The sequence below is a fragment of the Necator americanus genome, chromosome V (genome assembly GCF_031761385.1).
Source record: "Necator americanus strain Aroian chromosome V, whole genome shotgun sequence".
NCBI classification, from domain to species: Eukaryota; Metazoa; Nematoda; class Chromadorea; order Rhabditida; family Ancylostomatidae; genus Necator; species Necator americanus.
Window position 1 is genome coordinate 23,757,348 of NC_087375.1, and position 61,660 is coordinate 23,819,007.

At 40.3% G+C, this 61,660-nt stretch overlaps 3 protein-coding genes across 6 annotated transcripts; 2 read left to right on the forward strand and 1 right to left on the reverse strand.

The window, feature by feature from the left end:
- Positions 1 to 4,087: 4,087 nt before the first annotated feature.
- Positions 4,088 to 33,637, forward strand: RB195_014992 (uncharacterized protein; the record flags this gene model as incomplete). Of its 3 annotated transcripts, XM_064205494.1 has the most annotated exons (14): positions 4,088 to 4,171; positions 5,249 to 5,365; positions 7,741 to 7,933; positions 11,530 to 11,603; positions 25,374 to 25,490; positions 25,555 to 25,638; positions 25,701 to 25,795; positions 26,415 to 26,517; positions 26,612 to 26,746; positions 30,642 to 30,764; positions 30,826 to 30,959; positions 31,161 to 31,257; positions 31,638 to 31,743; positions 33,462 to 33,637. In XM_064205494.1, 14 exons carry the CDS (start codon positions 4,088 to 4,090, stop codon positions 33,635 to 33,637), a joined length of 1,638 nt encoding a protein of 545 aa, XP_064061375.1. The 3 variants fall into 3 exon arrangements, with proteins under 3 accessions (XP_064061375.1, XP_064061376.1, XP_064061377.1); XM_064205496.1 differs by lacking the exons at positions 4,088 to 4,171; positions 5,249 to 5,365; positions 7,741 to 7,933; positions 11,530 to 11,603 and adding an exon at positions 23,252 to 23,278; XM_064205495.1 differs by lacking the exons at positions 25,374 to 25,490; positions 25,555 to 25,638; positions 25,701 to 25,795; ... (5 more) ...; positions 31,638 to 31,743; positions 33,462 to 33,637 and having other exon boundaries at positions 11,530 to 11,609.
- A 1,825-nt stretch (positions 33,638 to 35,462) lies between these two features.
- On the reverse strand, positions 35,463 to 35,666 carry RB195_014993 (uncharacterized protein; the record flags this gene model as incomplete). The annotated part of the gene is made up of 1 exon (XM_064205497.1): positions 35,463 to 35,666. One exon carries the CDS (start codon positions 35,664 to 35,666, stop codon positions 35,463 to 35,465), a length of 204 nt encoding a protein of 67 aa, XP_064061378.1.
- Positions 35,667 to 52,066: 16,400 nt separating this feature from the next.
- On the forward strand, positions 52,067 to 55,060 carry RB195_014994 (uncharacterized protein; the record flags this gene model as incomplete). 2 transcript variants are annotated; one of them, XM_064205499.1, is made up of 5 exons in its annotated part: positions 52,067 to 52,120; positions 52,923 to 52,994; positions 54,420 to 54,479; positions 54,545 to 54,595; positions 54,869 to 55,060. In XM_064205499.1, 5 exons carry the CDS (start codon positions 52,067 to 52,069, stop codon positions 55,058 to 55,060), a joined length of 429 nt encoding a protein of 142 aa, XP_064061379.1. The 2 variants fall into 2 exon arrangements, with proteins under 2 accessions (XP_064061379.1, XP_064061380.1); XM_064205498.1 differs by lacking the exon at positions 54,869 to 55,060 and having other exon boundaries at positions 54,545 to 54,664.
- Positions 55,061 to 61,660: the final 6,600 nt, after the last annotated feature.

Sequence of the window (61,660 nt, forward strand, 5' to 3'; positions counted from 1 at the left end):
GAAGTGCACCTTTATCGTCGTTTCCATTTCATTATTTTCCTTTCTAATTGGTCACATCACATAAGTCTGTCATATAGTGGAAGCTTCTAGCTCGTTCATGGCTCTTCTACCGGTGACAGAAACTGTAGCATGTAAATCCAATGAACCATACTTTGAAAGGAGTCGCTAATACTCTGCCTTGGCTTTAGTTTCCTTCCCGAAAGACCTTTAAACGTATGCGTATGACATATAGTATAAAAATAAGAATATGGAGCACTATGTTGGTTCATATATTTCTCTTTTCTCGATGCCATCGAGCAGTATATAACTGCAGATTCAAATGTTCCACAAAAATAAAAACATGTGGCAAACATCAGGAGTACAAGCGTGGGAAAAGAAGAAGTGTCTTGAGTAGGGCTTTGATATTTTCCACTTCTCTTCTTCAAACTATCTAAGAAGCAGGCTGAAGTCCTTCGGTTCTTCTGATGGTCTTTAACGATCTCCTTAGGTGCGTGGGCCCTTAGGATCCAGAGTTTAGGTTATCTGCGATCTCGCAGTCGTACAAAGGCACTCCTTGACGACATTGAGCTAAATTTCTCCACCAGGTTATTGTAATCGTTCTTCATAGCTACCGCGCAGGCTCCTACTTTCTTCTTATCAGCATCGCCGCATATGGTGTAATTTGCTTTGTCCAGACTTCTACGATACCTGCACGCGCCGTTTGGTACCACCAAACGGCGCGTGCAGCTATCGTAGCAGTCTGGACAGAGCGGCTTGTTGAAGTTCTTTCGACTCGATTTGATGTACGAGACTATGGGTTCTGGCAGTGTGCAGGACGACAACACCGGTAAGCGAAAACGGTAAGGAGGGTCCAGACGGATTCTCCGTGAATTCCTCCGAGGCATTACGTGTACAGTGGATATGTCGTGTGAAATCGGTGTTGAATTAGATTGAGTAACTAAATATGATCTTCCTTTCCTCCCCTGAGATATATTGCAAATAATCGCTCTTGAATTGTAGCCGTAACGGAGAAAAAAATATTTTTTTTATTATTTGTTTTATATATTTATAATAAGTACAAAGAAAAAAATCGTTTTTTTTTAAAAGCTTGATTTTATGTCGCGACACACGACTATACCTCGACGAAGCCACTCTTCAGTCATGGAGGCGCAGAGAACCTCTGATCATATAGACGCAAACAACTACACAGTTATGCGGAAATATGAGGAAAATATGTGGAAATCTCATCAAATGAACTCTTTTTTTTCCAAAAGGTCAGGGATAGAGGAGGTCACTCTGTCCGAAAGTAGATTAGAGTACAAAAAAGCTTGGGACCTACAGGATAACGATAGTGCTCATTGCTTTACTTTCGAAAGCTGGAATGTTCCATTTAAAAAAAATTCATACGATTTGAAGATTTCAGATTCACTTTCTCTCATATTTCACCAGAAAATTTCTCCTGCTTCTGGTGTAGTAACAAATTTGAGATCGCCTCATATCACTAAATTTCAGTGGATGTGTCTGATTCCCCAAAACAATTTAATAATTCGTGAATTGTATTCTAGCCGGTAATGCAGCATTTGGTGATTGATATATGATTAGCGGTAGCTAAAAGAGTCAGCAAGTCAGGTAGTAACGAAGGTGAATATCTTTGGGATCGCACCATCGCTAAATGTCCTGCCTAGGTTTGGTCAGGGCATGCTAGAAAATCCGCCGGGACCCTCTTTACATGCGCCCGTGAGGAGCTATCAACTAGCTCTGCTTGTCTTCCAATACTCAGTTGGGTTTTGAGCTCAGGTAGTGTATAAACAAATGTTCTGCATTTGATAGCTCATAAACTGACGCTATACATAACATTGAACCATCAAAATGAACAGGTATAGCCTGAGATCAAAGTGAGAAGACCCGAAAATAAAAGCAACCGGTGGACTTTAGCCTGCTTCTTAGATAGCTCGGAAAAGAGAAGTGGAAAATATCAAAGTGCCACTCAAGACGCTTTTTTTCCTTTCCCACGCTTGTACTCTTGATGTTGGGTGCGTGTAAAGAGGGCCCCGGCGGAATTTCGAGCATGTCCTGATCATGCATCGTCAGAGCATTTAGCGAAGGAGCGTGTCCTAAAGAGATTCACTTTTGTTGGGACCTAAATAGCTGACTCTGCTTACCTACTGCTAATCATACGCTGCATCAACGGATAGGATATAATTCACTATCTGCTAAATTGTTTTGGAGAATCAGATACATTCACTTCAATTTTGTGACGTGAGGTGATCTCAGTTCTGTAATCGTACCAGAAGCAAGAGAAATCCTCACGTGAAATATGAGATAGGGATGTATCTAATAGGTTCAAATTACGTGCATAAAGACTTTCGTTGAAACGGAACATTCCAGCTTTCAAAAGTAACGGTAATGAGAATTATCGTTATCCTGTAACTTCCAAGCTTTTTTGTAGCCTAACTTATTTCTGGACAGAGGGACCTTTTGTATCTTTGAGTTCTTGGAACTTACAGGAAGAAAAGATTTCAAATTTGATAAGATTTCTAGATTTTCTGAAGGTGATATAAAGACAAACTCACTCCCTTTCTTTATGAGAACACCACACAAAATCCCATGTACTTCTATCTAACACTATTATTCTTTGACTTATTCGGTAATTTCGACAGCTCACACCACTCTTCTTTGCATATTCCCTTGTAACTGCGCAGTTTTCTGCGTCTCTGTGGCTAGATGAACGTCTAAGACGGTTGTCTGCGTCTTCATGAACGACTGGAGCGTGACTTCGTCGAGGTATGTTCGCGTATCCGCACTCATATCCACTGGACACGTTATGTCTCGGAAGAATTCACGGTGAATCCGTCTGGACTCTCCTTACCGTTCCCGCTCCTCACCTCCCGCGTTTGTCAGAAAAAAGTAGGTTAGAAGAACTTCATTTAAACTTTCTCTAGGAAGATTGGTAATCACATACAATTTATTCATTTCGGACTGTAACCACATTTGGGATGCGTACAGTAACGTGGGATTATCACGCAGTTGAACACTTGTAGACTCGTTCGGGCTCAAATAGCGTTGCGCAACATCCTTTAGTGTGCAGCTCACTAGAGAAGTGTGAAATATGCGGCTTAGTTTAATTCTAAACATTTTGTGCAGGTGCTAATTTAGCTGAGTCAGTAGAGACCCTAAACCTGAACGTTAGGCTTCGAGGACCCATGACATGTAGGGTAAAGCTACTAGCTAGGAAAAAAGGTAGAGCTGGAACTACTAACACTTTACAGTTTACCAAACTCTCCAACGAGCTTACTGGAAGTGAATAGTTAAGTCATATTATGTAGTAATTCCAAAAAAAAAAAACACCCGAAAATGACTTGAGTTATGGCTTTTCTGGAGTCCGCATTTGATAGTTAAGAACGATTTTTATACTCTAATCAGCAGTTCGATTTGGAGTGCAAATCCCTTTTCGCCCCTTTGATGTGTCGAAACCTTTAAAAACCCGTCTAAGGTGTGTCTTTAAAGGAGCAGGAAGGCTAAACACCGGTCATATCATGTAGTATTTGCAGTAAAAAAAAGGCCGAGAAATTTCCGCATGCAACAACTTTTTTCTTAGTTGCTTTAGCCTACGTGTCGTGAATCCCCCAAGACTAATGCTTAGGTAATTGGGCCTCCGAATAACATAGCTTCCATTTCCAGTGATGAACTATCGATCCTCATCTTTGCATTCATGGCCCCTGTATAGTCGTGTCAAAACAACATGGAACACGGTGCAGTTGCGTTCGAGGCGGTGCGCTGGAGCGCAGTGGTTAGAGTAGAGGGAATCTCTGCTATCGTCATTTTTTGCTGCAATTCGCAATGGTCTCACTTTGATTCTGATCGCTTTCTCCACCGCGCCGCTTCGACCGCAACTTCTTACGCAATTAGACCGTGCTTCGTGTCATTTTGACTCTACTATATGTTACAATTACACAATTACAATTCTTCTAGAGATACTCCGCACTGATTACGTTGAATGCTTCGACATATCCATTAAATTGATCTGGTGTGCAAATTATTGTCATTTCAGAAAACTTCGTGATCCACGTGGTAGATTCTTGCCGCGCTGACGTCATTTGTGTCTAAAATGAGGGACGCGAGACAGCACGACCGCTCCCACATAACCATCAACTATTCGAACACATTGATCAATAATTCTGAACCTGAAGAGGTGGAGTTCTTCTGGTATTTCTGCTTCTTGAAATTTAGGGCACGACATGTCCCGGCTCTTCTCGTTCATTATCGGTACTTGTCAAAGTGTCTTTTCCTAACTAATATTTTTTGTCGCTTTTAGAAAATACTAATTTTTAATTCATTTCTAGCTTTCATATTTATAATTCTATATGCTGGCATATTTCCTTTGATTTCGCAATGACATGCTGACACTAAGAATTGGTTTCATCATGATTTGACCGCCTGATTGCATCCCATTATGCTCATTAAGGAGAACCAGATGTTCACCCCCTATGTCTTTGTGTTTTGGCAGTTTCTCATTTTTTGATCTTCTGTAACATTAGACGTTCGTACTAACCAAATATGGTTGTCTAATATTAATCGTTGCGCGCTCCATCGTGAATTAAGTTAAGCAGTCTAGGCACAGATGGAAGCTGCGCTTTATGCGATCATGATTAAAGATCTAACCCTTCACAATTGTAATTGTATCTTTACTACTTATAGGCAATTTTCATCACAGTTACCATCTCCCCTACTGTTCAAATAGTTTTATCCACGGCGTTCTGTTTCGTTTGCAGTTTTTGCTGTTCATGCAGTTGTTTCCGAACTCTTCCTTTCCTTATTTTTAACTCATACTCAGAGTGCTGCCTATAGGACTGCTCTTACATCCAGTTCTAGTGTTGAGTTTTCATTGCTGAATGATGATGATAACCAATATCATTAATTTAAAAGAGGTTGACGATTCGGTAATTTTGATTCCTGCACATCTCGTTTTTATTCGTGCCAGACATGCTCGAATATCGATTTATATCAAATACTTGTGTTGCTAATGAATTACCGATTATACGCACTGTGGACGTGCATGCACTGCATTTTTTTTAATCTGTAGACTTCGCTGTTGCACTAGGAATACGTGATAATGCGTATAAATGCGAACAACTGAACTGCAAGTAAGAATGAGAAATGCAGTTTGTTTAGCCAAATCCATAGGTGAGTGTCCTAATCCTTAAATAAATGTCATTTTCTTTATATGGGTTTTGTTTTCTGGTGTCGAACACAACGGTTTCTTTCACAGGAATTCACCAATCCAGACATGTTGGAGAAATGTCGCTACTGCGGTTGTGCGGACGCTAAGTCGCTCAAACAATGTCTCTTTTGTGGATCCGTTGCGTATTGTAGCGATGAGCACCAGGTAGACATTTGGATTTCAATTTAGATTAGATTCATGCATATATTATTCTTCATTTCTATTTTCATCTCTTCTTCACCTATTCATATTTTCATATGTTCATTTCTTCTTGTTGCTCAACTCTTCTTTTTTTCGCAACTTCAACAACGGCATGTTCTTGAATTTTCTTATTCGTATGAATAATTGCGTTGGCAACTAAATGTTATGAAGTCCATTGAATTTGTGAGCAGCGCTGTTGTGTTATCTGAATATTTAATAAAATGGAGACGTAGACACATTGTTTCTCGAGTTCTTTACTTCAAAAACTGAGTCGCGGATTTCTAATTCTATTTTCTCCTTCACTTCCATTTGGCTTTAAACTCGTCTATTTCGTCAGAAATCTAGTCTTAGACCTATCACATTCAAAACGCGATATTCTTGTTTTCTTTTGTTTGGGGATGAAGAACACTTCATAAACTGCTCCAATCCAGAACTGCACTTAGAGTGCAAAAATCAATTGTTAAATGACTTGAGAAAGTGATAGTTAATCAATCGACAGTCCATCACTGGAAGCGAATAGGTAAGTCAATCGCGCGTCGGCGTCAGCGCTAAGACCTAAGAATTGGCCTTGGAAGATCCATGACATGCAGGCTAAAGCTACTAACAGAAAAAGGAACATGAAGCTTGAACTAATAATGCTTTAACTTTACCTAATTTTCTAGACGAGCTTACTGGAAGTGAATCGTTAAGTTTCATCGTGAAGTACTTTCAACAATAAGTCCGAAAATGGCTTGAGGAATGGCTTTTCCGCAATCGACATTTGATAGCTAAGAAAGATTTTTATGCTCTGATTAGCAGTTCGATTAAAGCAGTTTTAAAGTGTCCCCCAATTCCCTTTTCGTCGCTCTGATGTTTAGGAACATTTAAAAACGTTTAAAAACATTTAAAAGTGTCCCTAAGACCACAAAAGGTACACACTTATCGGTTGATGATATTAATATCTCTATTACTGAAACCCATTTCATCTAATTTACTTTCCGGAAATTTCTGGCCAGTCATGATATTTAATACGTTTTTCCTCTTATCAGAGAAGGAAAATGTTAGAGGGAAGTCGGTGTAGCTACAAATTTCCGGATTAGTGGAATGCACCCTATCTACTATGTGATTGCTGTGATGCAGTATTCCGTCTAGAGGAGAATTGTTACCGTTCATCTCTGAACTAGGATATGGAGAAATTCAATTATTTTGGTGTTGGAAGTATGAACACAAGGTAAGACAGTTCAAGTACTGGCTAATCCATTAGAAGTGTAGAAGAGTTCTTCGTGTAACTCACTATCTGCAGTATTAATAAAAAGGAGCTTTCATGCTTTTTTGAGTTTGTGTAGTTCTCGTGTGATTTATTCGCCTCACTTACTGTTGTCGTTAATTATGTTGCACTGCGACATCGGTGCTACAAAGATTGTGCTGGAACAAGCGGCGTGGGGATGTGACGGCGCTTTCTGTTGTAGAATTGTTGGGCAGTGTGAACACCAACAACGAAGTCGCGCTGTCAAGGTGCAACATAACTTATTAATTTTCTGTGCGTATTTCATTGTAGCTACTGCTATTTCTTCTTCATCTACCCACAGAGAAGAAGAGAGCACAGGCTGCCTATAACTAAAGATTTTATAAATGCGTTCGTAAATTCGTAATTTTTATCTGCCGTCATTTTTACTCTTGTGACCATCGTTGTATGCAGGTTTTTCTTTTGCAGCTGAAGACAAGCCTTTAGAATATTTCAATACCTAGCCTCTCCATAGCCGTAGTCCTGTTCTCTTTATAGTCTTTATAATTACGTCCGTCTGTTTTACGAGTGTTAAGCTTCCTATTACTAGAGATACGATCAGTGACGAGATGCATACTGAAGCGTGGGCTTGCGATGTGACATAGATGCCATAGTCGGAGCCGGTGCTTTGACCCCTTCACTTTTGAACGGTTGAAGAAAGGATCTCCTTCACTTTTAAACGGTTCGCGAAATTACTTCCTTCACTTCTGGACGGCTGGTGAAAGGAACCTCTTCACTTGAGCCTCACCCCATGAGCTAAACCCAGTTCACCTGAGGAGGGTCCGGCTAAACCCTATAGCACCTATGGCCGAAACGCGAGTCATTGAATGCGTTGGGAAGCTAGACTTTTACAAAGCACGAACTCCCAATTCTCCTCAGAGCGTTTGTTGAGTTCTATTGCTGAACATGTCAATAAGAGAAATCAAGCATTAGAACATTTGTAGTAGCGAACAGAGTGGTTCAAATTTTACTTGTTAAAATGAATTCGGTAATATAACTCTATTTCAAAGCTTTCATAACCATTTTTTCCGAAGTTAGTGTTCGTGTTCTCACGCATTACCGGAATTTCTTTCAGCAGTTTGATTGGAAACGCCACAAGCCAATATGCAAGCAGACTCAAGCAGAAATGCAACGACGGAAGGTCTCAGTTACTCCACTGTCCTTCACCACGCACACTCAAACTGAGACGATTGTTTGCACGTCTTCGTCAAGCCCTGATCCTAGTCCTCCGTGCAGTGAAGCTTCTGTGTCGTTCGGTAACGGATTGAGTACGTCTTTTTCTTCCCTAGCTCTTTTCTTCTTGCTTTTTGCAGTTTTCATTTTTTTTTTCGTATAATAAGGCGATGATTAGGATTACGTAGTTCTGATAGTCCCTTCCTATTAGCTTTTTTGGTTGTTTTCCTTTTAGGGCGCTTCAGTCTTAGTTTTCGGGCATTAAAATTCTGTACCATCTTCTTTTGTAATTTTCCACGACTAGCATCCTCCATTGTTACAATACTAAGAAATTCCTTCTTTCACCCATTTCATTAGTCAGTAGTCTCAATTAAATTCTTTCTCCACTGACTTCAGAGCGTCTAGAACGTCTAGACGTCTTTCGGCGTTGATCAATCTCCATAGAGATTACATACGCGATCAAACGCGTTCGACTTTAACCTCTCTAAAGGGATTGATCAACGCCGTGCACTTCCCTCTGCCACTTATAGAAAGGAAAGAAGGAAGTCCAGGGAAGTTTTTGTTTGCCATTGAGAGGACTTAGTGCACGGGTCCACCAAAGACACGTCACACTCTGATAGAACACGTTTACGTCGACAGTAATTCAGTGAATAGTAGCATATTTTAAGCAGCGTATGCTAAAATTCTCATTGACAGGGCATTATTGAAGCCAGGAAGAAATTATGTAAAAATCAGTAGTTCAAAAAGGAGATGAGTGATGAAGTGCCGCGAGTTGATTGACTCCCTTGGATTGTACAAACGCGTTCGTCATCAGTTCAGAATAGCTTGAGATTTTTGAGAATGTAGACAGCCTAAACAGTGAACTGCGGAGGCCAGCCGATGTATCAAGGTTCTAACCTTATTCTCCCACAACCCTATCTCTCTTTAACTCAAACGACGGACAACCTAACGCGGCTTGTCCGTGTCTTCACCAAGGTGAATCATTTTTGAATATATTTGAGCCTATCCTATTCGATCTTCGGTTGGAATTTGCACAGAATCTATTCATCCGTCGCCGTTCCATATTCTGCGAAACTTTACGTCCCGCCTGAACTACCTGTCGATGCCAAGTTTCTTCAGATCTTCCTTCACCACTTCCGTCCAGAACCTTTTTACCCGGGTGACCTACTCCACTTTGGGTCTGGGAGCATCCTCAAGACAATTTGATAAGGCGATCCAATCCCACTAAGGAGGAAAAAATTCGGCGGGTGTGGCGCAGTCAGTTAGATGTCCGTTGTAGCCACACGGTCGAGGGTTCGAATCCGCCCTAGTGCTCACCAAGCCTTTCATCCCTCCGGGGATAAATTGGTACCAGACTTGTCTGGGAGGATAAAAACACTGACTTGATCATAGGCTGGCCACCGCAAGTCATTGTATAGGCCAACACGCGTTCCGAAGCCTCAACGATTACGAATTCCAGTAAAACGCGTTGGCGCATCCCAAGTGGATTGATACGCCGTTGACTTTATCCCTTTTTATTTACTGGATCCAGGCCGGAATTTCCGACTTCGTCGGTGGTTCCACGCTGACTGCGGTGTGCGTTGGTCGTTGGGCGTGCTCCAGTTCAGGGACTGATGCCGCTTGTCGGTTCAACAAGGTGTTAAAACGTTTTCTTCAGAGGGGTATTTTTGCCTCACTGACAGCGACTCGGTTGGCAGTGTTGGTGAGAGGATGGGGACCTCTTCACTTCCCCGCCATACTGTTTAAGTAGATCATAGGCTTTCTTCTGGCTCTTGTCCTCCCACGTCGATTCATGCTCCATAGTTTTCGATGCCCATTCGTTCTCAGGACGTTTGCTTCGGGGGATAAAACTATTTTCCAAGCACACATTTGTTGTTCAAGACCTATCTTTGCGTTCGCATCAATTCTGACGATGGTGACCGCTTGCTGGTTGGGCATCTCGGTTATCAACGTGTTGAATTCATCATAAAAAAGCGTCCTTCTGATAGTCTTTAGCGATCTCCTTAGGTGCGTGAGCCCTTACGGTCCAGATTTTGGGTCCTCTGCGATCTCGTAGTCGTACGAGGGCGCTTCTTGACGGCGTTCAGCTAAATTCCTCCACCAGGTTATTGTAATCGTTCCTCATAGCTACCGCGCAGGCACTTACTTTCTTCTTATCAGCATCGCCGCATATGGTGTAATTTGTTTTGTCCAGATCTGGCAGTGTGCGAGATGACAACACCTTTTTACGGGAACGGTAAGCAGGGTCCAGACGGATTCTCCTTGAGGCATTACATGTACATTGCATGCGACAATACCTCGACGAAGCCACGCTTCAGTCGTACAGAACCGTCTTAGATGTTCCTCTAATCATATAGACGCAATGAACTGCACAGTTATGTGTAGTTCATTGCGTCTTTATGATTATGTATAGGAAATATGAAAGAAATATGTAGCAATTTTATAAAATGAACTATTTTTTTCCAAATGGTCAGAGGTAGAGAAGGTCACTCTGTCCGGAAGTAGATTAGAGTATAAAAAAGCTTGGGATCTACAGGATAGTCCTCATTGCTGTTACTTTCGAAAGCTGGAGTGTTCCATTTTTAACAAAAAAAAAAGTCGTACGAAATTTGAAGATTTCAGATTCATCTTTCTCTAATGTTTCACCAGAAAATTTCTTCTGCTTCTGGTGTAGTAACAAATTTGAGATCGCCTCACATCACTATATTTCAATGGATGTGTCAGATTCCACAAAACAATTTAATAGCTGGTGAATTGTATTCTAGCCGGTGATGCAACGTCTGATGATTGATATATGATTAGCGGTAGGTAATCATATATCAATCATCAGACGGTAATTCAGGTAGCAACGAAGGTGAATATCTTTGAGATACGTACCATCGCTAATTGTCCTGCCGAGGCTTGATCAGGGCATGCTACAAAATCCACCGGGACCCTCTTTACAAGCACTGGTGGGGAGCTAACAAGTAGCTCTGCTTGTCTTCCAATACTACTTTTTGCAATATTCGGGAAACTTGCGCCATACAACAGTGAAATTTATATATCTCGTACGTTCACAAGGCGTATACTCACATGCCTAAATGGGCCTGGGAAAAGCAGATAACAATCAGACTTGTTAAACTTGACTCGGCCCCAATTCTACCGTATAATTATGTTATGTCGTGTTGCTGTTTGATTAAGCTCTGTCACTGACTATATCTTCCCAACAAACTGCTCGGCACCCCGGTTTATCGACCACATAGTTTAAAGGGTTAGCTGGCCTAGGCTCAAACAAAAGCATGAATTCGTTGTGTCAAGAATACTTTTTTCAAATTTCAACTTCAAGTAAATGATTTATATTGCGGGAACAAGTTACTCATATTACTGTGGTCTACTTAATTACAAGTAATTGCAGTGTGGCATTGTATTTCACGAATATTCGAAGACGATTATCTTTTCTTCACATGCGAAGTATTTTCCGTTTGAGTAGCGTTGTAGGGAATTTGGTATTATGAGCACAGACAATGTAGTTTTGCGGCACATTGAATCATCTCACCTACTCGTTTCACCTTCCTTCCTGGAAAATTTTGAATACTTTATTTCGGAAATGAGGAGAGAATACAACTCAGCATGCATTTGAGAGTAAGATGTGATGAGAAGCATATAGTTGACTTTAACCTTGCTTAATGTTCGATTAGTAAGTTCGTTTTAGCATCTCCGAGGGCTTCAACTTCGGCCACATCTTCCGAGGAGCGGTTAATTCCCACCGACGATCCTGACATACAGGTTTGATGTCTTGTCTATTCCTCGTTTTCTATCACTCAGAAAACCGTTTACTGTTCCACGGATCAGGTAATCTGTACTGTTAACACTTCTTAGGCATGAACAGCTGTAGCTTCCTATATAAGAATGCCATTCTATAGGTGTCCACATTTATGAATCTTAGGCTACTGTGATGGGCGCATCTCTCAGCGTTATTACAATTTTAGTCGTGATGTATAAAATTCTTCCAATGCATTAAGTTCTATCTTCGGTTCATTTTCATGCCCTTTAGCTTTCTAAATTCAAATTTGGCGAAAAAGAATCAAAAATATGTGTTCTATCGACTGACGAAGGCCTTGAAAGTTAGAAGTATTAAAGAAACCCGTGTGAACTCTTTATTCTTCCTATGTGGTTTTGGGACATTATAAAGTTCGGGTTGTGGATTAGTAGTATGAGTGTGGTCACGCTCACCTTAATTCTTCCCATGATCCTTGATCGTCCTAAAAACGGTGTGAGAACCGCCTTAGTTTCAGCGAAGTACGTTAGAACGCTCCATCCCTGTATATACTCCGGTTCCTTCAGCAGCCTATTCACTCATTTTACCTGAATAAGCTGGTGGGGAGATTTAATTGATTTTGATTGAGCTCTCGCTCGTGAACGCACCACTTGTACATCGGTGGCGCGTTCTAACATCCCTCGTAGGAGCTAAGGCGTTTCCCATGCCTTTTTTCAGGACGATAGAGAGAGTTGAGCGTGAGTGTGCTCATACTCGTGATCTACATTCCGGTTTCTATATTGTTCCATAGACCGCTACATCATCAGTTTCGTCATATACTGCCCTTAAAATAACTCTTCCACAGCCCAACGTCATTGTAACATTTATCGTTGTACACACTTTTCTGTGTTTCTATTCCTCGAGTTGTCTGATTCCCGTAGTTTTGAAGCAGGGCCGTGTTCGATATGAAAGTGTAGTTGGTTTTTCGGCAAAATACTGCCATGTTTCTAGTCATTACCCATTTGAGATGGTATGCACCATATGCAACGATATTCAACTATCATTTATGGGAGTTAATCGATACTCAAAAAATTGAATCAAAGATAGTAATGAAGAGATCCAAATAAAGTGCAACAAAGTAGGATGTGACATTTGCGACTCGGTAAAAAATAGGTTCTTCTTTGTTGTGCGTAAAACTGTGACAGTTGTAGTCCCAGAATCATTGTTTGTCTTGTTACATGCGATGTGTGAAATGTGATACGAGAGTGCTCCATGATAGTGTACGCAAGTGGTGTTGGGTCTCTGTGTAGGTGTATATAAGTGATTTCATCGTAAGTAGTTACTTCTAAAGTAAGAGTTTTTACAATAGGAGAATGCTCAAACTCACTCAAATTGTTTAACTATAGTCTCCTTCAGATTGTAAATGCAGGTGGATTAGAGCTTATGGAAAAATTGAATACATTTGTTCTAAATTTGGTAGTACGATGGCGAAGATTTACCTCACCTATGCATGTCATCGCGAAGAATATGAAGATTACAAAAGTGAAATATACATGGAAGGACCAACGTTAAGGGTCTGAGAACGAAAAATGACTCGTTTCATCTTTAAGCCACAGGATCTGTTGTGTATGTGATAGATCGAAACTGGATGGTTACGTTCGCTATGAGAATGCGAGCGAAAAAAAAAAAACCTGCATAGTTTCTTTTTTGCAGTTCAAACAACAGATGAGACGTCTTCGAGTTTCATCATACTGATGAAGACGTGTGCATAGTAATGCTAGAAAGAGTTATTGCTGATGAAAGATTATGAGAATAAACGATAATGTTTCTGGCGTTACTCATTCCGCTTTTGATGCGCCAGTACGTGCACTTCAATTCAGAATAGTTTGAGGTTTATAAACGTGTAACTGGCCTGTATAATGACTTGCGGGAGCTAGCCGATGTGTACATCAGTGTTTTTATCCTGCCAGATAAGTCCGGTATCAATTACTCGATCCCGGAGGGAAGAAGGGCTTGGTGAACACCGGTGCGGATTCGTACCTCAGATCGATCGTGCAGACAGCGGAACCTTTTACCGTTTGCACTACATCCGTCCGCGATGAAAGATGATGAGAATAGAAAATGTTATGTTGACGTATGATCTGTAGTGTAGATGAATTAGAGAAGTGCATAGACATGCGAGGATGGTTAAATGATTGGGGCCAAAACTTTCAAAGCTCTTTGGATAAATCCATGAGAACGCATGTAAAGCTCACATCCGCTGCGCAAATCGGACATAGCAGCATGAAACCTTAAGTTAACGTTAGAAAGTATTTCATCGCACATTAAAAAGCGTACTTACAATTACTGCAGAAGGTTATTAAAGAGTGAAACACTGTGGCGGATAACAATAGTCCTGGTGTTATGGAAAGCATGTGTTAGTGAAGAAGATTGTTTTGCACACTGTCAAATTTTCTAGTCTACTTATTACTGCCCTGCGTGCTTGAAGATGCTACAAGGGGGATCATATTCTTACGTTCACTTCAATTCAGAGTCGTTTGAGGCTTACGAACGTGTAACTGGCCTATACAATGACTTGCGGTGGCTAGCCGATGTGTCAAGTCAATGCTTTTATCTTCCCAGACAAGTCTGGTGCAATTTATCGATCCCGGAGGGATGAAAGGCTTGGTGAGTACTAGGGCGGATCCGAACCTCCGATCGATCGAATTCTTATGCTTAAAAATTAAAAAAAAGATCATATTCTTATGCTTAAAAAATCTAAGCGTGATTAGAAGAATTTGAAAAGATGCCGCAGGATGCTTATTAGCCTCCTAATATCTGACTTGATCTTACCTCGTATATAATTTGAAACTGTTAAAATGTAGTTAGTTTTAATTGTAAATACGGACTGTTTTGGTAGAAATGTTTTCAGTCGAAAATTCCCATCTTTTAAAACTTCCCATTACAGCTACAAAGGAGTGATTTTTTTTTCGTAGATTTAGGTATTAACGATAGTAACAATGCTCACAGATCATTTGTTCTCTTCTAAGACTTTTAGTTCTTTGGTTATGCCATCTGCTTAACTCGAAGATTTCTATGCGCATATAATATTTGTACGAAAAATTATAGGAACATAAACATTTGAAATCTTATTCGCAATTAATCTGTAAATGAGTCTTCTTCTTGGATTTGTTTTAAGTTGGAACACTGCGTAAAGTGGCCTTCATGGAAGCTAGAATAGGGTGTAGCCTCATCGGAAACAAACTTTCTCGTTTATTCTCGTTTTTTCGTTATTGAATATTTCGTGATGTCTGCTATGTTCAAGCTCGGGACCGTAGTTCAGAGGTACATAATTCAAATTCGTATTTATATAAATTTTCAGATTTTCACCGCATTAGGACCAGTATGTTGTTTAAATGCAGCGCTCCGGAATGTTTTGGTGTTGGGATCTCTATACAAAAAGGGTGCTCTAGCGGAACGTGATTTACTAGCGAACTTTTGTTAATCAAAACGAGTCAGAGCTATCAGTCCACTCGAAATTTTCGAAAAAAAAAGCCTCGTCCAAAGTACCTCCAACTCGCAAAAATATTATTGTTCTATATTTGGTTTGCTCTGGGCTGTTCTAATGTATAAAATCATTAAAGCACAACTTTATTCTGATTGGTACAAAAGGAATTATTATATTTTTGCTATGGCAGAATACATCACACAAATGCTTTACTTACTGTGATTCCGTTCCCGCGTATGCGGCACTAAAGCGAACGTGTGGAGTGCAGCAAATGGGAATGGATTTTGGCTGGGCTCGTGAATTTTTGTTGCTGTAGTGCAGACGCTTATCCTTGCGGAAGGCACGTGCATTCTGCACGAAGGAAGTGCAATCTGAGGCCTTTATTTGTCACCCTCAATCAGCTGATAGTCTGCATGCACATATGCACGTGACCTAATGAAGTGATTCACACAAAAGAAAACAACGTGAAAAACAACTCAAGAGGTGGTTTCCATCCGTGCGATAGTACACAAACGTGAATAGCAAACATGTGCAAACATTTATGAAAAATAATTTCTCTCGAAATTCTGATCCTACTATTCATGAAGATTTCTATTTAATGTTTTCATGGAGTGGGACTGTTGTGTTTTTGCCACCAAACTTTCCAAAGCGTCAGAATAATTGCAGATTGACAGAGTTGTCTCGTTGAACAAACAGGGGAAGTATGCAGCATCGGTTTTTCTTTTCAATGAAACGTGACAATCATGAGCGCGATTTTCTCTGCAAAGACTTTGCAATGCGTCAGCTTTGTAGGAGTGGAGAATAATAGTTTGCTGAAGTAATGACTTCTAATACCTATTATAAGTAATGACTTCTAATACCTATTATCCCTTCCCACTATTCTTTTCCGATATAGTGTTCTTGGAAAAGTGACAGGAAAGGAGATATGATACAACTTTGTGCCCAAAGTTTACACATACATTCATACATACAGCAGCTATCAAAAATCAATCGACAGACGGTTTTCCGAGGTTTTCCCATCTTAAGATCACTGAATCGTCCCCAAATTTGCACTTGCTATTTCTGAAAATGTTGTTTTTTCACTTTTCTAGTTTTTGATTCATTTTATATAATTCTGTGTTTTTCTACCAGATTTTTCCTGATTTTTATTTTATTTATATTATGGCTAGAACATTCGGAGTACCCCGCGTGTCAAATGAAACTCGAAAATCCATTCTGCGCGGGATCGATCAAAAAATGAGGAAAGTCGGATTAGCAGAGCTGTTTAATGTTTCCAGACCGACTATCTCCGTTTTTCTGAAGAAAGTATTAGCATATGGAGTAACTGGAGCAACGCCAAATTCAGCGAAGCCGAATGATCACACTAGTTACCGATAGAAACATCCATCGAATGAGTCGTGCTATTCTTAGGCTCACTGTCTCCAAAATTCAAATAGAAGCCAACCGCCAGTAAACTGATTTCATCAATCAGAAGTGTTCCTAAGACACCTACAAGCACCCAGTTTCAATGGAAGGCCTCCTGCGAAGAAAGTGCTCATTTGAAAGAAGAATCGTGTTACTCGTGTCAATTGGGCTAAGGAGCATATTGGGTGGACTTGCCAGCAGTGGAGCAAAGTTTTATTTTCTGATAAATCCAAGTCTATTACAATGGGAGGTGATAGTATTAGGTATGTCAGGCGTCCAGTTGAAAAAAGATTTGATCCTATGTTTCGCCTGCTCACAGTAAAGCATGGTGGAGGAAACATCTTTGCTTTGGAATTGCTTCAGTAGCTGTGGGATCGGACCTCTTCGCCAAATTCATGAACTTTTGGGTGGGTATGGCTATGAAGATATTTTAGGAACATCAGTGCATCCATTTGCCCTTTAATTTATTTGCAGAGGATTCACCTTCCAGCAAGATAATGACTCGAAGCACACATCTGGCCATATTCTTTGCTGGTTCGGCCGGCGTATATCGGTAACTCGTAGAGTCATTCGGCTTCGTCCTGGCTTTGGAGTTGCTCCAGTTACTTCATAAGCTAATACTTTCTTCAGAAAAGTGGAGATAGACGCTCGGGAGACGTTAAAGGCATCACCCCACGGATCTGAGGTGGTGCAGATTTCAGGTGGAGTATCCTTATAAAGGATAGTAGATTATGGAGAGGAGGGTGATTCTGTCCATTTCTTCCTAATTGCTGGCGCGCTCCAGTCGAACTCCTTGTAGGAAATAGTGCGCCAGAACGCCCGAAGACGTATCTTCCTGGCTGTTTTTTTTTACCGCAATTAGGAAGAAATGGACGGAATCACCCCCTCTAATAATGCTAATTGGACTTGTCTCATTCCTAGGTCGTTCCCTTGCAGGATGGATTTTTGGGTTTCATTTGACATGTCGCGTGCTTCGTATGTTCTGGTCATAATTTAAGTAAAATAGAAAACAGAAAATTAAGAGGAAATCTTGAAGGAAAACATAAATTACAATTACAGAATTACATAAAATAAACTAAAAATTAGAAAAATGAAACAATAATCTTGATCACTTAGACTCCCGTTGATCTTCGAACTGGTCGAGCGGGCACTAGTATTTCTTCCATTTGTCCCGATCCAGAGTCGCCCAGTGGTTCCACCTTTCGTGTGGTTTTCTTTGAACGAAGAGCATCATAATTTTCTTTGAACGACTTCGTGAAGAAATCTGATCATCGGGTCGGCGGTCTCCCTGTAGTGCGCTTAATATCGCGGAGAACCCAGTCGCTCACGGCTCTGAAACAATAACATTTTCATAAATAATACTAATCCTGAAAAAGCAAAGTAAACCTATTGTTCAGAATAAGTGTATATTCCAAAATGAGAGATCTGGTGCACATTTGGGGACGATTCAGTGATCTTCATAAGATAGAACATCAAAAAAGCGATTGTCAATTTATTTTTGGCCGCTGTACATGCACGTATTTGAGATTCAGCAAAAATCACTTCAAAGTTTTTGGATTGTAATGTAGAGAATTTGCATAGAAGCGTTTATATATGAGCTTGTTTTCAGTGATTTTGATCTAGTCGGCTTGAGCTTTTCTCTTACACTATTATTGTGCAAAGCCTTTTTGTTTTTATAGCGGGATGAGGCGTAGGATCCAAGAGTAGACAACAAACTTGATTCATTTTCGTAGGTGCCACATTTGAAGGTATCACTTCCACACGCTTGGATTATTATCCATCAAGACGCGTAACTGTCTGTACTCGCGAATACGCAGGGCCAAGAAATATGCTTCAGTTTTTTGAGTTATGTATAAACGAGTTTTCGTGACGAAATTGGTGCTGCGCTCACGTTCTGCACAAGCTTCCTCGTTTCACCAGTTTACCGAAAACTCCTCAATAAAAATCACTGGCTTTGGATTTTAAGTTGTTTACTAGCCGTTGTTCTTTGATTAGTCCGATCTGCTTTGTGTCGGGCCTGTCTGGTGCTGCTCCAGCAGCCTTTCTGCCTCGATTAAAGATGAAAGGAAGGAAATGTCGATACTTCCACAAATTTAGCGCTTCAGTGCTTCGAAATTTTAATACCGCATAGATTCATTGAGGTGGGACAGGAGACACGTAGAGCAAGAGAGCTTTTAGAAAGTACTCGGGATTTTACCCAAATTAGTCATGTAGGCAGCAATACACGAAGAAGGTAAAAACCTTGTTCTCCATTCCAGAAACTTGATATTGCGAAATTATCCCATTTCCGTCCAAATTTCCTTGAGAAATACACTTTAGATTTAGCACGGCGGATGAGTTCGCTTTACTTCTGCACCATGAGATATCCACGTGATATGTCAATATGAATATGTCTTGATAATATGTTATGAGTATGGTGATATTTTCACGTTGCCGAGCCAATTTGTTCGTGAAGAAAATTAATATTGCAAATTCGCCCTTGCAGCTCGAAATTGGTAAGTAAAATTAGTGGCAAAATAATGACTTAGGTTTTGATGGACCCTTTTCTAATTGGATTAGAAATGTGGTTTTCAAAGTATGGGGGGACTCTTTGATGGTCACTCCCTAATCCTGCTATACTGAAGGATTTGCGATAGATGTCAACTTGAGAAGTTATGCAGAAGACAGGCTTCTAAGAGTGGTAAGATTTGAGGATCCTTCAACGTTTTACACTACATAGATCCTTCCTCTTCACCTCTTGATGTAGGATGCTCATTAGTCCCCGTTTTGAGACTTTCCTCACGCGAATTTGTACTTTGTTATGAAATCTGAGTCAATGAATTTGGACTTTATATTTTTGAAGCTAATGTGAGGATCATTACCTTAGTGAAATTTATTGTCGCGCAAAATGGATATCCTATTCGTAATCATTGTGAACTCTTATTAGTAAATTTCTGTACTATTAAGAAGAGCATTTATGAAGATCAATATAATCATTTTGGTCTGTAAATGTGTCTACAGCATTGCACGAATGATAATGTTTCATCTGCGCAGTCTAAATTGCCCCACTACAAAATTGTGTGTTGAAGCGATGGAAATTTGTCACAAGTGAAACATTAAGTAATCTAATTCAGTCTCCTTGAATTTTCGGACATAGCAGAAATGACCTTTTCGATTTCTTCGTCCTCACTCTATATATATATATATATATATATATATCAAACTGAAAATTCATTGGTTTGTATGTTGCCTAGGTATCAGCAAATAGGGATGCACACATGTACATATATAAATGAACGTTCGCTCTTTGTAAAAAAAGTACAGGTTTGTTAGTATGCTCAGTGTTTCAGTTCTTGACATGAGCAAAGATTGCAGAATCGGGCAGAATTTTACCCTTCTATGTTCCGCGGTGAAATTACATATACTTATGACACGTTCTTTGCATTACTGCACGTAGACAGAGCTTTGAAAGAATGCCGAAGCTTCAAAGCCGGAATTTTTTGAGGATTTGAGCGAGAAATTGTTTGGTGCATTTTCTGTTATTGTAATCAAACATATTACGGAAGGTTATAGATTGAAATGAATGTTGCCTGAGAATATTAATCTCCACAAGATGCACTTGTATTGAAGAAGAAAAAAGGCTAAACTCTGCATGTTTCTAAACATGATGTGTTCTTAACAAAATTTCTATTTGAGAGCGATTTCATATCCGATTTCAAATCCGCTTTCTTCATATCAGCGGAACAAGTTATGGACATACAGCTACAGTTACATGCGAAGGAGTGAGGGCGCGGATATTTGTGTCTCCGGTGGAGGCACTAGATTCGCTGATCAGCGAGGCAATACAAATCTAAAAAAAATGTCCCAGAAATTAATCCCACTCTACATATATATGACGTCAGATATTAATATTAGGCAAGTAAATAAGTAAAAGTCTTGTCATCTGATGTTGATCTAGGAGGTGTTTGGAGTTGGGGGTTTAGTAAGATATGAAGCATGCGAAAAATCGCATTTTCGAGAACTACACTAAGTTTTCATTATAGCTCTGTAAAACTCCGCGTAGCTCTTCCACCGTCCTTCCTCCAGCTGGTTGGTTCCGACATCTTTCGTGATCAAATAAGTACTGTCTCTTTTTTCTGTTCACAGCACGGCAATTAGTCTGCGTCAGCAGTGATGGTCCAGTATCGGCTGTGCTGCCACATTGTCTCGAGTTGCGGGTACTGGCTAAAAAAAGTGCTACCAGACTAGTCTCGGAGGTCAAAAACTCTGACTTGTTACATATGTTGATCTCCGCAAGTCTTTGTTTGTGAACCTCAGCCGATTCTGAACCGAAGTCGAGCACGTTGGCACATTCGAAAGGGATTGGCCAGTGCCATGCATTTTATCCTTTGTCCTTTATTAATTGTGGTCGGGATCACTTGATTTGCCAACGATCAACTGCTGAAAACGAAATCACCCCCACCAGTGTTCTTCGTCATTACTATCGACTACCATTGCCTTACCCTCTTTTTATACCAACTACCTGCGACTCAAATGTACGGAAGTTCTGTTTTCGAAAATAATATGAGAGAACACATTATTGAGAAGTAACTGATCTGTTTCCTTTTTGCCAAATTATGTTGGGATAGGTTGAAAAGTTGTAAATAGTATTATTTAATTTTTTGTGAGCAAACTCAAACTTGTTCGTGATTGTGCTATATATTGCTGTAAAACCCACACTGTGCAATTTCTTTGATTTCACTTTTTTTCTGAGTTCACTATGTACTACTATATCCTAGCCTGCGCGCAGATTTCTAGGGACCTCGTTCAATCTTCTACATTCCTAGTATAGTTGCCTACTTAGCCTTCTCTGTCGGAAATGACTTCGTTTTTCTCTTTTTTTTCTTTTTTTTTGACATAACGCCATCACAAATGCTTGCATTTGCCATTTTGGTCACTTATGCATATATGAAATTAGAACAGTTATTCACTGCTGCTTTGCAAATGCATATGTGTGGTACTCATTTTTAGTATGTCGAGACTGATGTTATTTTGCTGCAGCATAGATGCTTATCTCTTTTCTTCCAAAACTTTTCGTTCCAAAATGTTTTGTTCAAGTCAGTAAGACATTGTGAAGTTTTGAACTACGTGACAATGAGCTGTGACGACGTGAACGTCGCCAATGTAGGGTTCAGTTTTTCTGGGGCGACGGGGATTTCATGCGACTCCTTTTTCAAAGACTACGTGCAGTCACATTGCATTAATATTTTGCACTGAACGATGTCGCCGACGTTATTAATGCGGATTCGTACGTGTACATTCATGCTTTATATCATACGTGTAGCGCAATGTGTTCCGCTGGTGATGAAGACTAAGAAACTAGCTCATATATTTTTTAAAACTATGCCTCATGGCAGAACTGGCCATTCATTTTCCGGAGAAATTCGTGGTAATCACCAATATTATCTCTGGTTATGATCCTACCACAGCTCAAAGGATTTTCCTCATTTTCCCTGAACTTCATGTTTTGTGCTGATCCCAATTGTCACTAGTGATCTGTAGGATGTGCATAAAGAGATAGAGAATAGTATAAATATATCTTGTTCAAGAAGCACTGTCTTCTTGTTCTTGTCTTGTTATTGATGGATTTGGTGTATTCTTAGAATGAGCCATTACTTTCTTGATCATAAAAAGCCGCTGCAGGAAATCAGGTTGTCGTAGAAGTTTGTATAGTAGAGTCAAAATAACATGAAACACAGCGCAGTTACGTAAACGGTTGCGCTAGAAGCGGTGCAGTGGAGCGTAATGGTTAGGATTGAGTGAAGGACCGGTGGTACTACCGTTCATTGCCGCAATTCGTGATGGTCCCACCTCGATTCCAACCGCTTTCTTCGCCGCGCCGAGTGCTATCAATTCTTATGCTCGAGTATTCAACCACTGTGTAGTAGTTTACGGCATTATCAGTTTACCAGATCTTTTTATCACACAGGTTCGCTTCGTCATTTATGAACATCATTACCGTTGCGCACTTGTAAAGTTATTTTTTATGGTAATAAATTCATTTGTGGCTTACAGCACTCCAGATTTCCAGAATTACAAAATGAAGGAAGCAAATGGTTGACGTTCAAACTTGAACACTCATTTTAAAATCAACATTTAGCGCAAAAGACTGGATTAGATCAACAACAACAGGTGAATTGATAATAACGTTTTTGACCGAACCGTTTTCCTAAAACCTTCACCGAAAGATTTCTATGTTCTCACTTCCTGTCTTTGGTGGGGTATGTTTCCACTTTCTGACTTTTATTTTTCTCTATTGAGTAAAACCTCTAGGAGAGGTAAGGTTTTCGTCACAAATCACGTAAGATTTTGGTCACAAATCCTCAATTTCCCCTCCATCCAAGTCCTTCCGTGTTTCCTTATCTTTTCATATAATGTTTGGCCATGCAGCGTACGTGTCTTCCGCTACCTGCTGATATCATAGTGCGTCAGACACGAAAGTTCAGTGGGGTGATGATAAAGCGCACGTATCCCGCCGCTGCTGGATATGCAGACGGAACGACATTGCTTATCTAACACCTGTCTTAAGCGTTGCACACTACTATCTTTTTCTACGTGATTGGAGATATCGTCGGTTCGTTGCTGTGGGCATAGCGCGCTCCTCGATGAAGTTTATGCGTGTCTGGCGCGTGAGGCGGGGCCTGTCCTTACCGGCATCGGCATCTGCACATCGTCACGTACAATCGTCGTTGACGGCCCTCCCACTTTCGGTGCATCATTCGACAACGCATCACCATTACTTCGCAGCCAACTAATAATCTGCTTTTCATGACAAGGCCAAAACTTAAGTGTCAGGTGTGTGCTTTAATACATTCGTGTCCGTAATTACAATAGGAATCTCCTTAGATATTCTTCAGATTTATCATCAGTAATAGCAAATAACGGCATCACAACTTTAGTGTACCCTTTAATTTGGTTTGGTGGCGTAGAGGAACACCACTATGAAGTTTGCAACGTAGCGGCTGTTTAGGTTCTTTCTTATCGGCTTCATTTCGTCCGTGTACAGTTACAATTGCGATGTAATAGAACAGGAAATTTGAAAAATGAGATGATTTTTGGTATCAAACCGGTTGGGTGAAGTAATTTTTATTTTCAAGTCGAGAAGAGTGACATTTTTCCCCGCGCACTGCACTCTGAAGCGATGAAGACTCCGCTGTTTGATCTAACAAAGTGAAAGAAATTAATGTGTGGGTTCCACCATGCTCCCTGATGGAAACGCGTGAAGATGATTTGGAATTTTCTTGCTTTCTTATTTCTTTACACTTCTTCGATTTGATTCGACTGAATAGCTGAATATGGATGGTTGCTATTGATTTGCGCATTTGTTGTAAATCCTGTTAGTTTCCTAAGGTTTTACTTTCCAATATCACTTTTCCAATTAAATAATTGACGAAAACTGCCTATTTTAGATGTATTTTCTTTTGCAACTACTGCACTCAGTTATTAAAGTTAGGAAATCGGCTGAAAGCGGAGACCACGAGAATGAATTGTTTTTAGCTCTGAAGATAGTTGAAGGTCATTTGCGCTGTAGCATTCAAAAAATTTGCATTTTGATTATCGATGCATGGAGAAAAATGTGGGAGGAGTTTTGCTTTTGTGAAAACACGTCGCGACGTTTTCTCACGTCGTTTCAAATACAAATTCAGTGTTATAAAATTGGAATATTTCGTTTACGATGGTAATTCTCTGAGGATGCTGAACTATGTCATCGGTTCTGCAGCATCGGCTTCTTTATGCGTGACCTTTGGTGGTTTCCACTTCTGTTCCCAATTTGGGCAGTCGTTATTTTGCTATTCTTAGTACAATTCTGCCCATCACAGCTGAAGCTTGTTTTCTTCATGATCAATTCAATTCATTCAATTGGCGTTACGTTTCATTTGCTTCTTATGAAACCTTAGGCACCGGTTTCTTAAAGGGATCTATGAACGATCAAATAAGTCACACTCTGCCTACAGTCATGCTGAAAATACAAAAGTGAAACCAATAAACTCAACATCTTTTTCAATTTGTAGCGGTGATTTTGTGCTTGTGTGTGCATCCACAGAGCACCGAGTAGCTGCATTTACTTTGTTATGGAACAATCAACTAACCATGCTTGCAATAGGGCTCCTGATATTTATCGTTTTGTCATTCTTTTTGAAGAACGTTTCTTTCCATTTTCATATCCATCGAGATTGTGAGATTACCGGAGATGCCGTTTCTGGGAGAGAAGAATATTTTCAACAGTACTTATCATTTTCGGTGCACTATTTGCTTTTCTTGCGGTGCCATTATTTCATAATATTGACAAAACTAGTGTAGACCCTGTCTCGATGTCATAGATGAGCTTGATTGTCTGAGCATTCAAAAACCTCTTTTATTTTTGGATGAGTGGCCGTGCTGTTTTTTTTTTTGTAGCAGTGCATCTCCGCATGAGTTTTCACCTTTCTTGCCAAAGAAATGCCTGTTTTGATGTTTGAGACAAATCAAATGGATAGTGATTTGTAGTACGAAGACAGAGATAATCGTAGCACAAGAGATGTGAAGAGCTCTTAAGTATTTGAACTGTGGTTTTGTGTTAGGTTCACGGATGAATACTTATCCAAGGGCAATTTACTTTGTATGTTTCCAAGTAAATCGTATGAATAGTAAAGCATTAAAAAATTGGAAAAACATTCGGGCAAGCAGCCTTGCGAAGTCACGTTTGTGGATACTTTAGGATCTCATTGCACGAATAAAACGCAATTCAAACCCCCAAGACCCCCCAACTCCACCTATTCTAAAAAATTGCATTGAAATAGGAGCCTTCTTTAGATTCCGGTATTGTAATACTGGTCAGTTTCTGTGTATCAAATAGGTCTGCAAAGGAGAACACAGAGGACGCGAACTCAGCTAACTGATCGATTTTCAGATAATCGAAGGTCCTCCAAATCGAGTTTCTGCTGGAGTGCTTGGTCGTTGCAGGAAACGACCAACTCCTTCGAATTCGATTGTTTTCAAGGATCATCTCAAGAATTTAGTGTACAATGTGGATTTCATTTTCCACCTTTGATTTCGACCTAGTAAAATCAATTAGCTCTCTTTTCTTACAGACAACACTATTGGACCACCAAAACATGATGAAAAAGCGAGGATTGACATTGAACATCCATCAAACACTTGTTTTGCGGCTAAGAGTAAGCTGGTGGTTGGAATGTCTTTCTGTTTTTGTACCTAGTATGATCTAATATGGTTTCAGTATATAGCTGAGTACGTTGTTCGCAGTCTCAATGAGTTTGGTTGGGCCGTTGTCGATAATTTCCTCGGCGATGAACACTGTCGATTCACGTACAAGTAAGTTTTTTTCTCTTTGAGTGCTCTCAATAAGCTCTCCTTTTTTTGTGATATCAAAGCATTTCAATCTAAGAACACAGTCATGATGATGGTAGACATTCACTTGGAGTGAAGGAATGAAGGCTGGCACATGCAATAGTCATAACAATTTTTGAATGTAAGGCTTACAGAAACCTCATCGTTCGTAGGGTTAAAAAAGTGGGACTGAGGGCTAGATCCTTTCATAGCTGATTCCGATATTTTGATAGAAACGAGTTCTTACATTGTAGTCAGCAGTAATACTCAACAAGCTTGCGCTCTTTCCCACCCCATGTTTTCTGAGAAGTGTAGTGTTTGAAGCGTGTCAGGATTAACTGGCCGGCTCCAAGGTCAACGGTGGCCGCAAATATCCATGATTTGTAGACTAGAAGATATGCAAGTTTTCTTAGTGCTAGAAAATCTAAGATTTTCTTAATGGGTTCATGTATGTTTGCTTCCCCGGTATCCACACTTTCTGTGGAACGTTGCACTTCACCTAGGAAGCTCAAAACATGATAAGAAACCTTAGACCTACGCTAATTTCTAACTTCTTAGCTCTAAATTCGTTAGGAATTTTTTTTTATAACTCCAGTCCTTTCAGGGAAATCAAGTGTTTATACGATCGAGGGTTGTTCAGTGCCGGTCAATTGATGGATGGTAAGAATAAGGACGAATACCACGTGAAAGACATCCGATCAGATCAGGTTAGTGCAGGGATGAGGATATTTGGTAACTAGAAATATTTGGTTTCGGTTTTGAATACTTGGTTCTTTTTGGATGATAGGACATTCATTTCAGATCTATTGGTTCGATGGTTGTGATCCACGTGCAAACGATGCAGCTACTGTGCGTTTGCTCGTATCGATGATCGACAGTGTCATTCAACATTTCAAAGGACGACTTCCTCCCTACGATATTAGCGGACGTTCAAGAGTATGTACATTCTTTTCAGATTCCCTGCTCTTCTAATTCATACGAAATCTAGTCATTGAAAGATGTAAATTCGTTTTAAAACTGTAATCACCACTGCTAAGGAGGTCGATTCCAGATTTAATAAAAGGGTATTCGTTTAAAAATGGTATTCTTTTCCGTAAGAATCAAAACAGAAAATTCGTTGTGCGTAGAAATAGAAATCTAATCGGAAGTTGAAGTCATGCTTACGTGTCGCGCAAATGGAATAGAGCTGAAATGTGGAGAAACATTTCAACATATCTGGAGGTACTTATACGTATAAAGATAGATCAACAATGCAAAATTATAATATGCAAGCTTCAACAACTTTAACAACCTGAGCCAGATGCAACAGCGATTTACCTTCTTGAGATACTTTTCCGCGTGTTTGCTGGCCAATCGCTTGATGTGGCCTCTTTATTAAATGGCTTCCTGAACTTTTTTGAAATACTGGTTTAGGGTTTGGGGCAAATTTCGGCTTCCTCGTCGCCGAAACAGTTCCCAGTGCCCGATTTGTCGACGCGAAACAATTCAAGCATCGCTTTCCTGTTCGTATTCACCTCCCATTGTTAAATGTTGGTTACTCATCTGTTATCGCTTAGTCCTTAGAGGAAGATGACGTGCAAAAAATTTGAAATAGTGGTTTTCATTTTTTTAAAATAAAATATCATTGACTCCGGCATTTCCGTTCATCAAGTATCACATTCAATGTTGTACAAGGTTGTTCAATCCTGCTAAGCTTTTGGAAACCTATCGCAAATTCGGAAAGTGCTAAACATCATTCTCATAGTCATATAATTTTGATTTGATTGTCTACTTTAATGTCATGGGTCTCCCTGCAAAGTTCCTGCACACTTCAAAGATTAGTGCGGTGCAGAAAAGAATTCTTTTCCCGTCATTCGCACATATTTGGACTGGTTAAGAGCGATTTTATGAAAAGAACAGTGTTTAGGGTCAGAGAGTCCCTTAGTTATCAGACGTGACCACTGATTCTTATTGATCGTTCATCTACGGTAATGCTACATCTAGTCTCCCTCTTGCAAATGGTGCATATGGCGGAATTTTATATTTGAAAATTCTCTCTTCTTTCGAAGATGTGAAAAGGAGGAAGTGCTTGTCGAATTAAGCCATTAACCGAAAATGATTTGAAAATGCGGTCACAATAGTTTTTTTGGTATTGTTTACTGCTGCTGCTGTGCCCTTTTCTTTGCTCTGCTCTTTTTCCACAGCATTTATTATGTCGTAACACTTGACGATTGACACTTTTGTTGTCACCTAAACATCCATGTATTCAACTGTCGCAGATTATTGCGGAGTTAAGAGAAAGGGGAAAATTCGCTGTTTTTGTTTGTAGTCTATGTAGTCTCATATGTAGAGAATTGCCTGACGGGTAACAGCAATTTTCATGACATAGGTAGTATTTCCTCCACTCTTAGGACCGTTGCTCGAAAAAAACAAAAACAATCTTTGGAGCCCTTCTTCTAGTTGTACCTCAATAAGAGAGAATTGCTTAAGAAAAAAATCTACCCATTTTATATGAGTTGATAGTCTGCGAACATTTTAGGCATTGTGTCATTCGTTCATTCGTTTATTCTTTGGAGCTCTTTAGATATGAAATAATCAAATGGGATAGAATGGACTGGATATTTTGAACAGATCTTTTTTTTTCATCTTTTTCATTTCTGTCACATTACGTTCTAGCAGAACATCGAGACGCATTGCTCTAATATTTTGAGACTTAAAATAGACTTCTCTGTAGTTGTTTCCTTCTGGTTTCTTTTTTTGTTAACAGCAGACCGCGGTATATTATTACATCCATTCTGCAGTAAAAGATGCATAATTTTTCCTGGTGCGCAGCTATACAGCATCGATTATTTCCGCGCCATTGCACCAGTTCTGCAAAAAAAATTCCCCGAAATTTGTTCGTGCACTATTTTTGCCATGAAGGTTTCCTTTTCTTGTAAGCAGTCCAGTTTTCTCAATTAGTGAGTGACTTTATAGCTCAAGAAAAGATCGACGTGTGTTTATAGTTGAAATTAGTATTTCTGCTCACTTAACGCACGCTTCCGTTTACTCCAACGTTACGTTCACAACAGATTTTACGCGGCTACTAATTCCGGCGGTAGTTTGCGGCGATAGAACTAGAGCAATCGGACTGTGTACTGGATTCGAGGAGGCGCGGATTAAAAATATGTGCATGAATGAAGCACGAGTGTTGCTAATATTAATTAACTATGAATGTAATGTCTTTACTTTTTTCGTACCATTTCCCACATATGCTATCCAGGCGGAAAACCATATGAGCCAAGAAACATGCAACGTTAAACATGAAAAATTGAATGAATCAAGTAATGTCTGTTTGTTACAGCATAGTGGATTCATCAAAACAACAACTTTCTTCAACCGCTGAGATATTATGAGCTTTTTTCGTAGTGTACGTAGTGTAGTGTCTTGAAGAGCGTACGAAAACGTACCGACGTATGAAAAGAGAAGCGATATCAGGTAAAAGTAATATTAAGAACTTGCTGCTATGTACAATGTAAAAAATCTTAAGAGTCTCAGAAAATACGTCGAACAATAAACATGTTATTGGCAAGCTGCAGTATATCTTAAAATCTACGCTCAAATGCAAAGTTTTCTTTCTTGCGGAAGGTGTTCCTCAGCCGTGTAGTTTGAGTCATGTTAATTCTAGGAATTTGACGTTCGCCAGAGCCGAGGCTGTCAGATCTCACTCCCTATAATTTTTGAATTTTAGATTCGTGATTGATTCATTTTATTTCACCCTCTCAAGAACCGTGGATTAGATGAGGCACCGTAGTGCAGTGATTAAAGTAGAAAAGGACAAAATTGCTCTACTACTGGAAGAGTCTGATACTGCGCTTATTTATGTAGTGTATTCGGAGGTGGTTGAGCATTTGCGAACGTCGTTTAGTGGAACTCGACATTTAAGTATGCATTGGGTTAAGGAATAAGTCGTGTGCGTTTTTCTCAAAGTGAATCGTGCACATAGTATTAAGTGCTTACAAAATGCTATACCTTAATCGACGAAGAATGTCTCGCAATTCCAACACATAACGCGTTCACAACAGAAATATTTTAACTTTTTGTATCATGGATCCTTTTTTTCCGATAATTAAAATAGAGCGTCAAGTGGAAATTTTTAACGTCTTCTTTTTGCATTTAACCGTGCTGGTAAGACCGCTAAAGCAGCTTGTAAGATTTGTGCTGTGTCTAGCAGGCATCGAATGAAGTATGATGAAAAACACAGAAAAATCATCAATGAGTAGTATATTGTTGATTGATTCGCAGCAGTTTTTTCGTTAAAAAAAGAGGAAGAAAATGGAAGAAGAATGAATTTTCTCTCAACGAACGACAGCTGGTCGAAAGGTCTGAGATCCGTTTTTGTCTCAAAATTCCTCCTTTTGAAGGGCGAAGATGAACGAGAGGCGGGGTTTTCTGGTATCGTTTATTCTCCACATACAGCACCAATCTCACCTTCAGCATTATCGTCTCCATTAAATGAAACACAAGTGGTGACGAGAATGCTGATTGACTGAATTGATTTATTAGTTTTATTGATTGGATAAAATACTCCATTTTGTCCTATTAGGAAAACTAAGAAGTCAAAATATCAACGTTTTGTAGAGAGATAGATTCTCCATCAAATGATATGTAAGATTTTGAAAATACTTCTTCTTTTCTTCGTTCTGCGTGCATTTTTCTTTTTGAAGAAAAGTAGTCACGACTTACTTGTCAACCTAGAGTTTGAAAATTCAATGCGGTTTTCGTCAGCTTAAAAAATGAGCTTGAAATTGGGTTGATTTTTTCGGTACTTTCAGAGTGACTGAGCGATCCAGTTGACCGTAGTCAATTTCAGGCAATGCTTGCCATTTATCCTGGAAACGGCACCAGATATGTGAAACATGTCGACAATCCTGTGAAAGATGGGCGATGCATCACCACTATTTATTACTGTAATCAGGATTGGGACATCAATAAAGTACGTTTCTTTCATTCATTCGTTAGGACCGTATAGATCTTATTTGCTTAAACTTTTGCAGGATGGTGGAACACTACGCCTGTATCCGGAATCATCTATAATACCTATGGACATTGACCCAAAGGCTGATCGCCTCGTATTTTTCTGGTCAGATCGACGCAATCCGCACGAGGTTATGCCTGTATTCAGGCCACGGTACGTTCAGAATTTAGCTTTTGTTTACTATCTATCTTCAGATCTCTACTTTTTTTCTCATGTATTAGTTTTAATAATTTTGCTTCAGTAAGATGCTCTATATGCTTCTTAGCCTTAAACTTAAGTCTAGTTTGTTGCTGAGAAGACCTTACTTTGCACAGCGCGTGGTTTCTTGTTTAGTTCTGAACGCATCTCTATCAGGTTCGCCGTTACTATCTGGTATATGGATCGAGAAGAACGGCGGAGAGCTATTGAACAACAATCAAAGGAAAGGGATGAAGATGAACCAGCACAGAAGGTCAGTAAAATTACGGCTAAAGTACACGCTGCAGCTGTAGATTTGTCCCTTGTATTAGTTTTTCTCTATTGATTTCTATTGAGTAATTACATATAATAGAGCAACTAATTTTTTCTTCATTTCCGTTCCCATTTTTCATATATATATATATATATATATATATATATATATATATATATATGTGTATGTACATATATATATATATATATATATATATATATATATATATATATATATATATATATATATATATATATATAGGGTGAAGTAGATTTGTGCCATTTGTATCCGACACTATGAACAACTTTGCATCTGATGGATTGTATTCATGAGTACCGCTTGTCGTCCTGAGAACTGATTTGGACACTTCTTCTTTGCAGACGGCTACGCATGAGCCGATCCAGCGAATAGTAAAAGAAGAGGGGCGAGTTCTTCCCGGCTCATCTTCCGAGCCTGTGCTGGCTAAACTCGCTCACACCGAAGAAGGTGGGTCATGCGTTTGCTTAATGGAGTTGAGGCTGTAGATTGTAATAGATTAGGGAAATTGCAAGACACCCCTAGTAATCGGGGAATCAGACGCCTCTGTTTACCGACGTGGAAACTTTGTACATCCGTAAAAATGATGAAATTTACTCTTGAGACCTCTGATCCTTGGATTTGCAAGATCGTTTGGTATTATTTGCTGCCGTTCTTGAAAACTATGTCTAGAGTGCTAAATACCCATTGAAAGGATGGGATCCGGAAATATCAAGAGTAATGTTGATGCTTGTCATGTTTGTTCGCTTACTTACTAAGCTCTTTTATTTGTTTTTTTTTTTTTTTGCTTTACTGTTGTTTGTTTTCAGTGCTTCACTTTCTTCACGATGATATAGATTAGTCTGCATATTTGTAGCTTTGTTCTCTTTCCTGCACTTTCGTTTCTACAGTTAGAACATTGACGACAGCGGACTTTTTTTTTACATATTTGACGCGTGGGACAGGTCAATCCACTTTTACGAACTGTATTTGTTTTTATTTAAAGGAATCTGGGGTGGTACGGGTTTCAGGTGGAGTATTCGTATACGGGATAGTAGATTATGGAGAGAAGGGTGATTCCGTCCATTTTTTCCTAATTGCCGTAAAAGACGGCTAGGAAGATACATCTTCGAGCGTTCCGGTGCGCTATTTTCTACAACGAGTTCGATTGGAGCGCGCCAGCCCTGTGCACGCGCCGCATCTTCCGGAACGTTTTTTGCAGCAATTAGAAAGAAATGGACGGAATCACCCCCCTCTCCATAATCTACTACCCCGTATAAGAATACTCCACCTGAACTCCGTACTCGTGGGGTGATGCCTTTAAGGATAACAAACACATTAGGTACAAGAATCGTGAAAAAAAAAACTAGGAAATGATGAGAAATAACTGTTGGAAAGCGTGCGGCTCATCGTTGAGCCGCGCTGTCGTCAAACGGTTAAACTCATCTAAAAAGTCCTTTCACAATGTGAGAACCTGGGTGTTCATCATGAAGGCTGCATTAAAACTATTCGTTGCATTACACAGATCTAGATTTTGAACTCATAGCGTTGCTCGAATGCTCGTAGTATTTTTACGTATCTGCCTAAGGTTCGGTAAACAGTTGTGGTAGTTCTAGTTACGCATTTTCGTAGCTAGCGTTGATTAGTGTCTTTTATAGCAATTTTTCGAGTTTTTTGTGTCATAGAATGGAGCTCGATGCCTTCCCTCATTTTCTATTCCATCAAATTGACCGGGACGGGTATAGTGTAGTGGTTAGGAATTCCGCTGCCTGCGCGATCTTTCGGAGGTTCGAATTCGCCCTAGTGCTCACCAAGCCTTTCACCTCTTCGGGGTCGATAAATTGGTACCAGACTTGTCTGGAGGATAAAGACACTGACTTGACACATCGGCTAGCCACCGCAAGTCGTTGTATAGGCCAGTTACACGTTCTTGAACCTCAAACGATTCTGAATTGAAGTGAACGTGGGGGCGCATCGCTGCTGTGAAACTCGGAATTGTAGATAATGGCAACTGCATGTGTGACTGCGTGGTCTCTGTTTGTCTATATGTCTGTGTATATAGAAAACAGAACCCCTACTTTAAAAAAGGTTAGGATGAGTCTCAAGACTTCCTGTCACTTCTTTTAAATAGAATGAATTTAAAAATAAGTGTAACGCACAAGAGATTTTTCACAAGGAAGTCATTGCAGTTGAAGCCGGAGCTCCGTGTAACAGCAAATCCATTGCTCCTGGAGCATGCGCTGTCATCACTACGCCAGGTGCTATTAGAAACACATCTGTTCCCAGAACGTCAAGTCTTTATTCGCTCGATGAAGACGACGAGAAACCACTGGCAAAAGTTCATCCTCCGGATTTCCAGATCTAGGACTGTGCATAAGATTGTGGAGAAATATACGGGAAATAGTTCTTCTTACCGGATGCATTTGTTAATTTCTGGAAATTGTGAAAATATGGAAATGTTATGTAAATGCTGTAATTGCTACCGTTAGAAAGAACACATACATGTTCGCAACGATTAGCTAGACAAACTTTGCCTGCTGTTATGTGAACGTTCGTGTATCACTAATACCTCACTGGTAATCAAATGATCAAAATGTTGTGTTGACCTTCTGAACTGCAGCGGGTCTTTTCACAAACGCTTAAGTGAACTACTTTCCTTCTTAGTGGCTCAGCTGTGCCGTTGTATATAGATTCCATGGAGTTTCTCCTTGCTATGGGTATTCCGAGGTTACATGTACGCTTACTTTGCGTGCTTATAGATTTCTAAGTTATTCTTGTGATCGCGCATTGTGATGATTCAGAGCGTGACTTTTTATTTTGTAATCACTTCTGTATAAATAGGCGTCATCGACACTTATGAATTGGGTTTCGCATAGTATAGACATATGCTCCATTTCATCTGCTGTTCTGTACGGACATTAAAAGAGTTTTAAAGATTGTATCTGTCACGTTGCGGTTTGTTACGGCTTCGTTTGTATTTTATGTGATATATTTCTAATAAATGTGCTGTAGCAATCTAATTACTTTCATTTTTGGCATGGCAAGGGAAGATTTTGACACATTCTCAATGAGGTCACCTGCGAATAAAACACCTACTGTTACAGCTTTTGCTTCACAAAAGTCACAGTGACCGGCACATAGTACAGGAAGATGCATAGATTTTTTGGATCTTTTTGAAGCAGCAACGGAACGATCCTGTGATTTGCAAATTGTAAGAAATTGAAGTTTCAGCGTAATTCCTAGAAATGGATATGAGTTTATCGGGTTTGAAAAGTAATGTTCATGAGTGGACATCCGTGTTGTTAAATATTCAAAGGACAGTGATGCGAGTATTGCGTGCAGTGGTTTCGTTTTTGCATTACTTGCTCATCAAAATTGTAATTACCACTGGTAATGGACGTTAAGAATTCAGTGATTGACTGCCGAATCTAAACGATTTCAATGAGTGGCAAATGGATTTGCACCCGTAATGCTATTAGTTATAGATCCACTAGTGTTTCCTTGTTACAAGGTTCACATCTTTGCACAAATAAGGGTTATTTCCTCTGGGAAATTTCCATGGCAGCTACTGTGACGTATGAACCATCTTCGAGTTTTGACTCATCTGCAAAAATGGTTACAAATTGTTGCAGAAGTAGGGCTTTTTCGATTCCTGCCCTCGACAGCACCGGCGAGGGGATAGAGAGGCTCCCATAGATTTTAGAGCATAACTCTGATCATGCCTTGCCTACCAGAAGCCAGAGAAATCCAAAGAAATGAGAGGAATACACCTAACAGGTTAAAATTACGTATATGAAAATTTTCGTTGGGAGCATGGAACTTTCCACTTTTTCGAGAACAAGAGGGATGAGGGTTGTAGATATCCTGTAGGCCCCAAGCTTATTCTAGCGTAAGTCGTCTCCGTATGTTGTATGTGGAACTTACGAATGTTTGTAATTGTGAAATAAGTGGATAAATAAGAACGCAAAAAAAGCGGTAAAAAGTTGGATGGAAAAGAGCTGCTCGTGAGAGGAACCTCCTGAATCTTCGACTTCTTGGAAGAAAAAGAGTTCGTGTGATAAAATTTCCAGACTTCCTGAAGGTAACATCCAAGCGGGATTTGCCCCTTCTCTTCTTATTTCCACCACACAAAATATAGTGCGTTACTAAGCACACTTTTTTAATAATTGACTCAGTAATTTTGACAACTCTCACAATTCTCCTTCTAATATTCCCTTGTAACTGTGTAGTTTTCTGCTTCCTTTCTTGCAAGGATCTATGATGGTTGCCAGCGTCTCCATGAACGACTGGAACGGTGCTTTGTCGAGGCATGTTTGAATCTCCCCGGGCACTGGATACGTGATGTCTCGAAGACTTTCGCGGAGAAGTACACGGGAGTCTCTGCCGTTCCCCATGTGACCGCGTATACGATCCTGATTGCAATCCCTCACGTTTGCGTTTGTTGAACGAAGCCCAATCGAGCATCCGATGTTCACGCTATGGGAAGATTCGGGTAAATAACTTGCACAATTATGGAATGCCAGTTAACCGAATGTTGCAAAAAGGTGCTGTTGTGTAGTATATGTTGGTTTCGTCACGCTGAGCAGCCTTACATTGCCGATACTTGTTGGCATCTGCAGCCGATAAGAAGTTCCGGCGAGACTTCAGGTCTCACAGCATGTGCAACGGCGACGAATAGGCAGATTTTGTAGTTTTTGATGTACGCCGAGTTGATTGGAGGGGCTGTGCTTGAGGACGAAACACGTCGGCGAATATGCGAGCAGTCGTAACCGGTGTTACAGCACCGATTAAGTCAGGAAAGTCAAGTACGTTCGATATTTGCAGTCGTTAAAATGCTCAGTTCTTAAAAATGCGAATATTACAATGTGATGAGAGCGTTTGCAAAGTTCGTATTCTACCCAAAAACCTATTCTGGACGGGTAAACCAGGTCTGTGCAGAATGATTTTTGTGTCGCATCACACGTTTATTGTCAACACAAACCAGAATCCGGGTAACAATCCCTCAAGACACGGAAGTTATGTCTGCTCCAATCAGTAAGTTTTCCCTACAAAGTATAATGGTATGTAGATAAGCAAGAAGTATAGCTAGCGTGCTCAGCTGAAGAAAATTGGCACTTCTCCCACTCGAGCGATCACCTTCCACCAAAGCACTCATGCGTGTGCCCAAGATAACGAATAAGAATCAAGCTGTAACAATGCACCGCTAACAATCCTCAGCTGGAGCCCACTTCAACTCAACTGCTGGATCTTCAGTTGGATTGTGCTCAGCAACTGGTCTCACATCCTACGAACAGTTGTAGAACTAATTCGCCGTCTGCTTTGAATTTGCCCCGAAAGCTTTTGAATTCGAGTACCGTTACAGGCTGCCAGAAATGTAAATAGATACTACTAGTGCAATGTTCACAGCCCAATGTCTACTATTCTATTCCTTGAAAGAATTTGTAAGCAGCATCTGAAGAAATGAGAAAAGGCTCTTTCAACCGGAAAGACATTTCGAATTATTTTGCCCACCTTCGTCTTTTTGTTAGATGAAGTAACAAGTGCTACTAAGATAATACTTTTTTAGACGTATAAAGGTTGTTTGCGATTTTATTACTGAGTTGAATTTGCATGAAATTTCATTGCATGTAAACTGAATCACCGTATTTAACGCTACTCACGTCTGTTCCATGAGCTAGGCACGTAGCAGGCTGATAAGATACCAAAGAGCATTGAACAAACTAGAAATGATGTTCACGAGTGCTCCAGCACGGACTTGCGCCGATCTGTGTTTACAGCAGAAAATATTTTAGTGACTAGGGAAATGAAAAGAATGCAAATGTAGTTATCACGAAAATGACGAATATGGAAATTCGACAACAATTACTTTACGCCGTCGTGAATGCGGCTTTTCTTTTTTGGTTTCAATTGATTTTCTTCTTCTTTAAAAATTTCTGAGTATTTCAACGCTGCCCATCCCAGATGACAATCGCAGATATTCTTTCTTTTTGTGGAAACATTTGAAGTACACTACAAGAAAGTATTAATATTGTTATTTATAGTATTGTCATGATATATAATAACGGGCTTATTCTGTCACGAGTGTGTGTGTGTGTGTGTGTGTGTGTGTGTGTGTGTGTGTGTGTGTGTGTGTGTGTGTGTGTGTGTGTGTGTGTGTGTGTGTGTGTGTGTGTGTGTGTGTGTGTGTGTGTGTGTGTTTGTCAGTCACGAAATTCAAAAAGGGGGGGTGCGACGGGTCCACCGGCGCCAGATACCTATATGAGGACGTGCGACGGGTCCACCGGCGCCAGATACCTATATGAGGACGTGCGACGGGTCCACCGGCGCCAGATACCTATATGAGGACGTGCGACGGGTCCACCGGCGCCAGATACCTATATGAGGACGTGCGACGGGTCCACCGGCGCCAGATACCTATGGAAGGGGGTGCGACGGGTCCATCGGCGCCAGATACCTATGAAAGGGGGTGCGGCGGACCCACCGGCGCCAGATACCTATATGAGGACGTGCGACGGGTCCACCGGCGCCAGATACCTATATGAGGACATGCGACGGGTCCACCGGCGCCAGATACCTATGGAAGGGGGTGCGACGGGTCCATCGGCGCCAGATACCTATGAAAGGGGGTGCGGCGGACCCACCGGCGTCGGTGGACCCTGCCATTGGTGCGCAATAACTCAGAGTGCATGACGTAGAAGATAAATGGTTGCAGCCGTTTCATAGCCGTGACCACTGGGCGCTTTGCTCTTCACCTTCATGACTCCTCCGTGTGCATATTTCCTTCTTTGTTCGCCTCAGGTTTGTAGCATGCCGTTCTCAGAAAGTGGAAACACGCATCCAAACGTCTGCTTAAGTAATAGCAAGATGTTTACGTGATCTGACGTGGAACGTTATTTTTATCAGTAGTTCAGTTCACGTCATTTTATGTTAAAACATCATTCTATGATAACTATTGGGGGAAATCAGGAAGAATACCCATAGTTCGAGTAATGCTTTCAAATTGTTTCTATATTATTTTGCTATTTACATTAATGTGGCATCGAAAGAGTTTGTAGTTGATGGTCCAATATTCTCCAAATGTAGAATTGACGCGTTTAGAAGGAAAGCTCCGTAATCTTTCGCCTTAATTTATAATATAAAGAAGAGAAGGAAAGTGTTGTTAAAAAAAACGCAAATCTAATTTTACAAAAAACACCACTACTATTAACTTTCATTGATCAGTGAAGGGGAGCGAAGCTAAAACCACCGAAAGTCTGAATGTCCGGCTTTAGCCGGACATTCAGACTGGTATCATTGTAATTCTAACGATAATATTCTGCTGTTAATAGTGTTATGGGAGCTGGTGTAGTGTAGCGGTTAGAGGTTCGTTTCCTGCACGATCGATCAGAGGTTCGATTCCGCCCTAGTGCCGCCCTAATGCTGCCAAGCCTTTCATCCCTCCGAGGTCGATAAATTGGTACCAGACTTGTCTGGGAGGATAGAAACACTGACTTGACACATCGGCTAGCCACCGCAAGTCATTGTATAGGCCAAATACACGTTCGTAAATCTCACAGGATTCTTAATTGAGGTGAACGTGGGGGCGCATCCCAAGCGGATTGATTAACTCCAAACACTTTATCCTTTATCCTTTAATAGTGTTAGTAGTAGTGTAAGAAGTAGTACAATTTTAAGAATGTTACTTTTGTTATTCCGCTCACTTATTGGTTGAACTCCATTGATTCCAATTCTCTCAATCACTAAATTCGTTGTGTCAGTTTTCGATAGCGATCTCATCTTTTACACAAAAACAAAAAAATCATGCAATCTTTCTCTCGCCACTCTCTTTCCCTCTTTAACTGTTTATCCGCATGCAAATCCAATGAGAAATGTCACTGTTACTTTATATCCCATAAGTTCATTTTCACTAATCGGAATAACACCGAAACTCCAAACTGTGGGAATTTGGAAACCAAATACAAAGTCCATAAAAATAACTGTAAGAATATTTCTTTTGTTCAATGTTAACAGTGCAGCAGTAACCGTAAATACTGTGATGCAAAAGTTACCATCGCAGCTGTTCCGTTCATAGGAGAGCTAGGGAGGACCTGATGCTGGCACTGTAACACGTGACTACGCTTTAACCATGAGAACAGAATGATCACTTAAGGGGAATGTTTAGATCTAATAAATTCTAATATATTTATTATATTACCTCAACACCAGAGATCTCAGCCGTACATCTACTGAGTTGAGTTTTCCAGGTGACTGAAACGAAAAGTGGCAGATTGTAAGCTTCAGAACACTTTGGCTTTTTTGTGCCACTATCAGAAATAAGAGATGTACATGTTACGCTTTAAATTGTTGAGGCACTAGTTTACGCGGGTTCTAGACTCGCTACTGTACGCACTTTCGACCAAAGTACCAAAGCGGAGTTGATGAACCGCTAATAACCGTTCCTCCATTGCTCCTCGAGAGGTTCGCTTAACGTCCATATTTGTTTTGTTGATTTAAGCATTCGTAAATGATAATGTAAAGCTCAAATATTTCAGTAGCATATAAAAGATCTTTTTTTTGCAAACATTGTTGACATTCTTGTCCTTTCAGTCTTCCTGGAAAGTGTAGGATAGCTACTGAGGATATGTAATACTTTGAAACCGCTTCTTCAACATTTCGAAAAGGTTGTTTTGAAAGTCACTGCAAAAACGCAAAACTGCAATCTCTTTGTGGTGGTCTCTTTGTTTTTGATTTAGCACCGCGGAGAACACAACACCGAAAATTCCTCCGAACTGTTCAATTTATTCACGATTATTTTCTTTTCGTTCTCCGAGTATCCATCCTGCTGCTGGAACAGTGAACTGCTACTGAACTTTATTTTCGTCCATGCATTATTTCTATCCATAAAAGCTACATTAGCTAGATCGAGATCTTTTCTGCTCATCACCAATCAATTTTTTTATGCAGATATTTCTTTATCTACGGCGTTCTAAAACCCAAGGCATTGATCAATCTCGCTGGGACGCGTCGTCGCATTCCACCTCAGCTCAGAATCGCCGAAGGCTTTATGAATGTCGAGTACACAAACGGTTTGTGTGGGGCAGCCTATTTGTCAAGGAACTGTCTCTTTCTTCCCAGACAACCCTGGTATCGAGGTACTAACCCGGAGGGATGAAAATTTTGGTTAGTACTTAATCGCTTCGAGTCATGCAGAATTTTACCGACTGCACCCCTTCCGCCCAGGCAATTATGGCCCATTCTTCTTATTCTTCGCCAAGCTCTCTCAGAATGCTAAGTGCCATTTCCGAGAAAACATGCAATTATTAGAACGGAATAATTTTGGAATAAAATTTTATAAATGGCATAAATTTATGAATTGTTTCTACCATTTTCGTTCTTTTTTACACTATCTTAGTTTCGTTGGTGCCCCTTCTAATAACAGCATCAAATAATGGCAGCAGCGAACTATGGCTTCCACTTACCAAGGAAACCCGTATCGGTATTGAGACGAACCTGAAAAGGAAGATGTTCTTGAAAAACGAATAGGTAATTGATGTCCCATTCACGCCTAACAAACGAATATATACGAATGCACCAGTTAGCTATATCTAGGTTGGGAAGAAGAGATACTGAGAGAAAGATTTGACCAACGAGCTGGGAGGGAAGAAATAAGAGTCGTACAGAGCGTATAAGTGCAAGTAGGATGCAGCAGAGGAGGCAAGAATTCTCGGCTTTCTATTCACCTCTCTAATACTACCGTACTTTCCGCTTATGCTTCAGAAACCTGGGCAAGCAGAAGGAAGATGCAGTCAATGTCACTGAATCCTCTACTAAAATATGATGTTGGGAGTATTCAGCTTCACGCGAGTAGAGTGGGTGATTTGATCCTCTATGGCAAGGTACCGATCGAGGATTGGAGACACTGCTGCATTTGCCAAGAAAAGTAAGATATGGTGACGATGCGTCCAAAATACCAATGGACGAGAGCTGTAAACGATATCAAATACATCGTTGGAAGATCGCCGACCCGTTGGTCAGATCTCCCCACGATATCCTTCGAAGGAAAATCCAGTGCTCTTCGCATTTCGCACGGAAAGAAAAGCCAGTGGATGACTCTTGGAGGTGACAAGAAAAATTGCGAAAGTATTGACGCCCGCTAAGATTTCAAAGAACGGTGGTGCTCAAGATGACAAAGAAAGGGAACGGAGTTCTGAGGAAGTTAACCTTGAGCCTACCTGCCTCAAGTATCCCCGTGGTCTTCAAAAGTCATCTTTCTCAGTACATACTAACTGCTCCTGAAGAGTTTATTTGAACTATCTCCTAACATTTTAATGAATGCTTCACCAATAAATAAGAAACTCTTGCGTTTCTATGTGGCTGTTTTAAAATTTCATTGCAAAATGATGCTTGTAACCCACTCTAAAATTGTCGCTGGCTACTATTGTGATACAATGATGTAAATAATGAACTAAAAAAAGCGGCTGAGAAGCATCTGTTTGCAAAGACATTTTTTGAAATACTGCTGTTGTTCAAACACAGATAATACTGCTTATTCAAGTATCTTCATCTTCTGTTATTTTTTTCAATATTGAAAAATTCCGATGAAGCATTAGTTGCTGATGCAATTGTAGTGTTCTGGTTCTCATGTCGAAAGAAGATCAATTTTAGTACAAAGTTTCGGTAGAAGAATGGATCATTGAACGAAGCTCTTGATCAATGGAAATCTCGTAAATCGGCCTCACAGTTTGGTTTTGTGCTAACATGACGAGAATCTCTAGGAGAAAAATAGCATCGACAAGTTCTCGCTATAGCAGTACGCCTGTCTGCTCACCCTCAAACACAGGGTCACAAAATCATCACAAAATTGACGATGGCGGGCTCTTTCCAGGACTAGGGAGGAGCAGATGTATAGTTCCCGAGCCTGAGCGCGATGGTGCTTAGTTCACTCTGGAAACGGGAAAAGGGTTTTGGACGAGTCTTGTGTTTCATCTCCCTAACGACACATTTTCATCCCCCTTACGATGCGAAAATAGTAATCATAATAACTTGCGAACTATATTCTTATGCCTATCTATCTGATAGATCCCAACATCGACAATTTCGTGTTAAACTAACTTTCAGGTGTTGTTTGGATAACTTCCAGTTTCCGATATACCGTTGCCTGTTATCGAAGTAAGAAAACAGGAACGTAAAAGCACTTGATTGAAGAAAGTCTTGAATAAAACTTGTTCTTAATTAAAATGCTCCTAAATACTCAATTAGAAAAATTCCATCTTAAAATATCATAGAAGGTTCTCAAAGCTTTACGTCGACGGGTGCATGAGCGAGCGTCTATCACTGTAAGCAATCGTGTCTTCAACTGAGCTATCGTACATTCTAAGAACCCACAGGGCATAGCTCATCGCTTACGCTAACATACGCGCAATGAGAGGATCGTCTCCCAACACTCGGTTCATCGTTGGGACAGCGCTTCCGGTCAGAAGAAACATCGTCCGGGATCAATGTTGTTGTGGACCGCCTTGGGCAGCGAAAGTCTGCGCGATCCGTTGGAAGCGAAACTCAGTGCCACTACTCGTGAACTAGCGACGAAACACGTGCAACCAAAAAAAAAATCTATTGTCTTCCATTTTCACGACCTCTTGGCTACCGTAAGGTTTTCTCGGTAGGGTGCCACCTGGATTATTTGTGCCTGTTTATCTTTGCATATCCACCTACACAAAGATATCTCAATCATGTCCCTACCGCGGACGAAAGTTGGATCCTGTACTGCATCCATATGCGACTCCGTCAGCAGCTGCTCAGCGGCGAATCTCTTCGAAAAGAGCTCAAAGGTGATCTACATCAGACAAAGATTTTGTTTTATTAATGGTTTGGTTCCCAGAGAATGCTTAGCTTTCTGCCGGATTCACAGTAGATACTCTGTTTACTTCACGACGTTTGTCAGGTCATAGGAGGCTAACCCGCCGAAGTGGAGAAGATTGCCGAACACGGATGGGGAGTGCTACCCTCGGCTGCTCATTTCTCATACTTCTGTGTCCGACCACTGTTCCAATGCAAAAAGAAATTCAAAGATCAGTTAGAGGTGAAAGCTCAAGTGTCAGTCTCTTCTTTGACTCACAGCCACTGCAGCTCTAGACCAAGAATATCGGAAAGCTGCCGAATGGATACATGTTATAGACTATAATGGAACTATATCCTTGATTCAGATTTCACTGTAATAAAAATATGAGTGTTCGAATTAAAGGAATGCATTACTCAATACTTTTTTCTCGATTCAAAATATATCATTCACAATATGAAGCTACTTTACTTCTTACTCATGTTCTGAGGCCTAAATCCGTATAAACAGTCATAGTTGCTAAGATTGTATGAATCTTCTAAGTTTTAGACCGTATAGGTCAGCTGCTTCGGAGTACAATTCCTTTAGTATTTACGATGGAGCTTGCTCGCATTGTGCTCGCAGGTGTACAATAAGGTCGCCGTCGTTCAAGAGCACTACTCTTCGCTTATTGTTTTCCCGATTACTTCGCCGCTCATAGTTATGATGAGGCCGCCTATACGAATCTGATTGCTATCTGCCCGTGGTGGTCCTGGTTATACTCAATGCAAAATGCTACTAAGGCATTTGAATATACGCTGAGGACAATTAGCAGCTATAGAACTAGCACAGTTATATGGTGGAACCTATTTAGATGTTGTAGCAGGGTGTTGCTGTTTTGCTCAGCACACTGCCAAAGCCCAACCCAAACACGTCATATAATCTTCGGTAACAACTCTATTCTATTACGGTAAGGGCATTATCGATGTGATTGTGCTCGGCCGCCGGTGTCGATAGGCGGTTAAAACGAGACATCGCTTCTCCTAAACTGTGAAACAGTGAGTGGGCGGATTTTCGGTGAGCTCTCGCTGTAAATCGACAAAGTTGTGCAGAGCCGCGTTCGAGGACGACACGCCCCAGCGAAGATGCGGGTAAGCGCGACAGGCGGTAACACCGGCCCACCGAGTAAGCAAGTCATGATTGCGATGATCTTAAGTTCCTCCTGCAATATTAGGATGCTTGATCCTGCCGATTTTGTCTTTTTGTGATTTTTGACGAGGCCTAGTGAGGTCACAAAACACTTCAAGAGTTCCCCTGCAACTCATCAAATGAGAAATCTTTATTTCCTTATTCGCCTTATTCGCCGCATCTTTGGCGTAATGTATCGTCCAGAATCAATGTTAACGCTGTTCTATATTTTCTGTTCACAACCTAATTCTTCTCTCAGCAAGTCTTATCGGGAGTTAATGTCGACGATTTATGTTGCCTTAGTTTGAATGTTATGCTGATTTCCTACCAACGATACTTACTTTCTATTATATTTTTTGGGAAATTTCACCTGATGTTTTACCAACTGTTCAATGCTTCTGCGAGAAATGAACAAATTGTTGTGTTCATTGAGTAAGTTGGAAAAAATCCTAAAAACCTTACCTCAATTTCAAAGGACTGTTGGTCCACACAGTGCCATTCCAATCGATCCTTCAAAACCCGAATATGCTTTATTTACAGCCTTCAGGTAATGTGTCGAGGAACCCACCCTTTCAAACCTCCTTTTGACACAAAGAAATTTATAAAGAATTGTTTGTTGAAAGAAACTGTTTCTTGACCAATGAGTAGGATTTACCAAACATTCCCTAGGAAACAATAATTTCTTCATTGAAATTGTTAAAGGCCTCACCCCACGAATCTGGAGTGGTACGGATTTCCGGTGGAGTATTCGTATACAGGGTCGTAGATTATGAGCAGGAGGGTGATTCCTTTCATTTCTTCCTAACTGCCATAGAAAACGCCTCGGAAGATACGGGTTCGGACGTTCCGGCGTACTATTTTCTACAGGAGCTCGATTGGAGCGCGCCAGCCCTTTGCGGCGCCGTATCTTCCGGGCCGTTTTTTGCGGCAATTAGGAAGGAATGGACGTAATCACACCTCTCTCTATAATCTAAGATCCCTTATACGAATACTCCACCTGAAATCCGTACCACTTCAGATTCGTGGGATGATGCCTTTAATCACAAAAAGGGAGATGCCAATTAAAATAGAGCTTTGTGGAATGTTTGTTAGCAAGTATTGGCGTTATTTTTGAATTCACTTCTACTTTAACTGACATTTCAACTCACATCCTCCCACATTCCGTCCGTCTCTGTGTGTGCACTTTTCAACCTCCTGTTATACGGAACTTTTGAGCACCAACAATCATTTCGGAGTCGCTAGTTATACTTTCAAAGCGCCTTTTAGACGAACATATACTTTGGACAAGCAGAGTCTCTTCTGGATCCATTTCTGCCTTTTTTTCTCTAACTTCTGGCAAGCATGCACTCTGTGTTTTGACGTAAAACCTTAAAAAGAAGTCTTAAAACAGCATAACGGATACGAGCATTTCTGAAGCGAACACGCAATCTTGTTTGGTGATGCATTGTTAAATGTGAAACGCATTCTGTTTAATCTACTGCTACACGTTTCCAGTGCATTGCGCTCGCTGCTAAAATTCCACGATTTGGCGGACACTGGTTGAAAATTTGCAAGTGCACCGTGAATGGTCTTCCTTCAATAAAAAGTCTCTTTTCATGTATGTTGATCGGGCGAGGATTCAGGGGTAATGAAGATGCATGAAGATGAAATTGGTCAATTTCAATCAGTTTGATTGCACACAGGTGGTTGTAGCGCGTTCGGTAAGAAGTTTGTCTGTGACTGCACGATCGATTGTTCGAAATCGCATTAGCGGCAACCAACCCTTTGATCTCCCCGGTCGATGAATTGGTGCCGAAAGTGTTCAATAGTACAAAAGCCTCAAGCTGATACATCGGCTAATCGCGGCAAGTTTTGTATAGATAAGTTACGCGTTCATAAACTTCAAACGATTCTGAAGTGAAGTCAAAGGCGCACAGGGATTGATCGCGCATTGTCTCATCTATCCTTTATCATTGTACGGAAGGCTTCTGTAGCAAACCATCTCCAAGAAGGCTATGAACTCATATCGCTGCGATGACTATTATCCTAAGGAACTGCATTGTTTAAAAATCAATGTATTCATTAGACTGTGTTTTGTTACAGTGTGCCTGTGAGGTTTTTAGATGGAACTTTTATTTGCCTGACGTTTCGGCTTTTTCGCCGTCTTCAGAGGCCTAAATAGAGGTTGACTGAAGCAATGCTACGTTTATTCCGTCAAGTGCCACACTACCCTGGGTCAGTCTTTCGATAGTCGTTCAGGGTAGTGAAAACAGAAACCCATCTACATTGAAATCTCCAGTCATCCTCTATTTAGGCCTCTGAAGACGGCGAAAAAGCCGAAACGTCAGGCAAACAAAAGTTCCATCTAAAAAAGGCACACTATAACAAAACACAGACAGAATATGCCGAGGTTTCGAGACAAAAGAACATTCGAACTACAACGTGAAGTATCCATGAGACTTTCCTGGTCGAGTGCTTCAGTTCTTTTCCCTTTTCCTTTTGATTCTCTGTTATGACCCATTCGAAGTGATTAAATTTATAGGAGTAAATGTTGTGTTCCCAGTCGCCGGTTATTAGGGTATTTATGGTGTTTGACTGTAAATGCTACGCTTTCTACTTGTGGTATGGAAAAGAATGGTTATCTTATGATTAATCAATCGTTAATCATTCGTTTCTGGAATTCGGAAAGCAGCTGACTTTTGATTTATACTAGAATCGGTAACAAATTGGGGGTGCTAATAAGTTTTGAGGTTTTTTTTTGTAACTTTGAATTTTTATTCAGGGAAACTGGTGCAATATATTTTATTCAAAGTATTGTCCATCGTTAGCTACGACTTTTCTTCCTCTTTGAAAAAAAAATAATCCGTCTTTTAAGGTGAACCAAATATCGATCTAATTTCTGGCTTCTTCGTAAGAAGTGAAGTGCAGTCCGGCCAGGCTATTAGTAATCGACCGGAACAAGTGGTAGTCGGAAGGAGCAATGTCTGGTGGATGCCGCGTTGTATAGACATCCTATTGAATGCTTCCAAATTTTCCTTGACGATTTTTGCAACATATGGTTGAGCGTTGTCGTTCTGAAAGATCGCTTTGTCATATCTTTTAGCATCTTGGGCGCTTGAACTTTAGCGCTCGGCTCAGTTGCATGAAGTGTAGTTGGTAATGCTCGCCAGTGATGATTTCGTTAGGTTGGTGTAGCTCATAGCAGATCACTCCGAGCTGGTCTTACCGGTTTTCCTGCACTTTGAGTTTTTCAAGAGAATTTCAGGGAATCCATTTTGCGTACCCAGTCATGATTCGATACAAAAAAGCCTTCCGATTTTGCCTTCTGAGCAGTTGTTCGCAGGTGAAAAGCAGCGTTCGACGTCTCTTGGCTTGAGTTCATACAGAACCGAACTTTCCTGTTTTTACACTATATCCATGGTCTTGAGAAGTATTGAAATTGCTTGTTGAGTCACTTCCACGGCATCAGCGAGATTTTCTTGAGTTTAGCATGGATCTTAGTCTAGTAACGCCTGAAGCTTTTTACGCTTTACAGGCCTCTCTTCGCGTTTCTCGTCGCTGGGATCTTAATCGCCAGTTTCAGAACCCCAGAATCACTATTCACATGTTCCCTACTTTTTTCACACAACAATCGACGTTCGTCATCTGCATTTTCCTCAAACGAAAATAAAAAAGCAGCGTTTCTCGTAAATTGTGCTTTGTTGGCACAAAGGTGGAAACAATAGAATACAAACACAGTAGATATTTACAGCTCAGAGAGAGTGAAATGAGATGTACTGATTTTTAGAGAGAAATGATGCCGCCTTAAAGGCCTCACCCCACGAATCTGAGGTGGTGCAGATTTCAGGTGGAGTATTCGTATACAGGAAGGGAGACTACGGAGAGGGGGGTGGTTCCGTCCATTTCTTGCTAATTGCCGTAAAAAACGGCCCGGAAGATACGGCTTCATTCGTTTTGGCACACCATTTTGTACAAGAGGTTCGATTGGAGCGCGCAAGTCTTGTGCGGCGCCGCATCTTCCGGGCCGTTTTTTACGGCAATTAGCAAGAAATGGACGGAATCACCTCCATCTCCGTAGTCTCCCATACCGTATACGAATACTCCACCTGAAATCTACACCACCTCAGATTTGTGGGGTGATGCCTTTAACATGAATATATGGTCCAATGCGACATACTGCTAGTTACGTCATCTTTAAAAAAACCCTCAAAACTTATTTGTACCACTAACCATGTTGCTTATTTGTACCACTAACCATGTACCATGTTGCTAAACTCTACGATTCCTCTGATGTGGAATCCTTTCGATGAGAAACAAGCTCTTATTGCTCATTTGTGAATGACCTGCGAATTGAATTCATATAAATATAATGGAGAAATCTTAGAATTTCCAGGTAGAAGTGGAAATGAAATGGAAAACACAGGAATGCGATGTTTATTTTCTTTCCAAAAAAAAGACATAAATAATAACAAAAACCTATTTTACTCAACATTTTACTGAAAACGGGTTTTTGCAAAGAAGTATTTTGAAGAAGAAAAACACCAATTATTTGTGTGGTAATCAGGTCTGAAATCATAACCTGCTGTTTGGTGAAGGATCAGATACTCCTTTATTAGAGGGATGTTAGGTGAAAAAGATTATTAAGCATAGGTCTGGTGTATGATTATCGGCTTTACTTTTATATATAAAAAAATATTCTACTCCCAATATTTTGACAGCATCAAAGGATCGCACTGGCTAATATTGACGAAGATCATCGTGGTTAACGCACCCAATATTTTAATCAAAATTAGACGTTTTTCAGAACGTTTTCAGTGAGCACTTCCATCTTCGAGTAGGCTTTTTATTTAGGTAGTTAGTAAGTTTTATTGATGATGGCTCCTTGTCCACAACACGATAAGTGCTTCTGATGACTTCTTCTACTTTTATTTCTCCATCGAACTCCAGCAAAAGAAAATGTGTGGAAAATGTTTTTCTTTCATTCTGGCACTATATAATTTCCATCCCCGGAATAATATTCGTAATTCGTCATAAGATTTCTAAAACATGGGGTTCTTGTGACGAATGAGTATGACGAAAGGATAAATAGAAGGAATTCAGAGCAATTCAACTGCCGAACAAGAACGAAATTAATTATTACTTATTCATTGAGGTGAACTCATATTGGAATCAATGTAGGCAGCGTTTGAAACAGATTTCAACCCCCAAAACCACTACATGTTGAGAGTCAAAGTGTTGCTGAGTATGGAAAGTCTAAGCTAACTCTCCTTGTTTGCGAAAATTTCAAAACCATTGGACCGTGTTCAGCAAGTGCCGAAGTCAATTGTAAGCCGCTTTAAATCAGGCATTCATCTAATCAGTCGCAAGAGGAAGCCGGCTATTCTTGACAAAAGCGTCCGAAAGTGAACAAATGAGGCGATGCTGTGGACGTCGACTCCAAATTATGTAGATATAACCAGATTCGCTTCTTTGAGTTCTTCTCCATGGAGCATCTTCAAGGAATCAGGCAACGCCTCTCCACATCAGGAAACAAATTCATTCAGGGAATTCTTTACCATGTCATCAATTACATGATGCTGATAAACTCGCGGTCACCTTTTGGATCAGATCCTTTCTTACATTGCTGAAAAAATGAGCAGTAGAAATACTGTGAGATAATAGGAAGAACATTAAATTTTAGCGAAAACCATTGATTAGGCGCCTGGTTGTTAATTGTTTTATTGCTGCTCCACTTCAAGATTTCAACTCCTTAGACTTTCAGGATGTAATGCCCACGCATGCGTCTGTTCTTCAGTGCGCTGTTTGTAAAATATTCTAATGCGGTTGTGCCAAATCTTCTGACCGGTTGTTCTAGGTGTAGAAATATTTGTGAAACACAATAAAGGTTTACTGAATGCAATAATAACAATAATTCGATGTGATCACTTCATTAGTAAAAAAAAAGTTTTGTAAATATATAGTGCTGTTCACCTCATATATTTTCTTACGTTCATGAAGCTCTTCTACGTAATTTTTTTTGGACTTCTGAGAGTAACATAAGAAGAAGGAAGCTGTATTAAAAGTTATTTGAACACACGTGTTCAGTTTCTAGCGTTTTCCATTCTGTGTTTTTAGTTCCGCAGCTTTTTCAGGTCATTCAGTAGGGGTACCGCTAGTAGAGGCATTAATCAGTTCTTTTGGGTTGCTTGGAAGAGTTCCACTTCAATTTATTCTTATGAATGCTCATGAGATTTACACAATGACTTGCGGTTGCAAGTCTGTGAATTAAATCAATGTTTTTATACTCCCAAAAAAGTCTGCCACCAATTTATCGACTCCGGAGGGATGAAATCCTCGCCTGTGTTTCCGGCCGTGGACCATCCTACCGCACAAAACTACCTGTGCTATACACGTCCTTCCAGTTTTAGTATTTATAGCGTTTTTAGTCAAACTTGTATTGTAAATGTGTAACTTGCATTGTATCTAATAAAAATAGTTAGTGAAGTCGTTTACCACCGCTGATATCGTCTTGTAGTCAAGGAAGTCACATTTCCAAATGGAATCAAAATTTGCCCTTTTTTCTCTCTTAAGCAACTCACGTTTATTCCTCATATTTGTAATTTTAACTTTCTAGCCACTGAAAGCCACTTCTCCGAAAAAATCCAGCTTGAGAATAATATTCCTGTAAGACCACCTCTTATTTTGCGAGCAGTGGGTCTTTTTTGAAAGGAAGCATACTAGGAATCGGACGTGGTGAAGGACTCGGTGGGAAAATCTAGAGTTAGGGTTGCAGATTGCAGGATTCGCGGCGGTTCCACTCATCTCTCCATGATCGTCGAAGAAAACAGCGTGGAAGATGTTGTTTTTCTACGGCGATTTCATTTGCTACGCGCCACCCTCGTGCACACGCCGCTTCTGAGTGCGAGCAGTCGAAGACCAATGACGTCTTCTCACCAGCTCAGTCAAGTGAAATTAATGAATAGTGTGCTGAGGGGACCGGATTCTGTACATAGAGAGGCGTTTTAGCAAATAATAGAATAACCAAAGCGGTTCACACGCCGTTTCTTACGACGTTGAGGGTGTATGTGGCCATAGGACTATTCCATTAAAATCGCAACAGAAATTTAGCAAAGAGGTGTTTAGACGAGTGGAAGCTTCGTTTGACAAAGACGTAGTTTTACATTGAAGGCATCGTTAGGAGAAAATTTGATTTTTTATTCTTCTTTGCAGTACAACACATCCGCCGGAGTTCACATCACAAAAAAAGCGAGACATCCTATTCGAATTCAGAGATCACTGGCCTCAATTTACCTGGAGACCAACTATGTGTTTGTCTCTTTAAGAGAGAGTCCATGAAAACCGCTATTATTCTTGGAATAAATGATCTGTCTATCGTGTAATTGCCTTATTTGTCGTCTTTATGCGACTTCATCAGAAAAACAAAAGGTAGATAGATTGCCATCTAGTTTCTGGAACTGATTTGGCTGTTCGTTGTAGTACTCGCAAACTATGTCTGGCTATATACTAAAAAAGAAAACCTAACATTGAAAATTTCTGCGAAATGAATATATTATTGCTTGTTTCCTTCCTTCCTGCTCTTTGCACGCCGCTTTGAAATTGCGGAGTCCGTGAGCTCGTTCATCTAGGGTGGAGCATATTCAGAACTCGTTCACTATCATCTATTTTCCGTTCAATCCCTGCTCCCGGACTTTTCAGAGCTTGCGGTTGAATTTCAGATTTATCCTCTACTAGTTATGTGTGTGATGTTACTTTCAATGTTACGATTTATGGCTCACGACGTATCAATTATGAGTGTCCTAAGAATTTGTTTTAAGGTTATTCAGCTGTTTCCAGATGCACTCATCTCTAACCTTTTTCATCATGATGACGACCGTTGTTCTTACTCAGGTGAGCCCTCCTTTATCTGATATGAGTTGATTACCAGTAAACGCGGTGACATCGCAGATATGTGTATGGCAAATTTTGTTAACGTCTTTTCCTCATCGAATAAAGAAGGCTCGAGCTGTAGCGATAGCCGTACTCCTTCAAGCGTTTTACTTCACACAGTCTGCTTCGTTGTTGAATTTTCTCCCTCTTGTTCCTCCTTCCCTTCTTTAGAAATATTTTCCTTCTCACTTTCACAGCTTCATGTAAGCAACGAAACATTTTAGCTAGAGAGAACACCTGCATAGAACCTCTGGCCACCCAATTCGGTTTTGAATTCTCTTCCAGAAATATCGACCGCAAGAATTACTTAGTGGTACTGAGAAGATGGGAATAAAAGTAATCGCAAACTCTAGTGTTTCTCAGCTAAGAATACAATTTTTTCTAAATCAAATGTGAATTTAGTGAATCAAATTTCAGATGTGCTTGCGTACAACATAGAGGAGAGAGGAGAGAAGTGTCTTTTTTTCTAGACAAAACGTTAGCTTTGAAGGCAAAAATGTTTGAAATAACAAAAATCTTGGATGAAAATTTTGGGGAAAATTATCTCTTTCTCAGGAAGCAAGGAAGGTAGAAAAATGTGCTACTGTAGACCGTATAGGGAGAGTTGAAAAGCGTGGAAATGTGAAAGGAAATCGTTTCTAATCCTTTACGACCTGTGACTCCAAAGAAAGCACATATAAAACTACAACAGTTATATTAAGCTCGTTCTCAGTTGGCTCAGTTAAAGTGACAAGAGATTTTGAGATCAGCACAATGTTTTCAGTGTCATCCCCACTGGTTGAGACAATTCAGGAATGTACAAGCAGAAGTTATGCCAACATTTGTCGAAGAACGTGTGAGTATGGTAACGCTAAGTAACATTTCCATGTCAGGCTTTTCTTTTGAAAAACGGTACCATTGCTCCTAGTTTTTGGCATGCAAACAATGAAAAATATTCACTTCGTGCTCACTTTTTAATAAGAACAGTAACGCAGTTTTCCCACCTGTTTTCAAGAAGATATTTTCATGACAACCTCAGAGCAAAATCCATCTTAGGTTAGATCGATGAACCCATGAGAACAGAATTCACAAAACTCTCATTTCACGTAGAGAAAATAAAAACAAAAATGCCAACGAAAGAAAAAATAATAGGAATAAACTAACGAGAAACCACTACTATTTGCTGCAAGGCTTTATCGATCATCACTGCTCAATGGAAATTCCTTCCGAGTTTTGTGAACTAGAAGGATAGTGGACCTTTGCAAAACAATGGAATGATTGCAGATGTATTACAAAGATGATTCAAGTATTTTTGAAGTTTTACCATCCCGTTGTTTTATCCTGCAATCTTAGCTCCCATACTATCAAAGTTGTTGACACATTCTCCCTTTTTTTCGACTCTTTCCTGTAATTACGTATTTTCGTTCGTGAAATGATACGTGAAGAGAACGCTTGAGGTGCGCTCTAGCTTATCGGGACTTTTTTGAAGCACTGCGAACGATAAATAGATAACATGCACTGCGCGATAACATTCCTTAAAGTGTAAAATCAATTGCAGTCACCACACCCCCGTTTTCACCAGGTTTAACAATGGAGCAACCATGTCTATTTTTGTCGTCAAAATTGTTAGTGGTAGAGTGCAGTTGCGTAACTAATTCGTTGCAAAATTATAAAGAAAATATTTGGTTCTTAAATAATTTTTCTTTCATTGCATTATTTTCGTTCTGTTCTTCTCTCTTACTCCTTACCAAAAGAGAGAACAATTTATTTAGGATTGAGAATCGAGAATTAGGGAGGAAATTTGCTCGAAATTGGGTAATGGTAATTTGTACATTAAGATAGCGATATCAAGAAATTGAAAAAGAGAATCCAGCATCTGCTTTGCTTAAAGTTAATAAAATGATTAAGAAAATGAACAGTTCTGGAAATTCACATTAAATTTCAAATATATGAAAGATATAGAATAGTAGTGACCATGATGCTGAAATACTTTCGGCAAAACTGAAGAATGTGAAGAAATTAGCTATCTGAGTATTTTTGAGAAAACAATCACTGGTAGCGAAAGAAAGGGTGGGAACAGAGTTAAAACAGAAAAAGGAATGGCAGAAAATTGTCTTCCATTCCACGTTGGCATCCAGAACACTGTTACTTTGAAATTGCGTCGTCAAATAGTCCACAGGATACCTACCATGTCTTTTAATGACGTACCACAGTCGCTCACTTTCACCTCTTTTAGCCAGCAATATGTAGCCTGCTGTGTTACATTAAGTTTTCATTTCAGACCGCACGAGCCTTTCTACCACCGCGATACCGAAATTTGTTTGGTGAGCATAGCTCGAAGGTACGTTCTTCTATCACTGCTTTGAGAAGTTCTGGAAAAAATGAATGATACATGTATATCTTCAGGTCAGAAATGAAGGATTCGCTCCGCAAACCTTCAATGACATTACAGGAAAGGTGAACCAACAACGTCGTCAGCTCTTCAGCTGGCAACCGTCCGCCAGTGCTGATATATTCCGACGTTGACTAAAAAAAGCAATGAATTGTCAATTTTTGTTCTTTTTTTTTGTATGGAATAATTTATTCTCAGCCGTTTCAAGCTATTATTTGGTGTTTTTGGAAACTATTTCTTTGGACAAATCCTGATTGTTTCTGCGCAAACATTCAGACGCTAATCACTTAAACGGGATGATTTGAAAAGGAAACCTCGTTTGTTATTGTTGAGTTGAGGACTCAGGTGAAGAACACCGTTTATTATTATTATTATTATTATTATTATTACCATTATTATTATTATTATTATTATTATTATTATTATTATTATTATTATTATTATTATTATTATTATTATTATTATTATTCCTATTAGTTCGAATGTTCTCTTGTCTTGAAACCTCGGCATATTCTGTCTACGTTTTGTGATAGTGTCCCTGCGAGGTTTTTAGATGGAACCTTTATTTGCCTGACGTTTCGGCTTTTTCGCCGTCTTCAGATGCCTAAATAGAGGATGACTGGAGCAATGCTACGTTTATCCCGTCAAGTGCCACACTACCCTGGGTCAGTGTTTCGATAATCGTTCAAGGTGAAAACAGAAACCCATCTACATTGAAAATACTCTTACGTGTTGCTCCACCGGATCTTGCGCGGCTGGTAGCACGCAGTTTTCACTAAGTGTACCAGCGAACGAGTATTGTTGCGTGTAGAACACCAGCGACGATATAGATGATTTGATCTACACACAGAATATCAGGCGGTTATAGGTCAGAGCGCTACAAGTGGCAAGAACTCATTCGTAATCGACAAGCATTCATTCCTATTATTTATTGAAGGGTTTCTTTTAAGAATCCAAAACGCCTCCAACGTCTTCCTTGCCGATTTCGTGAGCCAGTATAACGAATTTCACATCGTAATAGTTTCCGTTGTGGGTCTTATGTCTCTGCCTTCTTAGTGGTGTTATCAAACTTTTTTGTCGTTTTCCTGCCATGTGTTCATTAATCCTCACTCCAACATTCCTACCGGTCTCCTCAATGTAAGTTGCATTGCACATCAAGCACTCAGTCTCACATATTATCCCCCATTTGTGCGCAGTCGCCTGTTTTTCCGTAAGGACAAATAACACATTTTTCACAGAGTCTGTTTCTAACAAGCTGGCTTTTGATGTGCAGCTGTTCGGCGCAATATCCAAGCACAATTACAAGATGACGTGATCTTAGTAAACATCCCAAATGCAAACATCAAAAGGCAGCTTGTTAGAAACAGACTATATGATTGATACTGCATCTGTGAAAGATGTGTTATTTGTCCTTACGGAAAAACAGGCGACTGCACACAAATGGGGGATAATGTATGAGATTGAGTGCTTGATGTGCAATGCAACTTCCTTTGGATAGACCGGCAGGAATGTTGGAGTTAGGGTTAATGAACACATGGCAGGAAAACGACAAAAAAGTTTGATAGCACCACTAGGGAGGCAGAGACATAAGGCCCACAACGGAAACGATTGCGATGTGAAATGCGTTATACTGGCTCACGAAATCGGCAAGAAAGACGTTGGAGGCGTTTTGGATTCTTAAAAGAAACCCTTCAATAAATAATAGGAATGAATGCTTGTCGATTACGAATGAGTTCTTGCCACTTGTAGCGCTCTGACCTATAACCGCCTGATATTCTGTGTGTAGATCAAATCATCTATATCGTCGCTGGTGTTCTACACGCAACAATACTCGTTCGCTGGTACACTTAGTGAAAACTGCGTGCTACCAGCCGCGCAAGATCCGGTGGAGCAACACGTAAGACTATTTTCAATGTAGATGGGTTTCTGTTTTCACCCTGAACGATTATCGAAACACTGACCCAGGGTAGTGTGGCACTTGACGGGATAAACGTAGCATTGCTCCAGTCATCCTCTATTTAGGCATCTGAAGACGGCGAAAAAGCCGAAACGTCAGGCAAATAAAGGTTCCATCTAAAACCTCGCAGGGACACTATCACAAAACATTATTCCTATTATTCTTCTACACTTTGAGACCCAATATCTTTAAAGGATCTTTAAAGGCATCACTATACGAATCTGCGGAGGTACGGGTTTTAGGTACTGGTAGGTAATGGTTCTGGTAATGGTTTTACGGGGTCGTAGATTGTGGGGAAGATTGTGATTCCATTCATCTCTCCCTGATATTTCGTCGAAAACCCATTTGGGCGAGTTGCAAGGGGGGTGGGTTGCAAGGATTGAGCATCGCACAGACGCCTTCGTAAGAAATAACGTTCCGGGGTCGTCCGTTTACACTGATACAGTGAGAAATGAACGGAATCACCCTCTCCCCCAATTCAGGTCCCCGTATAGGCATTACCCGCCTGAAACCCGTACCATCCCAGATTCGTAGGGTGATGCCTTTGATATCACCCAGATAATACATCTTTACCGACCATAGGAGTTCAAAACATCGTCTTCATTCGTCTTTTTCTTCAACATTATCACCCTGGATGAGCCCTAGGTGACATTTGCAGACTCTTTAGTCACGTCTTCTTAGACTCCAGTCCGTCCGCGCTGCAAAAAAGAGCAACCTACTTTTTTTTCGTAGTCTTCCTTCAGGTTTGGCATTATTACTCGCACTTATTGGCTCTCGCGATTTACTCCAATTTTCATCCACTGCATTCATTTTTTGTTCATCCCATAATCTGATCAACCAGTCTTCGCTTGGCAGAAACTTGTTTCACACTTTCAGGAGAACTGAAATTGCCTTCAATTTGTGGCGAAGTCCTTCTCGAAAAGTGCCATGTCTTTCACGAAACGAAAATTCAAGAAGAATATTCTGTCAGTGTACATGCTTCATTTTTCTTGAACAAGTGACTTCATTTTTGACTGTAGTGCTGCTGCAGCGATATAGTATAACTTTGCCATAACCCCTTTATGACGGGTATGATTGCGAGACTACAAGCAAGCGCGAATCGCATCTACGTTGCCAGTTTTTTTTTTGATAGTTCCAGAAGTTTCTTCGATGACTTTCTTGTGAACATTTTGTTAACGCAGGTAATTGAGGGTTCGCATGTCTATGAGAATTCCTACAGGTCTGAGATTCATCCTGACTGCAATAGGATTTAACATTACCCGCTACGTAAACGGACTAAGTCCTATCCCAAAGAAAGTTAGCCGATATAAGACCAGATCCGAGGCTGTGCCAGGTTTTCGCTCTTCTTCGCAATGAAAAATAAAGGTGTAATTGTTGTCATCAACATTGGCTACGAGCTCTGATTTTACATCTTATAGAAACGGTGCCGGTCAAAACAGGTGTTTTTGAAAATATTCCTGTTTTTCGAATGCTGGAAAGTTAAAATGTGTGATGGGTACGGGGGATATCGAAGCGAAGTTCAACATAAACTTTACGTCCGACTTGAGGTGAAGCGCTAGGCAGCCTCGCTTACCATGAACAGGCAGGTCACGCATTCTTTGATCTCCGACTGTGTGTTCAAACTCCTTTGAACGCAACAAAACCACAGATACGTCTGATTTTTTTGAGAATAGTATGCGCAAGTGCAGAAGCTGACCACTTGGGGCCCGTTCCGCTCCATCATTCCGCTTCTTGGTCCTAGAGTATAACCGTGGGACGCATTCTGTTCCATCCTTCTGTCTACTAGCAGAAAAGTGTATTAGGACGAATTCCACAGTATCGTCTGTGAGGATACGCTGAAGAATAGTAAGATGGAATGGGATGTATCCATCATTGTCACATAAATGTTTCAGTGCAAAAAAGCAAAAGGATGTGGCGAGACGGGTCCCACTTGATCTTTCCGCTTTCTAGCGTTCAGATTGCACGTCCGCGCCAGAAAGCTGTAGAATTAGGTGGTGTGGGTCCGATGGAGCCACACCACCTAGATCTACAGAATGTAGTGGAACGTAATCCACGGGTCATGTCGATATTTCGGCACTAGGAGGTAGACTAGGAAAGTAGAATGGGTTCCACGACGCTAGATGAGCGTGCTAGCGTTAGAATAGGAGCGAGGTCCCTGGGCGTGAGCAGTGAAATGAAGTGAAGCGGGTTGTCTATGCGAGATTCCATCGAGGCGTACTCTTCCGTATGTCCAGTCCTGTACACGTTACCTCATCATGCTCGTCTGATGATTTCTTCACAAATATCAGAGATGCGGAGAAACATCTTAGTAGAAGTTATCTGTTTACGTAGTCCTTATCCTTCAAGATAAGGATTGTTTAGAATCCTTATTCCTATTAGTTTGATGATGACGTTCATGACATTTGATCTCATCGCACCATTTTATGTAAAGTTTTCGAAAAGAGGACCAGAAACCCTTGTACGTCGTAACAGTATAGAAGAAACATAGATGTATAACAAAGTCAAGTTTGAAAATTCTAGTAGTAAGTATTACTGACACTTTTAGCAAGAAGACTAAAATCATTCAACATCATGATATATAATAACGAGCTTCGTTGTGTGTGTGTGTGTGTGTGTGTGTGTGTGTGTGTGTGTGTGTGTGTGTGTGTGTGTGTGTGTGTGTGTGTGTGTGTGTGTGTGTGTGTGTGTGTGTGTGTGTGTGTGTGTGTGTGTGTGTGTATGTGTCACGAAATTCGAAAAAGGGGGTGCAATCGGTTCACCCGGCGTCGCATTGGCGCGTCGGCGCCAGACACTTATGGAAGGCGGTGCGACGGGTCCACCGACGCCAGATACCTATGGAAGGGGGTGCGACTGGTCCACCTGCGCCAGATAGCTATAATATGGGGTGCGACGGGTCCACCGGCGCCAGATACCTATGAAAGGGGGTGCGGCGGATCCACCGGCGTCGGTGGACCCTGCCATTGGTGCGCAATAACTCAGAGTGCATGACGTAGAAGATAAATGGTTGCAGCCGTTTCATAGCCGTGATCACTGGGCGCTTTGCTCTTCACCTTCATGACTCCTGCGTGTGCATATTTCCTTCTTTGTTCGCCTCAGGTTTGTAGCATGCCGTTCTCAGAAAGCGGAAACACGCATGCAAACGGCTGCTTAAATAGTAGCAAGATGTTTATGTGATCTGACGTGGAACGTTATCTTTATCAGTAGGATGATGTCTTTCACGTCATTTTATGTTAAAACGTCATTCTGTGATAACTATTGGGGGAAATCAGAAGGAATACCCATACTTCGAGTAATGCTTTCAAATTGTATCTATATTATTTTGGCATCAAAGGAGTGTTTGTAGCTCATGGTAGAATATTCTCCAAATGTAGAATTGACGCGTTTAGAAGGAAAACTTCGTAATCTTTCGCCTTAATTTATAATATAAATAGGAGAAGGAAAGCGTTGTTAAAAAAAAACACAAATCTAATTTTACAGAAAACACCACTACTATTAACTTTCATTGATCAGTGAAGGGGAGCGAAGTTAGAACCACCGAAAGTCCGAAGTCCGGCTTTAGCCGGACTTCAGACTGGTTGCTTATATTTTTGAAAAGAGCGAGAAGAAGCATCGAGAACAGAAGTGTTGCGGAAATCCACTGAAAGTGGTTCTGCCTTAAATCGGTGTTGAACACTGTAGGCGAGTAAAGCAGGTGACGCAAGCTGTCCGAAATTCCGGATTTCGCCGGACGTTGCATAAATAAGGAAGGCATTTCATTTGATATGATTCAGGCCACTTTCTCGCGATCTCGTCCAAAATCAAGTCTGAGACATCCCAATTTATTTGAATGCTTAGCTTGGCTTTGCCGAATGAGAATAAGAATATTCAAAGAGAAAACGGCCAAGGAGGGACTTGAAACCAAGAGGTAGACAGATCTGTCATCGACCAAGACACAAAATTTGAAGTGAATCTGCTTTTTGTTATGCTCGAGAAAGGGTCACTCTGTTCAAACAATTTATGAATTGGATGAAAATAATGAAAAAAAATGTATCAACATCGAAACTACTCCTAAGAAAAAAGATGTAATCGTAGGTTCTCTGAAAAGTCGGATTTGATACTACATTCGGATTCAGTTTTTTCAGATCATGGTCACTATATTTGTGAATTAGATTGCCTAGATCTGAATCTCTCGGTTTATCACATGCGTGCCTATTTGTTTCTTTCCTTCTAAAACTCCAGGATTTCCCGAAGCAGGTCTTTCGTTGATACGGACACAACCACCGGAAACATTTCATTAAAACTTTCTTTTATGTTTTCTTGTTCTTTCTTTCTTCGAACTTTCTTGTTCTATCAATGAATCATTATTGACCTCATCCTTCACCACGAAAGTTGAGAGGTGACAATTTATCAATAAATAAATGTACAATGTAATATCATTAACAGTGACAAAGGTACAAAAATTCAAAATGAAAAGAGATTGAAATGAAGTGAGAAGCAATGCGCATAGAAGTACAAGGAAAAAGAATTGAGAAACCCGTCCACGAAGTGAGTGTGACAAAGGTAGGACACATCTGTATTACGACGAGCATGAAAAAAGGAGACCTTATTCGTCCTAAATATAATATTCCACCGTTACAACGAAACTGTAAATGTGAACGGATTATTTCTTTTTTTTTCACAGATTGCATTTATTCTACAATCACAAGTATGCTGTTTGGAACATTTTCGGTGCGAACAAAAAGTAGTAGGTTGTTGGGTAGGAGAACAAGTTCGCTGATGGAAAGCCTGGGATGGTAATGCTTGAGGAATTTACGGTTAAGCTCAGCAACTCTCTCATGGAACGAAAGTTGGGGTAAGACAGTATCCATAGTGATATTAATATAATAATAAATATCTTAGCGATGTGGTCACTGTCAGCCGTTGATTACCACAAACAGAATCGGACACCAACAACAACTATAATTTCGATCTGTACCACACAGGATATACGCAAATCGTTGCGCTAATGTTAATGCGGTGCTTCTTTTTGTAATTATGCTAACGAACAACTGAGTAAAAAAAGATAGAAGGTTAAGATGACCAAAATAAATAAAATAAAGAAATTTCAAGTGAGGAGTAGTCGGATATTTTGGGTCTTAGCATAACTTGCTTATGTAACTTGAAATTGATATTACTTTGAAGAGAAAGCAGTGAA